The sequence below is a fragment of the Thalia democratica genome, chromosome 3, assembly GCF_965202585.1.
Source record: "Thalia democratica chromosome 3, ktThaDemo2.hap1.1, whole genome shotgun sequence".
NCBI lineage: Eukaryota > Metazoa > Chordata > Thaliacea > Salpida > Salpidae > Thalia > Thalia democratica.
In genome coordinates, this window is record NC_139167.1 from 45,681,016 (window position 1) to 45,741,963 (window position 60,948).

General features: G+C 26.7%; 2 protein-coding genes across 3 annotated transcripts; both read right to left on the minus strand.

Annotated features, from left to right (window-relative positions):
- Window positions 1-6,500: 6,500 nt before the first annotated feature.
- On the minus strand, window positions 6,501-8,692 carry LOC145831297 (TRAF3-interacting protein 1-like). Its single transcript, XM_082938496.1, has one exon. It carries the CDS (start codon window positions 8,662-8,664, stop codon window positions 6,772-6,774), a length of 1,893 nt encoding a protein of 630 aa, XP_082794622.1. The 5' UTR covers window positions 8,665-8,692; the 3' UTR covers window positions 6,501-6,771.
- Window positions 8,693-28,076: 19,384 nt separating this feature from the next.
- Window positions 28,077-60,695, minus strand: LOC145831724 (cap-specific mRNA (nucleoside-2'-O-)-methyltransferase 2-like). 2 transcript variants are annotated; one of them, XM_082939035.1, is made up of 11 exons: window positions 60,399-60,695; window positions 58,544-58,727; window positions 52,582-52,729; window positions 49,082-49,197; window positions 46,254-46,542; window positions 45,761-45,909; window positions 33,859-34,011; window positions 33,076-33,632; window positions 31,250-31,387; window positions 29,510-29,612; window positions 28,077-28,205 (listed from the first exon to the last, which is right to left on the minus strand). In XM_082939035.1, the coding sequence occupies exons 1-11, from the start codon at window positions 60,668-60,670 to the stop codon at window positions 28,116-28,118; spliced, it is 2,199 nt and encodes a 732-aa protein (XP_082795161.1). In that variant the 5' UTR covers window positions 60,671-60,695; the 3' UTR covers window positions 28,077-28,115. The 2 variants fall into 2 exon arrangements, with proteins under 2 accessions (XP_082795161.1, XP_082795162.1); XM_082939036.1 differs by lacking the exon at window positions 28,077-28,205 and having other exon boundaries at window positions 29,511-29,586.
- Window positions 60,696-60,948: the final 253 nt, after the last annotated feature.

The window sequence follows — 60,948 nt, forward strand, 5'->3', positions numbered from 1 at the left end:
CCGCTTATTTACATCATCTAGTTTTGCGAGAGGAGAACAAAGTGTTATCCAACCGTGAAAGCTGGTTGGTTTTTAATTCTGGTCCAGGTAGTGACAGACTTCTAATTTTTGCGACTCAAGCGAATCTAAGGCTCTTGAGACAGGCTAAATCGTGTTCAGTGACGGAACATTTAAGTGTGCTCAAAGTCGCCTTTTCCCCAGCTACATACCATACATGGTAAATGCTACGGGTCAGTTGTTCCCTTAGTATACTGTTTGTTGCCTAATAAAAGGGAAGCAACATAAAGACTTTTAATTAATGCATTATTTGATAATGTAAGTCTAGCTCCTGTTGAGTGGCACAGAGATTTTAAAAGGGCTGCCATTAATGTAAATAATAAAAATTCAATAATATTGCTAAAGGCTGTTTCTTCCACTTCACTCAATGCATTTATTGTACAGTAACAGAACTCGGCTTAAAGCAACCATATGAAGAAGAGGATGGAGATTTTGTCCACTCAATTAGGCAATTTAATGCATTGGCGTTTGTCCCAGAAATTTATCTAGCTGGGGCATACCTCTTATTGAGGCAATCTATTCAATTCGATCAAAGAACTGTGCCTCTTTTTGAATAATTTGAAGATGCCTAGGTGGGAGTTCCCGGAAGCAACCGTCAACCCTTGTTCCTTATTTCATTATGGAGTGTATACCTTCAAACACTGTCAGGAGACCATCGAACTAACAATCCTCTAGAAGGCTGACACAGAAGTCTTCAGAGTAAGTTCAACTGCGCAAATCCCAGTGTTTTAAGTACATTAAGTCATTGAAGAGAGAACAAGGACTGATCTCTGCGAGAGTGGCTCGTTACGAAAGCGGTGAGAGTCCTCCTCTTCCTCGAATGGACATTCGGAAACGAAATAAAAGAATAAAAACAATTGTAGAAAGATATCCATTGATGGAAAAACTTGACTACCTGAGTGCAAAAGCCAGGAATTATAAATTTTAATGTTATAATAAATTATGCACTTATAAATCTTAATTATCTTATTTTTTTAAATTGAGGAGCTTTGAAATGCATATATATTTATCAAAAAAATTTTTTAAATATAAACTAAATAGGTTTTTTATCTTTATAAGACCTGAATTGATTAATGTAATATTATTAAAAAATATTTCATAAAAAAAAAGCACCTATAAAAACTGGTAATGTAATATTAACATGTGAACAAACTTTAGAATTATCCCAATTTAATTTGATCAATAAAAGTTTGCCATTGACTAAGAAAACAATTCAATTATTTATTAAAACTATTAGGAACGAAACAAAAGGGTTGATCATGCCAATTCGATCATCAGACCACAAGTTTCGGTAGACTGAGACCGGTTTCGTCCTTATTAGGACTCATCAGTCAGTCACAACCGAAAAACTTTAAAAGTTTTTCGGTTGTGACTGACTGATGAGTCCTAATAAGGACGAAACCGGTCTCAGTCTACCGAAACTTGTGGTCTGATGATCGAATTGGCATGATCAACCCTTTTGTTAAATTTGAGCTTGTCTCACGGCAAACGAAAGTCCGGACTTGTTCTGCAGACTTTCGCCGATTTTGTTGATTAGGAACGAAAGTGTTACATTAAATAAAGTAACATACCTAGAAAATCATGCCATAGATATACATTTATAAATTTAATTTAGCGTTATGATACACTTATTCAATCAAAAAAAATTGGCTTAAAACACTTGATAAGTTGGATAAAGAAAAATTGGCAACTCAAAATAAAAAGCAGCACAGTTTTGAAATTAAAACTAGAGTTAAATTACACAAGAATGGTTAATTAAGTGTTTTTATTGCATCAAAAAATAATAAATTTTTTTAATATTAGGCAATGATTTTTTTTATTAAGATAATAGCATAGAATGAAAGTTTACTGTATGTATAGAGATACAATTTATTTTACATAAAACGTTACGATATTGAAATTTACATTAAAAAAAAAAAAAAAAATCTTATAGAGAACAACTATTATAACGACATTAAATTTATTAAACATACATGCAAACGTATTTTACCTTAAAAAATAAAAATTTTGATTTGAAAGACAAAAACTTAAAAGAAATCGAATTAAAAAAAACCGCAAACATTACCCCTTATAACTGCTGCTCTTAGATTCTATGTCTGTTGGATAATAAATATTTCACCCTTGACCGAATTAATACTAATTTTATGAATACAAAAACTCGATTACTAAAAATTACTCAAAAGTAACATTTTAAGTTAAAGCATACAACTTTTTATAAATTTTTGGAATCATATACTTGTGGCATCCTTGTGCTGAACTATTATACTAAAAACATTTCATTTCATATAGTAACCGCTTTGTGGCGGTAGAGAGTCGTCTCATTTCTTTCTCTTCTCCTAAATTTCCTTTAAAAGTAACGAATTCGTTTTAGTTTGGCCTTTTTAGTCGGCTTACTGCTTGTTAGTTTTTGTTTTACTATTGGTTTTTTGGGTTTGTTTTCGTAGCTTCGGTTGTTAAGCCGAAGTGTTTCATGTCAAACTATTTTGTTAGTACAGTTTGTTTTAGTTTATCGCACATTTATTCATTGTAATTACAGTCTAAACTTATTGACTCGATTTCATTTTACAAGTAGTTTAAGCTTTCTAACAATATTATAAACCTAATTCAATAAATAGTATTTTAAGTAATCTAACTGCATTGTAAACCTATTTCAATAAACAGCAGTTTAGGTTCAATTAACACTTGTAATCTTTTAGAATAGTAGTATAAGTCCAATTCATTTGTTATATACCTATTTTATTAATTAGCGAGATTAGTCTAAAAAGTAGCGTAAAACTACCTAAGGATATCATTTTATATAGTGCGTCTATTTTAAAATCAATGTTGTTATTTTTAAGTTTCCAAATGTATTTCGATATTTCTGTGCCGTTTTCTTTATAGTTTACGAAATTGTAAAAAAAAATTGAAAATTGAAAAGAATAAACTCCCTTTTTCTCCTCTAGTAGTAAAGATCTCTTTATTTGTTTACTAAAAATCAAAACAAATTTAAGAAAATTTTTATGTCATTAAAAGAATACAAACATTTTCAGTTTAAAATGTTGATAAAAATACTTATTTAAGTTTTATTTTCTAATTATCTTAGCCTAAAAAGAAATAATAATAACTATATGGTAAAAAAATCATATCAATTTCAGCTGTAAGAAATCAAAATAATGTATTGTAATACTCGTTTTAATTTTTGCAATCAGAACTCGGGTCTTGGTCTTGTCACTGTGACTCGGTCCTCAACTTCTTGTTAGTGACTACATTGCATAAGTCTAGTTAGACTATCGAATTATTATTTGTAATCATTTTATCTATTGTTTTTTTATACATGTAATTTAAAAGAGGTTTGTTAAGCAGTTTCTTGTTAAGTAATGCTTTAATTATGTTCAATATAGTTTAAAAAATTAGTATAATATAAAACAGTGTTAACTAACTTTTGTTTTAATGGTATTTAATCTAAATAAACTTGTTTATAAAACTACGTTTTACATAAAGTAAATTAGTTTATATCATAAAAACTTGTACATAAGCTACTAAAAGTACATAAAAACTTGATATTATTTTTAAATTGGTTTATGCTAATGATAATTTGTATACTTACTAAAAAAAATTATACATATTTTTTAAGATTACTTAATTTTTATGTCTAAAATTATTAATAGTATTTTATTTATTTTCGTAATAGTCGTTTATTTCTATAAAAAATTTTTAATCTAATAGTTTATTTATTCATTTCATAGCAAAACTTATATTTTTTAGGATAACTGAAAAAACAATTCTAAAAAAACTTTAACATCTCAAATCTAAAAAACAACATTTGATAAAAATTATAATTCTTATTATAACTGTTCAAAATATAGACTTAATCGTTTGCTAACAAAAGATCCTAGTGGAACAAGTTCACTGGAATTTAAATAAAAACAAATTATACAGTAATCTTCCTTTATTGTACCAATATATGTTTCTGTGTGTTAACGAATCAACACACTTCAACTGGGTTCTGTAAAAAGTAATTACTGTAATGAAAGAATAGAATAAATTAGGTGTATACATGATTTTATTAAAATTAAAATAGTTTCTACAGATTTTTACAGGTTATTAGCTAATAATAAGTAAAACACTTAATATTAAATCCGACTTTATAAAACTATATAATGTTTGTAATTATTAAGTCTAAATTAAGTAAAGTAAACTAACATACACAAAAAATCATAAAAAAACCACTTAATATAATGGAAAATTCAAAATTGTTTTACCGTTGCCAATGATTAAACAATATATATCCAATAATTACGTCACAAGATATATGAACATTAACACAGCTATTTAATTTGTATTGTAAAGCTAGTATTTTTTCGTTGGTTTCTCAGAAATATGACCGTTCTGAGAAACCAACGAAAAAATACTTCTCGGTGATTAGGCAACATTTGTTGGACAATCCTGAGTGTGTTAAAAATTATAAAAAGGACAATTTTTCAGTCTTAGTGAGAGCGGAGAACTCTTTTCAATTGCATATTCTGGAAGCCTTATGTATTCAATCTTTAAGGCCCAGTTTATGTAAGCAGAAAAAGTTCGTTTACCAAACTAGACTTTTTAAATCCCTATATTAGTAATTTTAAAGTAATTAGTTTCTTGTTAAATTTTATTTTTAAGTATAGTTTTTTTTATAGATTTTTATCGCTTATTTATTTAGATTGTTTTAATTCTAACGAGTTTTATTAGTATACCAAAATTGTTTAGCATGAGCACTTATTTATTTTTTAATATTTGATTATTAAGTCATTTTATACCTTAAAACTTTAAACTTCAGTATGATTTTATTTCAATTTGTATTCATTCCAGTTCAGTAAGAAACTATTTCTGATGAGCCTTACTACATAAGTACTAAAATAAATTTAAAGCAAATGAAATGTATTCTGTTATATGTTTTTAATAAGTTATGCACCGGAAAAAAGCTGTTCAAATGTTCATAATCTGTAAGAAAGTACAAGCAAATGTTTGTGATTTTAAAAATCGTTATATTTTAAGTTTCTTCTTACTTTACTCGTTTAGGGTATGCACAGGCTCCTGAAAATCAGCCTAAACATGCCCAGGTTTATTAACAACAGTTGTATGTGACACTGAATTTTGTTTTAAAACTTCAGCTTGTCGCTTATAGGCATGAAACAAGTACTATTTTTAAAAGTACCCTGCTGTAAACTTATCTTAACAATAAACCAAGTGGAAATTTTTTACAATAAATGTCGATTTCTAGCTTTTTATTGGAAAAAAAATTTTAACAACTCAACTTCTCTATGGAACGAATGATTAAAGCACAAAAAAATAGTATTCTACTCGAAAAACTAGGTTATTTCTCTTATTTTAAATCATACTTTAAATTAAAGTCTGTTTTAGCACTTAAATTAGGGCCGGACAACTTATTTTAGTTGACGGGATAGATAAATTAAAAAACTCTCTTGAGAGCCGCTTATTTTAAAAAAAATTGTTAAGTTGGCAAAGGTTTTCTGACATCAAGTTAAAATTATTACTTAACATGCAAAAATTCAAAGTACTTTGGTTAAATCTGAAACACTCTTTAGAAGTAAACTTTCAATAAAATATTTATTAAATAAGCACTATTGTATAGTAGTAATCAAGTTAAGAGCATATATCAAAACATTTGTCATGAAAAATCTCAGTGTTATTTGCTTTCCACAAAAAACTCTTAAGCTAAATAATACGAAGCGGGCAAAGATTTCGGTTGGTCTGTACGTTGCCTTAAACTGTTTTAATTATTAAAAAAAATTTGTTTTTATAACTTTTTTATCTAAAACTACAAAATTAAAAACAAAAACTGTATATTAACGTTATCTTTTCAATTTTAAAGCTGTGATACAGTTCTTGTTTTCTAGAAAGTGTAATTTCTTAACTTCATATAGACTTCTAGTCCGAAACGCAACTTTCTAGATGCCTTTGTAATTTTGGTTTATATGGCTGCTTACTTAACAATGTTTATTAAAGTTTGATTGGTATAAGCTATATAAGTAAAGATAAATAAAAAACATGTAAATTGTAAAGGTTTTTGCTAACTTATAACACTATATTTAAAACAAATTAAATTTTACCTTGTACATTTTTTATGTTTACAAGAAAACATTGGCGAAAATCTAACAGAGCTTAAGCCTGGATTTTTTCTTGTTGGCTGATCTAACTTGATGTTAACTTTTTTATGTTTAAAATTAAATGTAAAAACAGATGTTATCAAACTTTAGTTTTCTACAAAAATAGTCAAAAAGTTTATTGATAATGAGGTTAGTTATACTTCAACACAAATTTTATTGTACCAGAATGATTAAAAGTTGGATCTGACTGTACTCTAATACAGTCTTTTTTAAATTTAAATGTGTATAAATATTTAAATATAATTAGTTGAAAAAATTATATAAAAAATATACTTATTAACATATAAAATATCAACTATAACTATTTATATATATATTTAAATTTATTTCATTTATAATTTCATAGAAATTTTAGAAATATATATTTTAACAAAAAAATCACAGCAATTACCTTTGAACAATAAATATAAACAAAAGCTCTTTGATGTAGTACACAAAATCGCTTAAACTAAAAACATGTTAGACTAATGTCTTAAAATTACAATGTATATTATTAAACTTAATTTTTTTTTGATAACTACAGAATATTTTTTTTAGTTTTTGTTTAAATATTTTAATCAGCTGTTAATCATGATCTTGTTGCAACAGCAATAGCCATTTTTTGTATCTTTTCATCATTCTTAAGAATGTTTACTTTTGTTGTTGACATTTTGAGTCTATAATCCGCAATAGCTTGGTCTAATTCTTCTAGTTTAGCCTTCAAAGGTTCAATACTAGCTTTAGTAACTGAGTTGTCTTCTTTAATTTGTACGTTGTGCTGTAAATTTTCGGTTTTCCAAGTATTTAACTCATTAGCCATTGAATCCGTATCTTCTTGAGAATAATCAATCAGTTTTGCTAAAGGTGCTGATGTTTGACATAATTTTTGAACCATATCTTTTAGAATATCGATTTCTTTAACCACTAACTCTTGTTCTTTTTCCTTTTGAGCGTTTAACAAACTATTTTGATGAATATGAGTGTGAGACTGTTTTACTATTTCTTTACCTTCTAACTCATTTTTAGTTTCAAGAATTTTGCGAACAAGTCCACCATGCTCTTCACTATTTAGGTCACCCTTATCTCTAGCAATAAAAGAAGGTTGTAAAAAATCATTTTCAATAGCTGCCATTTCATCTTCTTGAACTACAAACTCTGCATCTTCATTGTCAGACAATGTCATGCTGTGATCTCTGTCTACAATAATGGTTGCTTCCTTATCTTTAAAACTTTCAATATTTTTTTCATCAGCAACTTGCTGTTTATTTCTAACTCTAGGAGCAGAAGGGCGAGCGCTTGGAGGACGAACTATTTTTCTAGAATTTACAATTACTTGCTTTGATTCCAACTCAGTAGAAGCTTCAGGTTGAAAATTGTCACTTCCGTTTCTAGTATGTGGTCTTCTACGCTGTCCTTTAGCTGATGAAGGTCGTAGATAACGTGTAGGAACCGAACTTTCTTCCGTTTTTTTCTGGACGTTTTCATCTGTTTTTTCAACTTCTAAATTTTCTACTCTTTTTTCAGTTTCTAGTTGTTTTCGTTTTTTTCTCTCTTGTCTTCTTTTTTCTCTAACTTTTTCCTTTTCATCTGATGTTTTGATTTTTTCTCTATCTTCGCTATGTTTAGATCGTTCTCTTTCATTGTCTTTATACTTTTCTTCTTTATGTTTTTTAATATCATTAATTTCTTCCGTTTTGAAACTTTTGTTTTCGATCTCCCTGTATTGTGAGTTTTCTTTATTGTCTGGTAATTTACTTTTTTCATCTTTGTGGCGAATTTTATCTTTATTTTCTTTCCTGTTTTTATGATCTTTCTTCTTTTTTCTCTCAGTATTTTGTCCTTCAGTTTTGATGGTATTTTCAGACCTTTCACGTCTTCTTTTTTCCTTTTCAATTTTTCGTCTTTGATCTTTGTCTTCTACTGATCTGTCCTGTCCTTTTTCTTTTTTTTCCTCCTGTACTTTTTGATCTTTTATTTTGCTTGTTTCATCATCTTTGATTTTAGCTTTTTTAAGTTCCAAAATCTTTTTCTCACTTTTGATTTTATCACTTGAACTTTTTGATTTTAGGTTATCCTTTTGAATTTTTTTACCTGATAAGACTTGAAGAACTGCATCTTCAGAAGATTTGTTTTTACGAATGCACCTGGCTAATAGTTGAAGGAACTCATTAGTTTTTTCTGGCTCTGCACCAGCTACAATTTTGCTAGTTTTTATAAAAATATTTGTACCACTAACAATAGAAACAACATCTATTGCTTTTTGGAGGTATGACATCTTGTCCTCTCGGTTAACTAGCTTTTTTGAATCGTTTTCAGCTTGTCCGTAAAGGCCTTTGAAAAAAGATGTTGTTTTTATAACTTCTGTTACAATATCATGTAAAAATCTAAAAGGAGGTTTACTCAAAAGTTTAGGTGTAAGGGGAGGTTTAGTTATAATTTTACCAAGAGAATCTTGTGTTTTTTTCACCACTTTTTCATCCATCACAAAGTATTTATATTTTTCTACAGATTTATCTGTATAAATGAAGCAGAATTATTGCTACTTGTGATGACTTAATAACTATAATTAAATATCATAAACTATTAAAATAGTATTTTATATTAAGGCTACTAGGTATTGTTTTCATAAAACTAACAGACTTTTAAAATATAAAAGCTTTAAACATGAACAATGTATGCCAGTTTATACATAAAATAAAAATTAAATTATGAAATGTAGTCATTTTTGTAAAAAATTCTAATACAAAAGAATAAGCCTGAACTTTTGCATCTATAACTTAAAAATTTATGTTTAAAAGAAAGATCTAATGAAAATCTATGTTTTGTTTAGTATTGTTTTTATTTTCAACTTTAAAAATTTGTTTCAGTTATAGGAAGATTTATTTATCTATACAAGGTTTTTGTTTATACCAACTTAAAGTTAAAAAAAAAGGGCTAATTGTAAAAATACATTTTACTTGCTAGATGGCCTGACTTTTTTGAACATATTTTTGACTTATTAGATGATTAATGACTATCATTAATTTTATAGATGGTTTACAATATTTTTAACCCATAGAAAGGTAAGGGACTTTATTTACATGTTGATCTAATTCCAAAGACCTTCAACTTTGATTTTTAAGTTTTTACCATTTTGTGAAACAAATTTTTGATATAAGAATGTACAAAGTTGCAGAATTCAATAAATTCCTTATGAAAGAAAAAAATTAAAACACATAAAAATATAATTGTATCTATCTTCTTAAACAGATTTTAAAATCAACCGTTCTGAAATATTTTCAGCTTAATCTCAACATAATGATAAACAATCTTTTTGTAGGAGTTTTGCTGTTACAATAAGATTTTTTTTCTAAGATTTTAAGCATAATTTACTAAAAATTTGAGGTTTATTTGTTTAAAAATAAAGAAGGAGATACATTTTAAGTTAATTTTTAAAAAATTAGAGAACATCAGAAATTAAAAAAAAATTATCTATAAGTTTTTTTGCAATTGACTATAGCTAAAAAGTTAATAATTTTTTCTTATCATGTGAAAAGTATCTTATAGTATATAATTTTAGCTTTCAAATAAGGGCAACTTTGAATTAAAAAAAAAAAAATTCTCAAGTTCTAGTTTTTTCTAGCCTTTTTAGTGTAAACTATCAAATTCTAGGTTTTCTCAGGATTCCAGGTTTTTTGGAAACCCTATTTAGGTTCCTAATAGAAGGCACAAACAAAAATCACAATTAAAGACTATTTTACTAAAAATCTATCTTTTCCATCATTATTTAAGCAATCTTCTTCAAATTTTTACAGTAAGTTCATTAATAATACTTAAATCTTTTAAATGCAAGAACTTTTAATTTTAAAAAATATGAAATTAAAAAAAAACAACACTTTTTGTTTTTTGAATCTAAAGTTTTCAGATTCCAACTTTCAAAGTTTTTTAAACTATACAATAACGTTTCCTAAAAATTTGAGGCCTCTGACACAAAAAATAAAGAAGAATTTTTTTAGTGAATTCTTGAATTTCCAAAAAATTAACTTTCAAAAACTTGCTGTCCATATCATTATATCAGAAACCTTTAACAAAAGTTACAGTACCTCAAAAGTTAAATAATATTTTAAAACACTATAAAGACTGGCTTGTATTTTATACTTTAATCTTTCATATACAAGCAAAAATTAAATTGTGTAAAAAAAAAATTGACACTACCTATCAGTTTCATTGAAATTATTGTACTTTCTTTGTCATATATTTTATAGTATCTATAAAAACTCAGTAAGAAGCAATAGCTAAAAATAAAGTGTAAAAACAAATGCATTAGCAGCATTTAAGTAGATTGGTATAATATGATCTAATATATGGGTGGGCAATGATTTTAATCGGCAGGCCGAATCAGGAAAAATTTAGTCCATTGCGGGCACGAGCATTTTGAATTAGTAATCTACCCGACTAAATAATTATTTTATAGATCCGGATTAGGCCAGATTCTAATTAGAAACTATTATCTGGATCCAGCCGGATACTAATTTTATTGATCAGGTTGACCATTATTTCCTATACATTTAATTTACAAAAATTTCTCAATTATTTTATTGATGAGGTATCTAGATTTCTATTTTTATTATAACCCTGAACAGAATTAACAATAATTTTATAAATTCAATAATTTTATTACTAAAAATTACTTGAGACAAACTTTAACTTGTTAAAAGTATCATAATTTTTTATAAATTTTTTCAGTTTTGAATTTTTCTATGATGGCATTGTCTTACTGAACTTCATCATTACACCAAACTCATTGTCAGCTGAAACTATGATACTAATGTATATTATGAATAAATCTTATATTATGAGTAACTAAACCACCCTGAGTTTAAAATAAAAAAACTAAAATACTCTGAGTTATTTTAAGTGTGTGGCAACCCTGAGTTAAAAAGGGATTCTAGAATTAGACAAAATAAAAATCTATTTTTAAGAAAACTATTAAGAGATACCAAGGGAAGTGGGTACTTAGCTTATAATTTATACAAATAGATTAAAAAACGTAAAAGAAGATAAATTTTAAGAAGATTTTTTATTATAAGAAAATTGATCAAAGCTAAAACTTTTTACAAAACTGGCTACATCCAGGGTTGCCACACACTCAGGTTAGTTTGAAATTTTTAAAATCTAAGGATGACACAGAACATTTTGAACTTTTGTTTTAAAACTCAGGATGACTCAGAATAGTTTTGGTTTTTTATGAATAACTCAGGAATTTTTAAAGATAATTAAAATATATCACGACAGATATTTTTTATATTTTGAAGGAGTAGGGATTAAGGCCATAGGGGGGGGTAGGCCATGTTTTTTACAAGTTGATCTTATTTTATAGAGTTTTTACTAAGCTTCAAGTTGCTTTTTACCGTTTTTAAAAATTCGAATTAGTTTTTGAGATATGACCGGCCAAAGTCGGGCCGCATAACAGGTTCCTTATGGGGAAGGAAAAACTAAAACGGCAAAAAAAGACTAATGCATTCAAAATCTATCTCCTCCTTCATTTTTTAAGCAATCTTCTTCAAACTTTTACAGTCTATTCTTTATACAATAACAAAAAAACGTTATTTGTAACTTTAAAAAATTTCAAGTAAAAATACCTTTTTTTTGAAAAAAAAAAATTTTTTTTGATAAAAAATCACTTTTTTTTTTTTAATTTTTGTCATAAAATTTTTATTTTTTTAAATTATTAAAATTCACAAATAACGTTTTTTTCTCATAATGTAAGAAACATTTCCTGAAAATTTGAAGAAGATTGCTTGAAAAATGAAGGAGAAGATAGATTTTAAAGCCCGTTTTTAAAAACTCGAGAAAAACGGCTTTAAAGTTACCCTTTATATACCCTTTATTAAGACAACCCTTTATATAACCGGTCATAAAAAAAAAGTTACTTAATATTTTTAAAATCTAAAAAAAGCATCTGAAAGATTATGAAATTTACTATAATATAAGTCTATATGTTATTTTTGGTCAAAAAATGGCTTCTACCCCCCCTATGGCCTTAATTTGGCGATGTTTGCTGTACACACCTATATGATTTGGATGATTTGAATAACAGTTTTTTTTTGTTTTCTTGTTATAAAATTTTTATATTCTAATTTTTTTTTAATTCTTTCCGACAGAATTTTTGAAATATATCAAGGAACATTTCCTGAAAGTTTGAGGTAGTTATCTAAAAAAACGTAGGAGATAGATTTTTAGTGATTTCTAGTTATTTGCTGTTTTAGTTTGCGCCTCCCATAAGGATCCTATTGCAACCTCCTACTTTGTTCGGCTATATCTCAAAAATTATTTTGAATTTTTTAAATCTGTAAAAAGCATCTCGTAGCTTAGTAAAAATTATTTAAATAAGATCAAATTTCAAAAAAAAAGGTGTTTACTCCCCCCTATGCCCTTAATGTTTGTACTTTTTTTGGGCTATTTCCTATTGGTCTCATAAACTGGGTGTAAGTAGAGCTGGATTGGTATAAGTTAGTTTTATTATTATTATTATTTTTTGTTTCTTGTATCTAAAATTTGATAGTGCTGTTTCGTCTGATGGTGTGATTAAACAAGTAGGTGTATTTTATTATTATTATTTGTATTACTAGATCTTAAGTGTTTATCTGTTTCAGAAGATAAAGATTCTAAATTTAGGTGTATAAACTTCATATTTATTAGTTATTCTGGTTATTTAACTTAATTTGTTAAAATATAGTTTTATGTTTACAAACAGTTTATTATTTTTAATATTTTTTCAGAGTATTAGTTAAGTTGTATAATTTTTTATTCTAAGTTTAGCTCTTCAGTATAATAAGAAGTAATTTTATTTTATGTAGTTTAAACAAATTCAATCAATTACTAGTGCTAGATTTTATTGATTAAAATTGAATTTTATGCAAATCTATAAAACAGTTAAACAAATTTTTAATAGCTTTAAATTTTTACCTACCTACAACCACATATACTGGAAATTTATGGACACTACTTAAAAATAAATGGTGCTCTTACAGTATTATGATTATACAAATATTTTATGTATACTTACATTACCAATTCTCCCCTCTTATTGAATTTTGAGATATTTGTTGCATTTTTTGTGGTTGCTCTCAGAGAGAGGGAAACAAGAAAGATGTGAATGTAAAAAATCATAAAAATCAAAATCTAGGGGAGGAGACGGTGTGGAGCCCATGGTAGACTATGGTTTCCATGGTCAATATAGGCAGTAATGGGTTAAAAAGGGTGCTTACCATTAAAAAAAAAATATATATATAATCAATTTATATATATAAGTATATTTTCAAGTTTTTCAGTTAAATTTTTTCATTATTATTTTAAAGTTAGCTCAAAGTATTAATTACAAGCAAATGGTAGGCAGCTTGATGACCAAAAGTTCTTTTTCCACACCAATCCATTGACCTTAGTTGTGAGCGTTCACATTTTTCTTTCTTTCAAATAAGGGACAACATTTGAATAAATAAAATGTCTGACCCCCATTATAGAAATGTAAGGGTAAGTAGCTTTTCTAGTAGGGGAGCCAGATAAAAGTTATATGCAGGTTGGACTTACTACAAAAATTATTTGTGGGCCAGATAACTTTTATAAATAATACAATAAAAAAAATCTTCAAAGGCACAATTGTTATGTAAAGATAATAAGGACATAAGGGGGTAAAACCCTTTATTTCAAATTTAGTCTTATTTTTTACATAAATAAGTAAGCTACTTGTTACTGCTTTTAAAATTCAAAGTAACTTTTAAGCAATCAAAGTTAGAGCCTTCAATAGGTTCTTTATGGGAGATACAAATAAAAAGGGCAAAAATTGACTATTTCACTAAAAATCTATCTCCTCCTTCATTTTTTGAGCAAATGTTTTAAAAAAGTTTCAGAGTAATCTTTAATATATCTTTAAAAAAAAAGAAAAATCTATAATTTTTTTTAATATAAATATATTATAAAATAATTATAATATTTTTTTTGCTCTTCATCATCAACTCCAGAAAAACTAGTGTTTCAAAGCAGTTTCAAATTATGACCTCATGGCCCCTTTACTGCTCATGGCAAACTTTGGAAAACCTTGCTCTAGAGTCTAGGGCAGGGGTCGGCAAACTGCGGCCTGCGGGCCAAATGCGGCCTTTTAAGTCAAAATCTGTAGCCCGCAAGCTCCTTTTCTGCTAAAAATATACATTTTAAAAACAATAAAAATTATATTTTTTGTAAAAAAACTTACATTTAGGTTCTTAATTCAATAAGTACTCTTTATTAATGGTGTAATATTACTCAAATTGTTATATTTCTGTTCTTAAATTATATTTTTCTACTGATTACTAGATTTTTTTTTAGATAAATGCCGTCCTCAAAGGTTTTTTTTCTAAGGAGTGCGGCCCGCAAGCAAGTTTTTCGAAGATAATTGGCCTGCGAGTCACATAAGGCTGCCAACCCCTGGTCTAGGGCATAGCCTAATTTTTATAATAGTTCTAATTAGCCTGAATGTGTTGCAACAAAGTAGTATATATCTTTTTTACTTTATCTGAAACCAAATAGTTTTTGTTAGCTTTAGCTTTAAAAAGTCAGTTAATATGATTGTGTTTATATTTCATAACAAATCTATAAACACCATTATTCTTTCTAAAATTTCAATGAAGAAAGACTTATATTTTGTTTAGTTTGTTTTGATTCAACCGAGAAATCGTTTATTTTTGCAAGGGGTAGAGTTTGAAACTGATAAACAAAGCAGATTAAATTTGATTATAAATAAAGCCCAAAGTTATGGTTTTAAATACATTAAATATATAATAAATACATTAAACATATATAACTTAACCTTGATATTGGTGCAACATCATCCTAGGTAACTACCAAAAAAATACACATATAAATACTTAACTAAGTTTGTGGATAGTTTTTGTAGAACTCAAACTAACTAAAGTCAATAAGTGGTGTGTAGCTTGATGACAGTAAGGTCTTTTTACACACAATGTCAATTGACTATCTTAATTTGTATTTATAACTTTGTTTTTTTGTTACATTGATTTTTGTTTCAAGTAATCTGTTTGTTGGTACCTATCATGAATCAAATACTATACAGCTGTTTTTGTTTAAAAACTTAAGTTTAAACTAAAATATTGAATAATGATGTATGAAAACTTATTGTAAATATAAGTTGTCCATTCAGTTTTACCACATTCAGGGTTGCCATAGATCAAGCTGAAAAAAATGTCCTGACTTTTTATTAAAATTTTCCTGACTTTTCTAAATCAAATTATTAATTTATTTTAAAATACATTATCAAACACTTAAAACTATATAAAGCTGTCAATCTTATATTTTTCTTATCATTTAGTACAAAATTTGTAACAAATAAATCTACTCTTATTTATTCTAAAAAAATCAGTTATTCTACAAAAAAGTACAAATAAGTAAACTTAACTATAGCATATACCTCTCTTATAACTTACTTTTCAAATTTAAACAACTTTGAAAAAATTATAAAGAGGTCAAGTATACACATAAACTTATTACATAAAATACTAAACTTAGTGCTGGACAAGACTTTAAAAGGTATCTGTGGTTTGCAACAAACAACCAAAAGGTTTTTTGTGCACCAGGTCCTAGGACCAAATAATTTGTGTAGATGTTTTTTATCATTCAATTAAGTATACTAGTGCTAACTATAAAGAACTTGGTATTTACTTAAACATAAAAAAAAAGCAATTTTATTCTATAATTCTGTTAGATAAACTTTTGTGGATATATCGCAACTTCACCATAAAAGTGTCCTTGATACAGATGACCAATACTAAAAAGCAAACAAAAACTGCTTGTAAAATTAAGGTATCTGTTCTAACATTAATAGAAAAACTTTGCAGTTTTATATGAGATATTTACTAATTTTTACCAGGTGAAGACATTGAAAAATAAGTAATTTTGTAAATATCTAAGAAAACTTTCAATTTAGTCTGACTTTAGAGGATTTTTAATTAATTTTTACCATACTAAGGCATTGGAAATTAAGGAATTTGGTAATCTTAAACAGAAAAAATCTGACCTTTTTTCAAAGACTTCCTTTTTTCCTGACTTTCCTAAGCTTTCCTGACCTAGTGGCAACCCTGCACATTTTATAAGTTTATACATAAGCAAAGTTACTTGCTTTGGTTGCTATATTGTTTTTTCTTTCAAATTCTACATAAAAATTTTAATGCTTCATTGATTATCTCTTATGTAAGTAAGCTGTAAACTTTTTAGATAGACGAATATCCGGAAAGCTGTAGTAGTACTGTTTTGGTTGTTGTTTATTTTATTCTTAAATTTTAAACTTTAAAAGGTGTTTAAAAGGCAATAATACGGCTTTCTTCAGCAAGCTAGATTTTCAGTAATAATAAATCAAGAACTAGACTGCACCGTACGAACAGCGATGAAAAAACAAGGCTGGTACAGCTGAGAGTCTGAGACTCATCATTGTTGCTGAAGCTGACGGATTAACATTAAAAACAGTGTCAGACCGCCTATGCGGTTTCAACTACGGTTTTTTGAATAAAATTTTGTGTCTCCTACAAAATTCAATGTAAGGGTCTAAGGAGTTCCATCTATTGCAATTGTTAAAACAAATTGATTTAATTACTCGAGCGTAAAACTTTGATTTAAAACACACAAATATTTGTTAAACTTTAGTGCTCAACTAACATAACAGCTCTCACGGCATACGAGAGTCCAGGCTTCTGCTCTGCAGACTTTTTCAGATGTTTTTGTTGATTAACCATACAACAGTAGCATTTTTATAACTCTGTCTTTTTCGACAGTTCTTAACCTATGTTTTTTTTCTGAGGATTTAGTTGAAAAGTCTTAAACGAATTTGGTTTAAATACTAATACTTGTCAGCCAATTGAGAATTAAAGCGTATAAACTTTAAAAAAAATCACAAAAGGTAACTTTTGTACGAAGGGTTATTTTTGCACGAGAGTAAAAAATATTTAAAAAAGAAAGATCAATTAATAAAATAACGAGTTAAAGAAAACAAGTTAACTACCGGTGGTAAGGGTTGAAGGTAACAGTGAAAGTTTTAAAAAAATTAAAATTAAATAATAAAAAGAAAAAAAATCTACCGAGTGCATGAGTTAAGGGTAACAGTGATTGTAAAAATTAAAACGAATAAAAATGTATAAAAACTATTTGAAAATAGATTAATAATAAACTAATAAAAAATCCAAAAAAAAAAAGTTACAGTTAAAAATTAGAAAAAAATTATACTAAAAAAAATTGATCTGTACAAAAGTGTTCCTTCGTGCATATTTGACACCTACACGCCAAACCAGCTGTAACCCATAAAAAATTCTTGTTATATTAAGGTGTGTTCAAAACCCTTTTATTAAATTTGAACATTTATTTTGTTTATTTTTATTTAAGGTTTTATTATAATGTCGTTCAATAATTTTATGATATATTTCAAATAAATCCAACTCTATTCTTGCAATAAAAATTTATAATAAACTATGTAGTTCTTATTTATTGTTTTTGCTAACAAAAAAAAACTTTAGTGGCTGATTTAAGTTAAAAAAAGTTAATAAAATTTATTACCGCAGAAACTTTTTAGTGGTTTATCTGCACCCTTAAATTGTTTATTGTATTTTAATAAAGATATGTTTTAAAATTGATCACTAAAAAAAATTATGTTAAACACTAAAAACTCACACTTTTTATTTAAATTTTTATTCTATATAACAGACTTCTTACTTTATTTAAAATGTCTAACATGATATTTGTAAACAAATTGACAATTTAATTATGTTAAACCTACAGATATGCTTATAAAGTTTATAATATTAATCAGTTGTACTAAAAAAAGGTTAATTTTTTCTCATAGCATCTAACACTAATTTAGTCTACATATTACCTTAAAAGCCTCTAGATAAATTTGATCCAAATTAAACTACTTTGTTTATTATTACTGTTTTTTATTATTGCTAGCTTGTTGTTCTACGCTGGAGAAGAATGTTTTCTAAACATCTTGCCAAACTTGTCTTTCCTTCTCCTATAAGCAACCTCAACAACCGATTGAGTGATATGTGACTCTCAATAACAGCTAACACAGTAGAACCATCTTCCATTTTATTATCAACTTTCAGCTTCTCAACAACAAAAAAAAACTTATTTCCGAAATTCAGCAAAACATTATGGGAACGCTCAAGTAAATCATTTCAGTGAGTTTAATGCATAAATCAGCAACATAGTCTAAATCACGCATTTCTACGTCAAAATATGGTTTTGAGTCATCTAAGTTATCTAAGTCGCTTGGAACATACCAGAATGCCAAAATTCAAACTAACAATAAAAATTGAAAACTGAATTTTCTTTTTGAACCTATATTAACCCGATATACACATTTGGGTCTGCACATTTGTACAACCATTTGATACTTTATATAGTATATACTTTCCTTATAGTTATAAGGAAAGGCGCTGCTAACAAATTTAACAAAACTAAAATTAAATCAAACCCAGCAATTCAAACCAATGGTTGATAAAGAAAAAAAATAACAAATTATTTAAAATTTTACTGATAAATATTTTATTAAATTCAAATTTTATTTATTTCAATCGGAACTATTCAACTTTTTGCAGAATACTAATTCCTTTTGAAGCTTGCTTCACATTTCAATTGAACGATAAGAAAAGAATTATGCCGAACATCATTATTAAATTAAAATCTGCAAATAAAATTTTGTAATTATTTTTCCGTAATAAGTTGTTTTTATAACCTTCAAAATGGTTTGTTAACTAATTTTAGTTTTAAAATTAACATTAGCTAGTTTAAGTAAAGTTCAAGTCAACTTTTGTTCTTCTGTATTCGAAAGACTACATATTATGTTTTGTAAGTCTATCAAGGTAAGACGTATTAGAAAGATTGCAGCGGTTAAAGATATATATTGTTTGAACATACTCAAGATGTTTTATGTCTTTTGTAAGTATGAATACCAGATTAGTGTTTTGTATTCAAACTTAGGACAATTGTTTACGATATACAACTTTTTAAGAATATTTATAACTGGAGATTTAAAATTCTTTGAAACTTGAAAAGATTTATTTGATGCAGTTTGGTTAATGTAATAATATGTTGGTTATGTTTTAAATTTTCAACAATAAAAACTTTAAAATCTCTAAACACTTTAGTTTAAGATAAGTTTATATTGTTTATTTTTGAATATTTAAAACATTTAATTTACTAGGATTTAAATTTAATTTATATTGCCAATGCTATACTTTATGTAAATATTATTGTAAAGTTGTGTTAGAACGGTCAAGTGTTTTATTTCGTCTGCGAAGTAGTTAATGTTAAATTGTAGCTGCTAACATCAACTTGTGACGCTGTACCACTTTTGAAGCTAAAAATAAGAGTGGGAGAACACCCCCTCCTTGATGTATTCCAATAAAGTTTGTTAAAAAATTTGATAATGTGTTACCAGCTACAACTTTTTGGGTTTTATTATTAAGATATTTTATATAAAAAGAAAGTCTAGTATTTTTAAAGATGTAAGATGATATTAAACTGCTTTTGATAAATGTTTAATTTTAATGGAAAGTTTTGAGTTAAAGATTATGTTCATCAAGCGTTTAAGAGAAAGCTCGCAAGGTCATGTGTTTTACTGATGCAAGTTTGCATTTGCATGCTACAGCCATATATAAACAGAAGATCAATTTAGCCATAGCTTGCTGCTGCTAACATGTAGACATTTGTATTATTTGTTGTTTACTGTAAAGTTCACATTTAAACAATGTTATTTATTACAAGTAGTTTTTTGATTTAAATTCTGAGTAGTTAAATGTGATACTATTTTATACATTCTTAAATATTTTTTTCTGAGAATTAAAAATGTTTTAAGGTTTTTAGAAACATAAAAGGTATTTATATTTTTTAATATATTTTCATGTTGTACATGATTCTTTATATTTGTTAGAGTTTTCAACTGTTTTTTAATAGAATATATTCATTCAATGTTATGCCTAGTTTTATATAGAGTAGCACTAAGTATTATTTGAACCAGCATTTACTATTATCATTACTTAAATAAACACTATAATTTTTTGATTATGGTTAATAAAGTTGGTGTAAAACAAACAATGACCATATAAGTTTATTAAGGTAAATAACATACATCCATGGGTTACAAAGAAATTACTTGTTCAAAAATTCTGCAAAAGTTTTTTGTCAAAAATGTTAATCTTGATTTTGAAGGGTTGTATTTGCTTCTTTATTTTACTTGCAAAAAATATGAGACTTTCCATTGATTCGGTGTAAAAGATATAAGTAGAGAACAATTAAAAATTAGTAAATTTTGAAAAATTAGAGAACAAATACCACGTTTAGTAAAATATGAAAAAATATTTTCTGGTGTTCTTGTTGTTTGATCTTATAAGCTTGATAAATCTGGGTAGAGTGTTACAGAAGCTAGTTTATCAACATTTATGCCTTACGAAATAAGGTTATGGTCATTAGTATCGAACAAAGGTGAACTACTAAATGAAACTTACCTCTGTCTAAACCCGTATAATTACTAAGCGGTAAATCAAAATTTTTACCATTTTTCTGTTTAGGTGATTCATTAAGTTGTGTTAAAAGATAAGCTGAACAAAATTCAATAAAACCTTTGTGACAGTCATTGTAGGTTTGTAGGTTGTACTTAAGATGTTCCAATCTATAATTGGCAAGTTAAGGTCAACAAGAATGTTAAAAGAAAACTTTTTAAAATCAGTGTCTGATTATGTTTATCATGTTTAAACTACTTATTAAAAATTTAGAAAAAACTATAGGGATGTAGATACCTTACTCTTTTTAGTTTGTAATCTCTTTTTAAGTCCATTAAGAATAAAATTACAGCAAATAAGTTTAAAACCATCAACGAAAACAAAATTATTAAACTTCAAGTAAGTAAAAAAGGTGTTTTTAAACAACAGCAACGCCTTCCTCTGCCTAGTCTATCATTAAGAATAATATTATACCCTAAAGGCCAAAAAATTGGATTAATATTATTGGGACCAGTATTATTAACATTCAACAAATCTTATCTTAATTAAAATAGATCTTATTCTTTATACTTGTGTATGAAGCTTTTTACAAAACACTTTACTAGAAATCAAATTATAACAATAAACTGTGATTGAGGTTTTAGTAACGCAACCACAAAAAAAAACTAGATATTTTACTGCAATAAGTGTTTGTTTTTTTTTAAATCAAAAAGTCTTTAGTAGTGTTTAAAAAGGTACTAGACCAAGAGATTTTGGGTGTTGCATCGAAGAAGCTGTCTAGATTTTTAACTATTTTGTTTTTTTCAATCATGTACCTAATGTTCAATTTTTTACTTTCTGCTAGTTTTTGTTTCAATTCAGCTTTTCGTTTTCTAAAAATTTCATATCTGACTTAGTTCAATCAACATTATTGTAAATATTATTATTTCTTTACCTTGGTGCTTTTTTAAGATAATTTAGACATATCGATATTGTTATAGCTTTTGTACTTAAACTTATTTATCTGTTGTCCGCAATGAATTGATACATTTAATCTCATGGACTTGCCGAAAACTTTTGGTTTGCGCTTTGTTATGTGCGACCTCGTATATTACTTTCTTAACAGGTCAGTTACTAGTTAAGTTAGATTTTTGGACTGGGTAACTCCTGATTCTAGTTCTGATATTATTTAGCGGTCGCTACTTAAGCCTATCAGGGTCAGTAACTGGAAATAAATATTAGATCTGGATTGCTACATGAGACTAGGTTTGTCTAAAGACCATTTAGTGAACGATTCTACTATTGGTAATTTATTTAAATTATTGGTAAAATTTAACGATTACTGAAATCAGCAGAAGAAATTTAAAATTGTAAAGCTGTTTTATCTAATCAATATTAATATTTTAGACAAAATTTTAATCAATTAGTAATTATACCTTTTTGTTTTTAAGTTAATTAGCATTTTAATGTTCAAGTTATGCTTCAAAAGTTGCATTGATTATTGGGTGTGCGTTCAGTTGATTAATTTTGTTTGTCATGTGGACTGCTTAGTGAAAAGATTAATAGTTCCCTGATTCAAAATATATTAATTGTTAATGTATAAATCTCTAATTTACGGAAATGTAATTTTATCATTATTTGTGTAAATATTCAAAGCTTAAAGTTAATCGCTTGTTTAGAGAGATCCTAGTGAAGCAAGTTCACTGAAATATGTATTAACAAATTTTCAAGTTCTCTTTATTTATTAAACTAACATATGATTGTGTGTGCTATAACACTTCAACGGAGCTCTGTAAAAAAATGGTATACTAACATTTCCAACCCACGTTCAATTCCCACCCACACGATTCCCACCCGGATCAAATCCCACCCGAATCAGTTCCAACCCGATCAAATCCCTTCCGAATCAATTCCAACCCGAATCAATTCCAACCCGATCAATTCCCACCCAAATCAATTCCCACTCAAATCAAATCCCACCCGATCATTTCCAACCCGAATCAATTCCAACCGGATCAATTCCAACCCGATCAATTCCCACCCAAATCAATTCCCACTCAAATCAAATCCCACCCGATCAATTTCCACCCGATCAATTCCCACACGAATCAATTCCCACCCGACCAAATCCAACCCGAATCAATTCCCACCCGAATCAATTCCCACCCGATCGATTCCCACCCGATCAATTCCAACCCGAATCAATTCCCACCCGATCAAATCCAACCCAAATCAATTCTAACCCGATTAAATCCCATCCGAAACAAATCCCACACGATCAAATCCCATCCGATCAAATCCAACCCAAATCAAATCCAACCTGCACAATTCCAACACGAATTAAATACCGGCCAAATCAAATCCCACCCGATCAATTCCCTCACGTTCAATTCCCATCCAGGTAAATTCTCATTTGACTCAATCAAGTTCATAAATATTTCAAATAAAATGATCATCAACCATTATATATGTTATACGGTTAGTTCAGATCAATAGTTTTATGCATAAATTCTAATCCGTTTAATTTTTGTACATGTAAAGTTTAGATGAAAGATTAAATATAAGTTTCAGTCAAGTTCCATTCTTTTTAAGTTTAAAATTTCATATTACCTCATATATTTCGACCAAAAAAGTTTTCTTTAATAACGTTTAACAATTAAAATTTTTATAATAACTTTTAATGAGAGAAATTATTAATTTAACAAATTTAACAAATTTTTTTACTGTTTTCATTTTCAATAAGCTGTACCTAACTGCAGGGGCGTGTTTAGACTGGTTACCTGGAGCCTGTGCGACTATGAAAAAAGACGAAATAGAGAAAAAGAAAGTTTTATTTATTAACCAAAAAAGCTGTTTATTTCTAAACTTTTACTTGTTTCGCTTGTGCTTTCTTTCTAAAATTGTAAATCTTTAAACAACGAACATTTAAAATGCTTTTACAACCAAATGCAATAACAAAATGCATACATTTTATTTCATCGTAAAAAAGGTTTGTTTTTGTGATATGCGCTAATAAGAAAAAGCTTTGTTTTCTTTTCATTGTGTCATAAACGGCTTATAACTTTTGAAACTTTTTTTGTAAAGAAGACTTTTCATTATCTTATGCGTTATTTACAACTATATATTGCTACTTTACTTCTAACTTCAAATATATTAAAGTTATACATGCTAATTCAAGCACATCTTTTAGCATGTTGTATTTAAAACGTGTGTTTTTTATTATTATTCCAGTTTTGATTCTTATACTTTAAAAAATACCTTTACAAAACTATTCAAACACGACCTCTATATAGTGACATTAATACATGTTCTGTAATTTGCTATTTAACTTCAATTATCTCTCGTTCTTTTATATTTTAAATCAATTTTGTCTAATGTTGACATTTTAGTTATTTTAAAAATGTAGAACACAACGTTAAAATAAATTCTAAGTTCTTTAGTGGGATTGATTCAGTTGAATGAATTTTTATATAAGGCATTTAAGCCAATAGCTTAAAAATTGTAGTATCTGTGTCAGTTTTCGTTTTTGTTCTTTATTAAATTCTTTTATTTATGAAATTGGTAATAATATTTATAATTAAAAAACTTTGATTAATTCTCATACTACATTCATAATGATGATAAATTTATTCAAAGTGCTTTTAACACACATATTTAAAAATCAATTTTTAAAAGTCCTATAGCGGTAGATATTAAGTTATAATATTTTTTAGGAGGTGTTTAAAAACAGCATAAAAGACAATTGATAAATATGCATTTAAACATATTTTAGATTTTATTGATTTTAAATTATACAGTAAGACAAATGTATTATTTTAAACATTTACATCAGTCTTTGTGTAACAGTAAGTTTTTATTAGTTGTTTAATTTCTTTTTAACTTACCTACTTTCACATATATAATAAAACATATGTTTTGGAAAAATAACTTCATAGTTACAATAAAAATAAGCTCATTTTTAGGTAGATATAGTACACAGTTAATTTAGTTGGTTTAAAAGCTAAGACTTAAAGAAAAAATTGAATACCAACTGAATAAGAAATTTTTTGAATAACATATATTTTTTAAAAAAGACAAATTTTTCTATAATAAGCTATTCGCGCCGCAGGCATCAAATACTTAAAATTATTGTTAAATTAAACTTAGGAAGTATTGTTTTAAACAAGAAATATGAAACATTAAGCTTAATAAAACAAAATATTTTTTAAAATTTCACTTAAAAAAATTATACCGAGCAATATTAATTTCTATAGTCGTTCAAAGTAAATTTAATTGGACATAAATCAGTTACCGTAGAATACTTTGTTATAAAAAACAGTTCGGATACTAAAAAAACTTGAATTTGCTTTGAACCTGATTTGGACTAAAGTGTATTAGCCGTAAAAACATTTTGCAAAAGATAGGCCAATTTTTCTTGCCGGCCGTAATTACTTATAAAAAATCTAGTAATCAACGAACATAAAGTAATTTAGGTCTAGAGTTTAATAAAATAAGCATTAATGTAATTTTCAAATTCCAAAGTTATTATTAAAGAAAACTATGTTTTACAATACCATATTATTTTGTTATTTTAATCAATTACAAAAACTAAAATATAATTAAGTGTCAATGTCAATTGTTCCAACTCGTACAAAAAAAATTAATTAGACATAAATTAGTTACCATAATAGAAATTGGTTCGGACACTAAAAACTGGTTACTAAAGGGTACCCGCAGTCTATTTTTAGTTTTAGTCAGTAATACACTGCGCTTTTAGTTGAAAAAATGCAAGCTAGAGAAAGGTGCTAAAATTCAAATAATTAGAAATTGACAAAAAAAGAAATAAGAAAAAAAAGCCACACACAAAGAGTTTTAGTTTACTAATATTACTAATATACTATAATTATAATAGTATACTATAAGTAGTATATACTATTAGTAATTAGTAGTACTATTAGTATTACTAATTAGTAATACTATTAGTTATTAGTAATATTACTATAAGTCATATGTAAGTGTTATACACTATTACTTACATACACAAAATTATTTCAAATTCTAATTATATATGACTATTATATATGACTTAATTATTATTTAAACCTGATCTGGATTAAACTTTAGTAACAATGATAGCATTTTACAAGTAACAGACCAACTTTCTGTTGCTCGCAAGTCGTAATTATTTAATTATCGTAGTTATCAACAAACTAAACTGACATTAAACTAAAAATATGATAAAATAAGCAACAAAAAGAATTTTAGCTTAAATAAAAAAAATCATTTTTACCGTACTAATTTCATATTTTAAACGATGTTAAAAAATACAAATACTAAAATTTTAATGTGAGTTCCAAACGTATTAAAATTTTTAACTCGTACAAGAATAAATATAATCGGGTTTGATCATATATGGGAATTGACCAGGTAGGAATTGATTCGGGTAGGAATAGATCGGGTCGGAATTGATCCGAATGGGATTTGATCGGGTTAGGATTGATCGGGTCGGAATTGATTCGGGTGGGATTTGATCGGGTTGGAATTGATTCGGGTGGGAAATGATCGGGTGGGATTTGATTCGGGTTGGATTTGACCGGGTGGGATTTAATTCAGGTGGGAATTGTGCGCGGGTTGGAACTGAACGGTTCCCAAAAAAATACTTTAAGGAAAGAAGGTATAGGTAACTGTAAAAATACTGTAAAGTAGGTGTATATGTGTTATCAAAAAATAAGCATAATAATTATTGATCAATGGTTTGATGTCACAATATATGATGTCAATTTTCACTGTTATTAAACTATATGTTTGTAATGATAAATAAAAATAAAGAAACCAAAATATAATCTACCTACTGAAAGTCAAGAGATACTACTGCATAAAACTAAGTGGTTGTTAAGTATACAAAAATTTAACATTGTTCTAAAACACAAGCAATTTAAAATGCCTTTATAATGCATTTCAATGAAGATAATTTAGTTTTTATGTCCAAAAAAAAACAGCCGGGCAATTTAATTAAAGAGAGCTTTTTCAATAGATTTTAAATAAACTATAATACTCTATAAAAGTAATACAGTATTGGTTTGTGTATTAAGAAAAAAAAAGTTTATCCTTAATATTGAAGATAGTTCTTCTGCTATTAAGTTTGGGTCGCCTGATAACAAATTGTGTTTATCAGATGATTTAGTTAGCTCAGAATCATTTGCTCGAGTATGTTTACTGTCGTCTGAAGCCTTATCAGCTGTTTGTGCATACATTGCATGTTTACAATAATAAGCTTGTGTTTCTTGCTATTAGAGCTCATACTTGGCGTTAATGATTAGCGCTACCAAAAAAGGCAAACTCAGTATTATTTACTTTAATCTACAATACTCTTTATATAGTCTACTAAAAGAGTATTAAATTTTATATATATAAATTTTTAATTCTTAAATTAATTTGTATTTTTTAAACAATTAACGGCAACAAGTACTCAACGTTTATTTTAAAACGTAAAAAAGAACATCAAACTTGGTACAGATCAGAGCTTGTAATTCGCTTAAAAGAACGTGTATTGAAGTAGATTTACTTTAACTACATTCGTTTTTTGATAACTCGATTTTAAATACATGTTTAGATTCGAGGAAAGAATCACTTTTAAGATTGCTTGGGTTGAAAAATAGAAGCTGTTTAACAACTGAGATTAGGTTGTTTTGCATATCAAACAGACAGAAAGTAAATGTTTCCAAATTTGTTATTACACTTTAACCTACGGTACAAAATGCCATACACAATCTAGTGACTTAAGCAAAGGGAACATAATATAACGTACTTAAAAAATGTTTTTACTTCAGATTTGGCGTCGCTCGGTTATAAATACTGCTTCAACAAAGTAATGCTCTTTTATTAAATGTCTCTCTTACGGAAAAAAACAGTACCTTAAACTGTGATATCATTATGTATTTACAGACTAAAATTTATCAAGAAAATTTTCATTTATGATAATAGCATTTGTTAAAAATTATTTATATTTACTGTCAAAACTAGAAAGTATTTTGGTTACTGTACGTACACAGAACGGAACCGTTTAAGTAAAACGGGTGATTTTTTTTTAATATCATTTAAACTTTTCGACACTTTTGAAGTTACTAATGCTAAAAAAAATACTGTGATTATTAAACTTGAATGAAATAGTTCAAAAGTAACTTTTTTTTATTGCTTTTTATTTTTAGACCACTTATAGAATTCATAAAATTTAATAAGTTAGTTCTATAAAGTTCTTGTGTAACTAATTAGGATCGTAGTTATTAATCAAGTACAAGACATTAATCATATTTGAAAATTTTTATTTACTATAACAGTTTTATTGCTAATATTTTAATAAAACAGTTTTAAACATTTCTTATATTATTCAATAAATTATCATGTTTTTAAAAGATATGATCAAAATAAGATAAAATTTTGGGCTGAACTTTTTTTCTTAATCTTTTTTGTTTTTCTTTAGAATCAAGTCAATTCTTTGCTGAATACATTTCTCGTTAATCATCTTGATACTCTTGGCAAATTCACACTGAAATATTTCAAAACTGTATAAATATTTAAAACTTACAATCTAATAGTTTGTTAATAAAAATTCCAACGAAGCAAGTTTGCTGGAATATTTATTAAAATAAATTTTCGCAGTACCTTTCTTCAGTTTTCGAAAAATCAAAACATATAATAGTACTTTTCTTTATTCAACTAAAATATGTTTCTCTGAGTTAAAAAAAGTTAACATAGTTCCACGGAGTTCCATAAAAAATAAGTAGAGCAAGTAAAGAATAAAGACAGAGCAGATGAATAAGTGTATTTACTAAAATATAAGCCATAGCTATTTAAGATTTATAACTACTTATAGATAACAATATATGTCATACAATCCGACTGGTATACATTGTGAAAATGGAGTAAATCAACAAGCATGAATTAATAAATTTAAACTAATATACTATAAAAAGTCATATATAATAGCTTTAAACATAATAGGTTAACATATTAAATTGCATTAAATAATAAATGTATGATTTTTCATTGTATTTTATAAAGTACGATAGTGGAATTATACAACATATATTGTACCTATAACTAGTTATTGATCTTTATAATTATGGCCTATATTTCATGGTGTCTTTTGGTTTTTTAGAAATTTATTCCATATTTTTTGAATTTCTTCCAGGTTTTTGAAAGTACACGTTTTCGGATGTATTTTTAGTTTAAAAGTTTGAAGTAAAAAACTATGTTAAATAGCATAACAACATTAAAAAGATACTGTAAAGCTACATTAAATGTGATTTTTAACTAAAAACGTTTTAATAATGAAAGAATATTTTTATCTATGTTATAGATTTTTATGTCTAATCGAAATTTCACTATTAAACACGATACAATTGTCTAAAAATCCAGGTTTTTCCAGGATTACAACTTTTGTGGCTACCCTGTAATTTAGTAAATACACATATTCATCTACTTTGTCTAATACTCTTTTCTTGCAGTACTTATTTTTTACGGAACTCCGTGGAACTGTGTTATCTTTTTTAACCCAGAGAGACATATGTTAGTTGAATAAAGAAAAATACCGTAAAAATTTGTCGTAATTAAATTTTTTATATCAACTTTATTGAAGTGTATATTATACAAAATACATTTAAAGAAGTTAATACAAAAAGATTAATTGTAAAAGCTTTTAGTTAATGCAAGTTTAAAAAAATCTCAGACATGGATCTTATTTTATAGTTTAAAAAATTCAAGTATACTGGAAAGTCTACCGACAGTGAAAACTATAAGTAAATCTAAAATAAACATACATTAAGACTTTTAATAAACTTGTTAACCAACCCTTAAAGGTAACAATTGTGTAACAGGAAACAATTGTAAAAGTGTAAAATCTTCATTTAATTGGTTGTTTTTTGAAACTAAATCGAATAAAACTTGTGTTAATCTAAACAAGTTTATTAATTATTATCATTTTTTTACAATTAAATATATTTTGAAATGTTTTTATTGTAATAAAAATACTCAAGTACCAACAAAATGTTGTACTTTAAAGAATTAATTTACAAAACAATCTAATAACGAGTGACTTTTTTTGAAAAATAAAATAGCCCGTATTCATAAGAAATGTTAACAAAATTGACTAAATCAGACAAAGAAAATTTTTAATCAAATAATGTCAAATTTTTTTTTTCTTAATTATGAATTTTAGACTTTATTTTTGAAAATTAAACAAAAACATACAATACGCAAAATTACACATTTCAAAAATACTTTTTCTTTTAGCATAAGGAGCTACAGAGTTTGTAGGAACGTTTAGTAGTTATCATCTAAATAAAAGAATCACTATTTAGTAAAAGAAAAGACTTTTAGACCTGGTTTTGATGCACTCTTAAAAATAAGTCTTAAAGTTTTACAAAAGTAAACATTGGTTCTAATATGAAGGTTGAATTATAAACCATATGTTAGTTTTGATAGAACAAAAATAGTAATTAACTTTTAAAATAAAATCATTTTCATGAAAAATTTTCCAATACAAACGTAGGGACAAAAATATTTTCATCGTTATCTTTCTCGGATACTTAAAAATTCATTAAAATCCTTAAAATTTCAGGAAACACTCTTTTAACACTTAAAAAAAACACATTGGAATTTAAAAAAATAATTAGCATAAACAAAAATTTTAGATTAAAAAAAAACAGTATTACTTAAATAAAAAACAAACCATTTATCGAAATAGAAAATTTTTTCAGGTTAATCATTTAAATACTAGTAATAGGTTTAATGTAAAAATTTTAAGATTGGTTACAAAATTAAGAAGAAGATATAATTTTAGTAAACTGCTTTTATTTACGTTTTTGGTTTGCGCCATCCTTTAGGAACATATTGAATTCACTTACTTTGATTGCTTGATAAGGCTTGCCAAAAATTTTATGAAAATTTCTTCTAGGTTTTAAAAGACTTAGTTTTTTTTATTTCAGTTTTGTTTTAAAATCTAATTTAAGGTAAAAAACTGAGTTTAATAGAATAACAACATTGAAAAGAAACTGTATAACTACTTTAAATTTATTTTTAAGAACAAAAAAAATTAATGAAGCAAAAAATTTTCATCTATACAACAAACTTTTGTACCTAATTGAAAATTTATTACTTTGCATGTAAAAATAGTTTAAAATTCCAGAACTTTCCGCTTTCTTTTTTTTAATTTCTCAAACTATAAGTTTTACAGGATTCCAGGTTTTTTGGCAACCCTGTTATATCTCAATAGTTACTTTGAATATTGATAAGCAGTAAAAAATATCTGATAATTAATATAAAACTCTACAAAAAAAAAAAACTCTTAAAAACAAGGTGAACCTTTTATAACTTGTTTTTTAAAATGAAGAACTTGATATGTTTATAAATCAAAAGTCTTTATCAAATTAAACACTAGTAATTAAAAACTTACAATCAGTATCTTTTGTAATAATTAAAACAAAAGATCTTTAAAGTTACAAAAATAACACTAAGATAAACTAAAATATATTTTAAACAGCCAACTTAATTTTAGATGTATGGTTAATAACTATTAAATACTAAACAAACTTTTGTTTAAAGATCAGTTTACTGCCAATAAATAAGGAGCACGAAGGATTATTATGATTTTGGACATTTAGTAGTCTTGAAAAACTAAATATCTTTGTAAACACTGCTAAATACTGACTTGTTAAACGTGTTAAAGACCTGTAAAACACATCAAAAGAATAAAAATATTCAGAAATTTATTATGTTATGAATTAGTAATAATTTTAATTAAAACAAGAAAAGGTAAATTTGATTAACTTCAAATTAGGAGCATAAAGTTTAAAAAAAAGATTCTTGGATACTTTTTAGTTATTTGGTATGTATAGTAATTACATTGGTTACAGGTCTATTAAATAAAAGAACATTTAAATTCTGACACATTAGAAAAATTAATAACAAAAAATGTTCATGTACGTCTAACTGATAAGATTGTAATAGTAAAACCAAAATTTAAAAAAAAATATATAAAAAGCAAAATTTCATAACTACTAAAAAGAGCTACATTTTTAGTTTTTTAAACCTTATTTAATCATGTCTAAGAAAAAAACTCAAAAAAGTTAATGTAGGTCTAACTAATTTTTGTCAGTTTTTCCATTATTATAAGTTACTTCAAAATAGAAATTCTCACTTAAAGAGCAAGTTGAGACCCAGAAAACTTTTTTTGGCAACTTTATAGATCTCAATTAAGTAAGAGACTAGTAGACAACAATTATTAAAAGAGCTTATTTAGCAACAATGTTAAATACTCAAAGGTATAATCAAGTCGTAAACCCTGAAATAGAGAGTTAATATGGACAAGTATACAATAAAACTATTTATAAACTAAAATTTAATTGTTTTCTAATAATAAAGACATAAAGCCTATTGTACTTTTATTGATATACAAAAAGACTTCAACATTTTTTACATTAACGTTTTAGTATATTTTCACTGCTTTTCATCAGAAACGTACTGCAGACTAATAAAACCTAATTAGATTAGAAGCTATTTCAAATTTTTAAATAAATTTCAAGTATGTAAATAAAAAACATTAATTATAAAGTGTCCTATTTATTTAATTGACGATTTTGTTTCATTTGTATTATACTTAGTTTAACAATTATTTTTGTTTTGATTACTTATTTTACACTCATTTGTCATTTATTAGTTTTAAAAACTTTTGTTATTTTCAGTTGAAAACTGAATTTGTTTTTATTAGTCTAAAGAACGTTTCTGATGAAAAACAGTAAAAATATATTAAAACGTTTATAAAAAACACTGGAGTATATTATTCATTTATTGATGAAACTAAACTTCATTTTTTATATCAAATTTAATTAATTAATAAAATAGGTGCATTTAAGTGTAAATATATTTTTTTTAAAGTTTTAAATTAAATAAGTCAATTTAAAACTTTAAAATTAAAAAAGAACTGTGTACTTATATACCAAAAAAAAAGATAATGCTGTTGTTGCTGCCTAATGAGAAAATAGCCTTATTCTATAATGCACATTTATAAAGCATACAATAAATTTTTCAAAAAGGATTAACATAAAAATAAATTAACGTAAAAAATAAATTACAAATTGTTACAAAGTGAGTTAGAAAACAGTTTTGATAAATAGTCAAAAAATAATTACCCTAGGTCTTAAATTAAAAATGCCAAAAATATGGACGTGAGAAAATCTTGTTCTTTAGGTCTAATTAATAAGATTACATCAAAAAAAAGTAAAACATGTATATTATATATATTGAAAGAGATATCACACAATAACTGAGAATTATTACTTAAATTGTCGGAATTTGTATTGTCGTGCACCCATGGTATATACATATTAATCTAAGTAATATGTTATCAAAAAACTAACGTTGAAAACAACATTATAAATTTTCCATCACCTTTTAGGAACTTGGTAATATCAATAAGAATATCAATCATATTTTTAGTAGAAAAAATTTCATCACTGTGTAGACTGTCTGGATTTTCTTTTAATAAATTACACACAAGAATATCAAACTTTTTGTTATCATCTGCTTTAGTTTGAGGTTTAAAAAAACTATCTAAAATTTTTTGATAACAGTTGGCAAATTTTTTCCGTTTCATTGTTGGCAGAAGTTCCTTGTAAAATAAATCACTTTCTGAAGTAAAAATATCATTTAAAATTTCAAGACCTGAAATATAAGTACTACTTGGGTCATCGTAAACTTCTGTAAAAATATCTTTTGAACTTGCTAAAATTTCATTATACTTGTTTAATAAGATAGTGTTACAATAAATCGATGAGTGTATTGAACGTAATGGCTTGCCGTAAACAAGCTGAAACCTAAAATTTAATTTTAACTCAACATTTTTGAACTCCAAGTTACAATCACTGGCTTCATTTTCGTAACTAGAACCATAGTCTTTAAACCCAAACACTTCACTCTAAAAACAAATACACGTTTAAGTAACAATGTACTGCTATTATTTAAAAAAGCACATATATTAAACTATTATACAGTTTATTTGACATGATAACTAATATCTAGTTGCTACTAATAATTTAAGATATTAAACAACACAAAATATCACAGCTTAAATAGTTTAAATGCACAAAGAAAGCCAACTATTTTATTATTAAGCCAGTTTAATAAATATTTAATTAAGAAACCTTTTTTCTATTTTTAAAAGATCCAACCAACTGAGGACGCTGCTGTATGTTAGAAAATGGTTTATTTTGCAAGAAGCCACCTTTAGCTAATAACTCTTTATTCACTTTCATTTCACACAAATCAACAAAAGTTTGTACTGTTTGCTTTCTTTGCTGTTAAATTAGTTTTTTAAATATTCTATAATCATTTCTAAATGTTTTAGAATTTGAATAGGATAGGCTATGTTAATTCTTAGTTATTAAGACTGAACTTCAAAAGCTGTTAACTAGTTTGTAATGAAATCAGTATTTTATTTTAATTTTAAAGCGTGTGAATAAATATGGAATTTTTTGTAACAATAAAAACAACGATAAGCTTTCTCAAAACAATTTTCCCAATTCACAAAACAACATTTTTCATTTAAAAGAGTTTATTTCATTCCGATGCGTATATATCGGCGTTTGTCTTTCAAATACGCGTTAGTTAAATTGTGCTGCGTGCCGTATGCCGTCATAAGTTACGATGAATTTTGCAGGATCAACGAATCATCAAGTTAAACTCAACATCTAGTTAAGAGCTACGAGTTTAAGAACAACGAGCATCTAGTTTCAAGATCAAGAATATCTAATTAGTTCGTCTAAACTGTTAGTATTTATAATTTTTACGATTGTTATTACTTTTGATAGTTTTTACTTGTGTAGTGATTTAAACAGTAAACAGTTTCTTTCAGACTTGTTGTAATTAATATATTGATAATAAAGCACATCGACTCTAAGTGTGTTTTATTTCATATCTTAAGAATAAGTTATCTTATATAAAATCAATATTTGTAAGTTTAGTACTGTAAGCTACTATTAAGTAAGACACGTAGTTTAGCTAAATACTTGGAGACCAAATATTTAAATAAGACCATATTAAAACGAGTATCACAAATATATCTTCGTGGTTATAAGTTTAAGTTGTAGAGAGTAAGTTTATAAGCAACTTCTTTATAAAAAACTTTAATATGATTTAAATCATTAGTAGTTAAGATGAAACATTAGTTCTCTTGAGTAAAGACAAAAACTAGAATTACAATTTATCTTATTATCTGTATTACAACATATAAATTAGAAAATGCTAAATAAAAAATTCAAATAACCAAGAATAAGGTCCATTTTCGTGTAAGCTAAAACAAAGATGCTCTGGTGAATTTTTTTTTGTAAATGCAGGGTTGCCAAAAGTTTTTGTAATTTTTCTCCGGGTTTTTATTAGATCATATTTTTTAGTATATTTCTAATTTAAAATAAAATTTAAAGTAGAAAACTGTCTTAATAGTATAATAACATTGAAAAGATACTGTAAAGCTACTCAAGATGTGTTGAAAAAAAGTAATATGTACTAAAACATCTTTATATATATTATATAGTTTTCGTATTGAATCAAATTTTATTACATTACATGTAAAAATAGCTTAAAATTCCAATGTTTTCAGGAATTTTAGTTATTATTGTTCGAACTTCCAGGTTTTTTCAAAATTTTCTCTAGTTTCAAATAGTATTTGTAATTCCTGAGAATGATAGTTATTTTAATAAAAAATGCGGCAGAAAATAAATTTGTTGGTTTATGGTGACTCCGGTATTGATGATATTAGACATTAGTTTCTAATTTTCCTTTGTTTAAACGCCCCAAACCAGTAGCCTACAAATATCTTAATTGTAAGTAAAACCAGATTAGCTTCTTAGAAAGAAGCTCATTAAATTAGTTTAGTCAAGTATAGATAACGACCTCTACCAAATTATATTATGGGAAGAGCGTATAGCTTGCTCAATAAATAAGACTCTAAGGGGACGCGACACGGTCTACTTAGCAGATTGTATAAATCATCAATGGGGTGGAAGGAATATAGGCGCATAGAGGTAATCGAGTCAGACAGCAAAAACCTTAAAAATATTATAACAGCCTGTAACGAAGTTACAGATTTTAATCTTAAAACTGATTTGTTAAGAGCTGGGATTAGCAAAAGACAAAGTAGGCGCGATGTACTCGAAAAATAAGTATGGTTTGAGTATTGAGGGTTTAGCCATACACAGTACCAAGTCGTATTAAGGCCATAGGGGGGTAAGCCATGTTTTTTACAAGTTGATCTTATTTTATAGAGTTTTTTCTAAGCTTAAAGATGCTTTTTATCGTTTTTAAAAATTCAAAGTATTTTTTGAGATATGACTAGTCAAAGTCGGGCCGCATAATAGAATCTCTATGGAAAGGGAAAACTAAAACAGCGAAAAAAGACTATTTTATTAAATCTATCTCCTCCTGCATTTTTCAAGCAATCTTCTTCAAACTTTCACAGTCTAATCTTTATACAATAACATAAAAACGTTACTTTGAAATTAAAAAAAAATTGTAAATTTTTAATGAAAAAAAACACTTTTTTTTTAATTTTGAGATAAAATGTTTATTTTTTTACATTATTAAAATTCTAAAGTAACGTTTTTTTCCTTTTAATATAAGAAACATTTCTTGAAAATTTGAAGAAGATTGCTTGAAAAATAAAGGAGGAGTAAGTTTTTTAGTGAATTTTAAAATTTCCGAGAAAATTGACTTGAAAAATATGCGGTCCATACGTTTGTATCAGAAACCTTTTAAAAAAGATAAAATATCTCAAAAGTTAAATGATATTTTTAAATTCTTTTTAAATTCTAAAAAAGAGGCTTGTAGTTTGTATTTAAAGCTTTCATATAAAAGCCAAAATTAATTTTTGTAAAAAAAAAATTTCGGACCCCCCCCCCCTCCCTATGGCCTTAAGGGAAACCTTTAGAGAGCTAGAAATTATACAAAGATTCTTGAAGTTTCTTTCTTCATTAGACCTTGTCCAAAAAATATCGAGCATTAAAGCCGTAAGTAACATATTCGAAAACTTTAGTAGGTACAACAATATCGACGAGCTTAACCATAGAGAAATAATTAAACTCGTCTTATTTTTCAATGTATTACCTTCTAAAGATATGTGTAGTTTTTTTTTAGTTAAACTAGAATTGAACACAGAAATCTCATTAACTTAAAATTATTTTTAGGTAATTCACATACGAGAATTTTTGAGAAACTTACGCGGTCAGTCCCGCAACCCGAAACAGAAAACCTCTCAACAGAGGAGTTTGAATTAACACAAGATAATTTAGTTAAGGAAATTCGCAAAGTAGGGCAAAACATGAGCGAAATTGAAACCAAAATGGACTCTATAAAAGCAAAACGCAAGCACGCTGAGGCCATACCTAGTTATGACGTCACAAGTATTGCGCATACAAATCAAAGTCGATCTGCTTCGTTCGTAAACGAAGTAGCGAGCGAGATACCGCTACCGCATAACAAATGTCTTTTAGTCGAGCCAAAAACATCTACTTGCACTGATGTTTATGAAATTGAAAACAGTTCTTATTCCAACCCTTCTTCTACCGTCAATTCGAAAAATTCACGGAAATTCTCCTCGTCAACGAACGGAAACACAGAAGTTAAATCAGACACTGACAGCAGCCCTTTTTTAACCATCAACTTGACAATTTCAAGGGTTATCCCCTCGTATACGAACGGATGCACCGAAGCAAGATTAGACACTAACAACAGCCCTTCTTTAATTGTCAACCCTTAAAAATCTACGGAAATCCCCTCGTCTATGAACGGAAGCACAGAAGAAGCAGTACCGAATATAGACGAAACTAAAATAGTTGTTAAGCCCAATTGCGAAATTTCAGCAGAAAAACCGAATTCTTACTTCAAACGGTTGCGAAAAAACAAAAACTTTACTTTAAACACTTTTTTTTCTAAATTATCTAGACTAAAAAGTATTACTTTTGTGAAAAAATGTATAAGTTAGTTTATCTTTCATAGGTCGCCTTACAAAACCAAAAAACCTTTGAAAATTAGCGTAGAGCATATTTTTAAAACGAACCACGAATTAGTTCGGTACTTATTTCACAGGTGGCCGTACAAAATCAAAAAAAACTTTAAAAAGTATAGAGCACAGTGTTAAAACTGGCCACAATTTAGTTTGGTAAATGTTTTGATAAATCGCCATTTAGAATTGGAAAGTTTGTTGAAAGTATCATATGCATAATATCATGTATAATATTACTTGTACTAGCTTATGCTTATAAAAGTTTTCCAAGTTTTTCTTAAATATACCAGACTTTAAAGTAAATATAAATAATTTAACTAAAAAAGATAAAATGCTGTTGCTTACTAATATTTAGTGATCTACCGAATCCAAGATTCGGATTTGGACGAATCCGGCCTTTTTGGACTCAGATTTGACCAAATCCAAACTTCAAAATAAGATTCGGATTCGGATCCGGCCGAATCCTAAAGTTCAAAATAAGACTCGGACTCGGCCGAATCCTAATTTCAAAAAAGATTCGGATTTGGTAGACCACTCAAACTCTTTGAATTTTACTTAATTGTTTGTCAAAAGTTAATGAAATGTAAAACTAGTTAATGATTTCATGCTTGAGCAAAAAAAAAGGAACTTAATAATATAACATTAAAGCAGATGCTTGCATACTTTAGCTATATACTTTTTGTTAATATTTTATCATTTATTTATTTGATACTTTTTATTTATGACATATATGTTATAACTTCAAACATTTTAATACTTCATATTAAAAACAAGGTTCTAAAAAAAAAATTGTTAAGAAAATTTTTTTAATTAATTTGTTATAAACTGCTGTGACTACTTGCATTATTCATTGTTGATCTCTGGATATTAAGAGATAAATTAGAGCTTTTTGCAGTTATGAGAAATAAAGCTTAAAATTAAATGCATCAAAAAACTTTTGCCTAGTGATTTATAAGTAATAAAAGCAGCTTATAATTTTTGATTAAGAAATTTTGTAATATATTTTTTTGGTTATTTTGTATAATCATAACCCAAACTATGTTGCCTATTTTAAATTAAGTAGTCTAGAATAGGCTTTAGTATTGATAGATAAAGTTCAATGATACATTATGATAAGTTAGTATAAAAGCTTAAAAAATTATATTCAATTTAAATTATACAAAAACGAAGCTGCCAGCAGAGGGTCCTAAGCACAAACGTGCTAGAAAATCACCCCGTCTGCAGGAAAAGTATGGGCAAAAAGGTCAGGTTGACAATATACCCACAGACAATCAACCAGACCAAACTGAGACTTTGGATGTTGGCCCACCAAATTTTTAATAATTTTTTTTTGATCCTTTATTTTTTGGAGTGAAAGATTGTTATGAAAAAAAAAACCTTAAAATAATTGAAGTTATATTATTTTCCTTACAGGGTTTCCAAAAAACCTGGAACCATGGAACTTGAGAAATTTTGACAAAACCTGGATTTTTGAACAAAATCACCAAAAAAGCTGGAATTTCAAACAATTTTTACATGTTAGGTAATAAAACTTTGATTTGACACATTGAAATTTATCATATAGATAAAAAATTTTTGTCATCATCACAATTTTTTTTTAACAAAAACACTTTGAAAGTAGCTTAACAGTATTTTTTCAATGTTTTTATACTTTTTTTATAGCTAATTTTGTTAAGAACTTAATTTTTATTAATGTCGAGAAGATGTTAATTTTTTTTAAAGATTTAAAAATCTTGTGGTGACTCATGACAGTTTAATTCAAATTGACTCAACTTTTCGACTTAAAGAGTAGAATAGAAACCTGAATAATGTAAATATTGTTGGTAATCTTTTATGATCCAGGTAGTGTTTGACCACGCACAAACAAAAAGCTTTGCTTCTTGTTAAAAACTTGGATACATGGTGGAACTCAACATATCTTATGCTAGAGAGACCGAAAAAGCTAAAATCAAGTGTCCGGTACTATGTGGCTAACTATAAAAACGATCAAGATTCGAGTATTACACCTGAAGAATGGCAGCTGGTTAATGACATTATTCTACTGCTTGAACCTATTTATTTTGTAACAAAGGAATGTAGTAAAACAATGCATTGCTGTCAAGGATGATCCCGCATGCAAAATCATTGACAAAGTTTGTTAACTTTTATGAAAAACTTTAGCCAAAAACATAGGAGAGGCTTGCGAAAGAAGGTTCTATACCAATAACAACAGCTTAAACCTGAATGACAACAAATTACTGTTAGTCACAACAGCTGTTGATCCACGATATCAACTTTTCGCTTTCCCTTCCTAACTCAAAAATAATGTTAAAGAGCAGCTAAAATTAAATTTTAAAAAGCATATCTGTTTTGAGGCTGACCAAAAAGGTGATTATACTATAATGCCACCAGAGAAACCATAACCCTCTCAGGGTTGCCACTTTTTTTTTCAAATTTTTTTCCAGGTTTTCCAAATTTCTTCCAGGTTTTCAAAAGTACACATTTTAGTGTCTATTTTTAGTCTATTTAATGTAAGAAACTGTGTTAAATAGTATAAAAACATTGAAAATATACTGTAAAGTTTAAATGTGTTTTTTAATAAAAAAAATTTTTGATGATGACAATTTTTTTTATTTATATGATAGATTTTTGGTGTCAAATCGAAATTTTACTACTGAAAATGTTCAAATTGTTAAAAATTCAAGGTTTTTCCTGTTTTTTTTTTAATTCTCAAATTCCAGGTTTGTCCAGGTTGTTTTTACCTAAATAGTCAAATTCAAGGTTTTTCTAGGTTTCAAGGTAAAGTGGCAACCCTGCCCTCTGTAAATTTTGATCTGAAAAAGTTTTCAACTTACCATTCTTTGTTTATAATAGAATCAAACACAGCTACACAGAAGAACGAGCAACAGGATTCTATTGATGAAGAAATTGAAGCAGAAATAAAGGGATTTTTTGCTACAGAAAACTTGAATGCAGAAACTGAAGAGGATGAAGCCTTAAACTGGTAGAACTTGAACAAGACGAAATACCCACATCTTGCCAGTTTTGCAAGGAAATATCTTGCTGCACCATCATCTTCTGTGTAATATGAAAGACTATTTTCTGAAGCTGGAAATTTGTACAAGCAAAAGCGCAATCGATTGCTTCCAAAGACCGGCGAAAAACTTTTATTTCTCAACCACAACTTGAAAATACAAGAATAGTTTTTTGTAGTATAACAGAGACATCTTTTCGATTGTAGTTCGTTTTATGTGTTTAAACAGTTGCTAAAGTTAATCTATATTTATTTTTTGTAATGGTAAAAGTAAAACCTTAAGTGGAATCTAAAAACTTTTTATTACAATTGTAATTCATATTATTCTTTAGGCCTTTACTATAGTTTATATTATATTTCAATTTATTACGGTTCCATGTTTTTTCAATTGCACTTTGTTTTATAAATATGAGCACTTTCAAAAATTTATGTTCTAACTCGTTTATGGTCAGAATAAGAACTAACTCTTAAGTTAAACGTAAAATGTTTTAACGTTTTTTGTGATTTGTTTTCTGCTTTAAGCATTTATTAAGGTATAACAATTATTTTGCATAACAAAAGCACAACTTAATTGTTAATGTTGCTTGCATGGCCATCAAAATATTGAAACTAAGTGTTGTGTATGTAGTTAAAGTTTTTTTCCAGCAAGACATTTGTTTTTTGTTCGCTTATAAAATAAATTATTCCAAAACAAAAATGTATTTATTTATTAACACGTTAAAAACATTGTTAAAACTTTTTTTATGAAATAAGTAATGCTGTAACAAGTAAGTATTATTTATAAACTTATATTGCATTTACATAACAAGCAGATTAAGTCTTTCGGATTCCAATTATTAAAATACTCGGATTCGTACTCGGAGATTTGGATTTGGCCGAATCCAAAGTTGAAATTATACTCGGATTCGGCCGAATCAAAAATTTTTGGACTCGGTAGATCACTATAAATAGTACATAATTGTATAGATAAAAGCTTCCTCATTATATTTTTGTTTTTGACTTAAGCCAAGTAATATTACTTTGCTCTCTAAATGTACTTTCGCACGAGAAACGGCTTGAGAGATAAAGAGTGTGACCAAGACGGTGGTGGAGAGGAAAGGAAGACAGATCGTTACCTATCAACGAGAACGAGCGCGTACAGGACTTCTATGAAGACCACAGCTACTCATTATTTCTGTACTTCTTTTATATTATCGTAATTTTTAAACTGTACCATACTTTTAATTGATTTCGTATGTTGATGTTGTCAACTGTATTTCGAAAAAGTAAAACTTTCAAATTTCAACTAACACAAAATTTTTAAAATAAGAACTCAACAGTGATTCCAAAACGGGATCTGTTGGGAGAAAATGTAATAACAGACGACAGTCGGCGGTTGTTTTTCATTCATTCTTTTACTATATTGAAAAAGTTTAAAGTATTTTTTACAAGTATTAACAAATTAAAATTTTGTTTTTTTTCCAAAACCCAAGCTAAAAATGTTAAAATAGGAGAAGTAATGTAACATTCGGCTGCGGTTAGCGGTAGAGAGTCGTTTACATTCATGCTCTCCTCTCAAATCATTTCATGTTTATAAGCACTTGGTTCGTTTAAGCGAGGGTTTTTGACTTTTTGGTTTGTTTGGCTTTTCGTTCTTTCGTTGCTTTGTTATTCACAAGCACATTTAGCAGTTTGTTGAAGAATTAATTATCGTTACTAGAGTAACGATGTCGACTGTTTCTCTTAGACTATTAAGCCGAAGTATTTTATTTCGTAACGTTTTGCTAGAAGTATTTTTTCGCACTTTTAATCATTATTAATACACTCCTAACTTACAGACTCGATTTCAGTTATATAAGTAGTACAATTTATTTACAACCTTATAAACCTACTTTCACAAAACAGTAGTATAATGTATCTACAGCAGTGGTATTCAACGTTTTCAAAATCTGTGTACACCAAACTACTAAAATCTAAATTCTGTGGACACTAGACTACAAAAAGTATAAATTATTAATAAAAAATTATATTATATTCATGTTTTGAGTGTCTTAATTACAAAAAAATGTGTTAAGAACTAGCTAACTTAAATTATAAATTGCTTTTTTTAATAGATAAAGAAAAAATAAACGTCATTTTAAAAATATTTTTCATTTTTCAAAATTTTCTGTGCACAGTAGAATAATTTATATGTACACTAGTGTGTACAGGTGCACAGTGAAGATCACTAAACTACAGCTTTATAAACCTATTTCAGTTAAACAGTAGTATAAGTTCAATTAACACTTAAAAACCTACTATATTTATTAGCTAAGTCAGTCTAAACACTAGTTTAAAAAACTATCTTAGGATTCCTTCATATTAGCGCATTATAGTCAGTAACCGCCAGGCCCGCATTACATACATAACCAAACACACATCTTAAGACGTTTTACGTTAAAAGAAATTTTGATACTGCATTCGAATATTAATAAATTATAAAAATTTATGCAGAATTTGAAAATAACTAGTTACAGATCATCTTTATCTGAGAAACATTTTTTTTAGTTTAGGACTAACGAGCTTTTTCAGCCTAACTTAAACTCTTTTTTTTAAAGTCACATAGAAGTATTTATACTTTTTTTAAATATTAATTTATTGACAAAAGAAAACATATCAGCGTAAAACAAAAACTCTTACTAGATTCCAAAAAATAGGGGCTTTTTTTCTGAAGTATATTTACTTTGAATTAATTTTCACTGATAATACAAATAATCGAATTGATTACAAACTTGAACAACAAAAATTAAATATACATGTTAAAAAAAAAAATAAAGATTAAATTTGTTTATTAGCAGTAGTTGATGCAATATAGACACTTTTTATAACTAGCTGATTTTCTTTTGTTAATAATTCATTTTGCCATACACAACAGGCAAAATTGTTTTCCCCGTAATTATTTTTATAAAAAATTGAGTAAAATATCTCTAATTGAGACCACAAGTTTTAAGAGTTTGAGGTGCAATAAAACTGAGGGGATCTTATTGTAATACTTAATAAAAAGTTTGAAACTTTCTGTTTCATCCACTTTAATGTATTTTTTGTTCTTTTCAACTCGATTTAATAAAGTCGTCCATTAAGAAAAACTAGTAATTTAACTTGGTTAACTTATAAATAATTAACGATTTGCAAAGATTAAAAATGAAATACAATAATATGAGCTAAATAACTTCATAATAAGAAAGCAGCTACTAATAAAAAATATAAAAGTAATGTGCTTCTTTAATAAAACTCCTAGAATCATAACAACAACAAACTTTCGTCTTCAAAAGCTTACAATGCTGATGTCACAAATAAATTAAATTTGAATTTTGTGCTTACCATAAAAAAGGACGGATCCTCACTTGATAAGTACAATTTTTAAATTTAGATTAATTATTTTCTATACAAGTAAGAAATTAAATAATATACAGGATTGCCACAGATCAAGCTGAGAAAATTTCCTGACTTTTTCCTGATTTTTTACTAAAACTTTCTTGACTTTTATAATTCAAACTCTTAACTTTAACTTATTCTAAAATACATAGTCAAACACTTGAAACCATTTAAAGCTTTTGATCTTATTTTTATATAGCTTAAAACAACAGTTGTTTACATATAATAATAGAAAAGTTTTGCAGTTTTATAAAGGATATTTTATTAATTTTCACCAGATGAAGGCATTGGAAATAAAGTAATTTTGTAAATTTCTAAGAAAATTTTGGAATTTTAGTCTTACTTTAAAGAATTTTTAGTTATTTTTTAGCATTTGAAAGTCTTTGGAAAATAAGGAATTTCATATATTTCAACAATGACGTTTTTTTTAATTTTGTAAAATTTCCGGATTTTTCCTGACTTTTTTTTTCAAAACCTCCATTTTTCCTGAATTTTCTTGACTTTTGTCACTTTAGTTTTCCTGACTTTATGGCAGCCCTGTATATAGCTTTAAATAAATTAAATGAGTTCGATATCTAATTGTTTATCTATTATTGTCATACAAAGTTTAAACAAAACATATTTGATTTTGTTATTACAAATATATGTTTTTATAATTTTTTTATTTGTACAAAATAAGCTGATAGTGAGAAATCTGTTTACAGTATTGAAATATAAATAATTTTGTGGTTTTGTTTGAAGCTTTGCAAACAAGTTAACAAACAAAAGATACATGTCCTGTTTTATTCAGGAACGGGTCAAACATGCACAAAGGTACTCTTTGAACGAAAGGTCATTTTTGCACGAGAGTAAGAAAATGGAAAAAAAAATTACCGACCGAGGGTAGGGGTAACAGTGAGGGTATAAAAAAAATTAAAAAAAAAAAAAACTTAATTAAAAATAAAGTTACCGACCGAGGGTAAGGAGTAGTATTGATTGTAAAAATAAAAAACAAATAATAACTGAAAAAATGATTAATTGAAAAACAATAAATTTAAATATAAAACAATAAATAGAAGAAAAAAAGTTACCAATCGAGGCTGAGGGGTAACAGTGATAGTAAAAATAAAAATATAATAAAATATTTTTTTTTTTAATCCGTGCAAAAAAGTCTTCATGCAAAATTGACACCGTGCAAAAATGTCCCTTCCTGCATAAATGTACCTTCGTACAAAAGCGTCTTCGTTCAAAAGTGACCTTTGGTTCAAAATTGTCCCTAGTGAATATTTGACACCTACCCGTTTTATTCATAAATTTATGTAGATTAAATTTTTGTTTTTACAAAAAGTTATGACTATAAAACTGAAAATCCTACAGAGGTTTATAATGCGGAATCGCAGGAAAAAGTCTCATCTTTTAATTTGTCTCAAACCAGGGATTTCCAAACTCATTTCCAGAATCTACCCCCTCTATAAGATATCGCCCCTTTGCAAGTTTACCTATCTACATTTTTCATCAACTTTCTAACTATTGCCCTATGATAACAGAAAATACCATAAGGGGGTGATATTACCCTCTTTGGTAAAACCTTTTTTAAATTCATTAATTTCATACCACAATAATTGGCATACTTAACATTTAATTAATATACATAAAATATCACCTGATAAATTTTGTTTTCAATTCTTTTAGTTTTGTTGTAAAAATTAATGTTTTTATGGATAACACTAATTTGCCAATCCTTAAATTTCTTTGTACACATCACATGAGCCTTAAGAAAGTCAAAACTAATTCTATTATCCAATGTAAGATCTGAAATATTAACTTAGTATAAAACACTAAGTTATTTATTTCAAACATATATACGCAAAATTCTACTTACATCAAGAAGACAGAAAAATAATTTATATAACTACATAATTTTTAATGCAAAATAAGTGTTGAGTACTGTAACAACTTAAGTATAAAAAACCCTTGACAATTTTTTTTACAATGAAAAAACTTTTATTTAATTATTTACTTTATTTGAAGTAGCTTTACTGGGTAGAAAAAAATATAATTGTAATTGTTAAACAAATCTTTATAAAAACTATTGAACGAAATAATCAAAATATGTGGTTTTAAAAATTAAAACAAAGTTTTACTATAGGACCTACTCTTAAGGTTATCAAAGGGGAAATGCGATTCAAGTTCTTCAATAACGAAGCTTGCGTGTTCCTGGCCTCGGTATCCTTTAGCAACAATGTAAACTTCAGAGTTTCCACCTTTGCTACTGGCTGGTTTCGCTACAATAACAGACTGAAAAACCTTATTTAGAAGTTGCATCAAATAAACCGATTCTTTTTCAAACATTGTAAACACTTTTAATACAAATGTACCGTTTTTGCCTAAAAGGAGCATTGTGGTATAAAGTTCTCCATACAAAAGCTGAGTGACATCTCTTTCCTATAATTTTATTATATTTTAGAACAAAACTTATAAACTAAATGAAAAAGAAAACTCTACTATTCTTTTATTTTAATTGACAAATTGAAAAAAAAAATTGTTTGGTATATATACTAAAACATTAAATCTTTATATAAAGATTTGTTTAAACTCTTTAATTAAATTAATGTGTTCCAAAATTCAGTATTTTTCTCTCATTAAGACATAAATAGAAGATAAAGATAAAATTAAGAAAAAAATTGAAATTTAAGTTATTTTAAGATGAAATTAAAACTTGTTAAACTATATATTGGCAATAGTCCAATATGTAGGCTGTGTCTCAAAGAAGCAACAGCCGTTGTATATGCACTGAAAGACAAGAGATGCCTAAATAAAAGAAGCGCGTTTGTATCGTCTTGTAGACATATAAAAAAATCGCTTTTAAAGTTTAACAAGTTTTAATTTCATCTTAAAATAACTTAAATTTCAATTTTTTTCTTAATTTTATCTTTATCTCTTTCAATTATCTGTCCTAATATATAGTTACTCACTGAAGTTTTATGAATTTTTGCCAGTTTTTTGTCGATTGGTAAATTAATTTTTGCACAAGCCGTTTTGCATGATTTTTGATAGTTTCAAAATTACGTCATAATCTATTTATGCCAAACTTTTTAACTTTCATTTGTGTCTTTTGTTTTGTGCTTTATTTTAAACTTGTTTTGAAGCTGATGAGTGCATAGGCACGAAACTCGAGTCCTTTGAGATTTACATCTTGAAATAAACCTTTTTATTAATAAAGCCCTTAAGGTGGGCTCAGTGTGAAAGATTTGATTAATCAAGTTAAATAACTTAACTATATATATATATATATATATATATAATTTATTCAAATGGCGATTTTAAAATTTTTTCATATTAAGCTTTATGAAAAATTGAAGCTTTGTGAAACATATGTTCCAGAATTTTTAAAATCGCCATTTGAATAAATTATTTAAAAGCCCTTCAAGTGGGCTCAGTTGAAAGTGTTTACGTTTAAACATTAACCTTATTTTATATATATATATATATATATATATATATAGGCTTATACAAACTTTATTTAAAACTCGACCCTTTATTAAAACCGATGGACTTTTATTTACTCAACCGATTAATATTCATCCTATTCAATATCTATCAGAACTACTTTATTAAATATTTTATATTAACATCCATTTTTATTTGACTAGTTTAATCTAATTAATTGCCATAAAAATTATTTCCGGTTGTACGGTACATTTTAAAAATTCATGTGGTATAGAATCTAATTCAAAATCATTTCCAGCGTAACTTCGAGTGTTAAACTTAGGTCAAAGGTATTAATATATAAGGCAAAAAATTGACCCAGATCGCTTAAACTAGAAATAGTGGGTGCACGAATTTATTGCTTTAACTTGTTGCTTTATTAATTGTTTTTACTTTATTCTTTGTTTAATTTTAAAAATATATTATTTCAAATTGAAAAAATGAAGCAATTAAAATCATATTTTAACTATTTTGTTTTGTAACAGCTTTCAGTAGTCTAATAGAATTTTAAAGTTTTGATAATGAATAAGAGTATATTGTACTAAATTCATTCAGTTAAATTTTAAAGATGATTTACGTATAGATTTTTATTTGTTGAAGAACACGTCGGCTAAAACTGTATAAATATTTTTTGTTAATAAAAAATTATTTCAATTGTTTAAATTTCATTATGTTATAAAACAAACATCTTTACCACGATAAAAAAGCAAAGTCTTAAATGATTTTATACTGTTTTTAGTAGGAAACACGAATTTTATTCGAAGCTTATCTCTAACTAAAAATCTAGCAGAAAAATAAAATAAAAAACATTAGCGATTGAGGCTGCCAGGGTTGCCACATTTTTTTAGAAATTTACTCCAGGTTTTCTGAATTTCTTCCAGGTTTTTGAAAGTACACGTTTTTGGGTCTATTTTTAGTTTAAAAATATGTTTAAAGTAAAAAACTGTGCAAATTAGTATAACAACAATGAAAAGATACTGTAAACCTACTTAAAATTTGATTTTGAGTTTTGTTTATAATTTTTACGACAGATTTTTTTGTTTCAAGTTGAATCTTTACTACTTAATGTGTAATAATTGTTTAAAATTCCAGGTTTTTCCAGTTTTTTTGCCGAAGTTATTAAGTTCCAGGTTTTTTCAGTTTTTTTTGCAACCGTTGACTGCAAAAAAAATAATATAAGTGTATATAAGGGTGCAAAACCTTTATAAGATATACATTATTTTAAATTTTTATTATTTGGTAACCATTGTTTTCAAATATTATTGCATTAGAAAATTTTTTTAAATTTTGTTTAGTTAGGAAACGTAATATCAATGTAAAATTTATTTATTTAATTCTATCTCTTTGTCCACTTTAAAGTTTCAATTTTAGTTAAAGCTTAAGGAAATGTTTAAATATAATATCAAACTCTCAACCTAATTATTAACAATGAACCACAGATGTAGAAAACAGAGTTTAACGAATTTATAAAAAATACTTATGAACTTTAACTTACCTGGTTAGCAGGATCTCTTACACAATTAAACCCGCCATCAGCTGTAATTAACATTATATGTTTGTTCCTTATTGGGTATAACTCACTAAACCTTTTTTTCAATGACTTGATGAGACCTAAAAATAGTATATAATAATATCTGAAGATAAAAATTAGTTTGCCAAAATAAACATAATTAAAAATTCAATTCAATGTATTTATATAGGAGAAGGTTAAAAAACGTATCAACATACGTGTGATCGGAACTAATATAAAATTATTACAAATGCTTTTATTTACAGAAATAAATTTTATTATGGATTTAAAGATCAAGTCTGTTTAGTTTAAACTTGATAATAATAAAGACACTTCATAAGTAAGAGATTAAATATATTTCTTCACACTTCACGGAAAAATTTAGTTAAAATAAAAATTTTAACTAAGGGTTGATCATGCCAATCTGATCATTGCTAGCAAATGATTGCTTCATGTAAAAGCATAATAAACCGTTTGTAGATTGACGACTGCAAGATTTTCGATTGTGACTGACTGATGAGTCCTAATAAGGACAAAACCGGTCTCAGTCTACTGAAGGCTTGTGGTCTGATGATCGAATTGGCATGATCAACCCTTTTGTTAAACTTGAGCTTGTCTCACGGCAAACGAAAGTCCAGGCTTCTGCTCTGCAGACTTTTACCGATGTTTTTGCTAAGATAAAAACTAAGTATTTTAAAGTATGTTATATAAAAAAAATCTTCTTACCGTTTTTACATTATAAAGAAATTGTAAAAAGCAAATAAAATTGGTCTTTTTATAACAAATGTTTTTAAATTTGCACAAAGTTTAATTTTCAGTACATAATAGTGCATTATGATTAATTCTATTTCAGTAAAATTTTTATTTTCTAATACTTTACTTAACTTGCAACTTACTATAATAAACTTAATCAATTTCCATTAATAAAGAACTAGACAAAAAAAGAACAATTTATTTTTTTCTTTATGACAAGTCTTTTAATAGACTTAATTTCAGTCTTTCTAAGACAAATAAAACTAACTGTTCAATACAATACTTTTAATTTTTATGAGCTTTGTTTAAAATGGTAAAGAACCATTTAAAAAGTACTCGACAATAAAACACCATTTTGAGATGATTTTATCAAACCTTTTGTTTGTACTTTTTTTTATATAACTTTAAATTGTACACAAAAATGTAAAACAGAAGTAAAGTTTGTCAAAAATTGTTTTTTTTATAGTAAAACTTTGTTTACTATGGCTTATTTATTTAAAATATTTCTTAGAAAACGTATGAATTCGTATGAAATATACACGATAAAAGTTTAGAAAGTAAAAATCATTAATGACATAAAAACACAATTTAAACAGCGTAATTTTATGACATAAACAACAAATAATGATAGTAACAGGTTTGTCAAAGGTTTTTTGATATTTTTTCTAGGTTTTTTGAACTTCTTCTATATTCGATAAAAAAAAAATTTGGTCAATTTTAAGTTTAAAATTAAATTTAAGTTCAAAAGCTGTCTTAAGTAGTAAAATAATATTGATAATATATTTAAAGTTACTTAAAATGTGATTTTTAATAAATAAAAATTAATTTATTAAACTAATTAATTAATTATCAATTTGATTTTTCCTTTGTATCTAAGCAAAATTTAATTACTTAACATGTATAGGCCATTTTAAATTTCAGGTTTTCCCTATTTTTTAGTAATTTTTGTTCGAAATTCTAGTTTTTTTTTTCTAAAATTGCAGGTTTTAAGGATTCCAGAACTTTTGGCAACCCTGCTTATATCATGTGTAATTTTACTTGCCCAATTAATATATAACTTTTAATAAACTAAAAAAATAAGATGAACAAAAAAAAATTTTTAACAAATAAAAAAACCTTTTGTAGCACGCCATTTAGAGAACACTCAAATAGCTAAAATATACAGTAAAAACTATTGTGTAAAAAAAGTGTGGGAGAATCATGATGCTCAAATACCCAAGCGAGTGTTCATCAGCACTATAACAAAAATCACAACAGCAACTTAACCATGTGATCACTGACACCAAAGTGAATCCAATAATCAGATATTGACAATCACATTAAAATATTACTTTAAAAATTGGTAAGTGTCAAAAATGCCTGAAGGGATACTTTCGCCCTAATTTGCAAAGGTCGAAACTTTCTTTTTTATTTTTATTAACAATTTTTTTTTCTTTATTTTACTATCACTTTTACCCTAACCCTTACCATTGGTCGGTAATTTTTTTTTATTAAATTTTTTTCTTAATTTTTTGCTATCACTGTTACCCTAAGCTTAACCATTGGTCGATATTTTTTTTATTAATCTTTATTCTTTTCTTTTTTTGTTTTCCGTGCAAAATAGTCACTTGTGCAAAATTTATCCTTCGTGAAAAAGTGTCTTTGTCAAAAAGTGACCCCTAGTGCAAAAGTGTCTTCGTGCGAAAATTACCCTTCGTGCAAAATTGTCTTCCTGCAAAATTTTATTCGTGCATATTTGACCTGTCCCTAAAATAAATACATTAACCTTTAAAAATTCTTGCAAAAAGGTTAGTATATTTGTCAGAAAAGTACATTTCTGATAAAGAAGTTATAACATCTACTCAACAAAATAAAAACATATTCAGAAATTCTGAAACATTTAAGCATTTGTACTTACAAATACTGACATTTTACCAATATTGCATTAATATTATATGTTTTGGTTATATTGCATTAATTTTTAGAAAAATAAAGGGTACAGTACCAAATGTTTATTTAAAAAGAATTCACAACTTATAAGTTTTTCAACAAAAAAAATTCTTATATTTTTAAGCATTTGAACTAACAAATACTAGCATTTAGATAATTTTAAAGTTTTGAACTGACAAAAACTAACATTTTGACAACTTTTATAAAAAATTGGTTTAGCCTGACGCATATTAGTCCTGAATCTACTTTAAGTAGTGGTAAAGCAAAAAATAAGTATGTATGCCTAACAAAAGCATAATTTTGTAACAATAAATTTCTCTAGGCTTTCTAAGTTTCTTCCAAGATTTTTAAAGAAGAAGTTTTTCGATCCATTTCTAATATAATTAAATTTAAGGAAAAAACTGTCTTAATTAGTATTACAAAGTTAAAAAGACACTGTAAAGCTTAAACAGTGTTTCCAAAAGTTTTTTTTATAAATTTCTTTGAGGTTTTCCGAGTTTCTTTCAGGTTTTTAAAAAACTAATTTTTTCGTCCATTTTAGTATAAAGTTAAAGTTGAATTAAAAAATTGTAACAAATAGCATAAAAACATCGAAAAGATACTGTAAAGCTAATTTAAATGTGTTTTTTAGTAAATATTTTAATTGTTACATAATTTTTTTCATTTTTATTATACATTTTTTATATCAAAATGAGATTTTCTTATTTAACTTGTAAAAATAGCTTAAAATTCTAGGTTGTTCCAGGTTTTTTGCAACTTGTTATATACAAGAAAACTTAATAATTTTAAATTTATTAACATACCTTCATGAAAGATACTACCAGTATTATCATCACCAAAACACCATTTGTCTAATGTATGAGAAACTAATCTATCATCAGAAACACAAAAGTCAAGGGGATTCCCCTCATAATATGGGTTTAAGGTTGTTGCTACCCAATTATACTTCACCTGTTAAGCATAGTCCTTAGTTTAAAAACGGTGCAAACTAGTATTAACTATGTTTAAATCAAGTAATTTCTATATTTATTGATAGACACTGGTTATCTACTTTACAACATTTCACTTTCAACTTGACTTTAAAAAACTTAATTTCTGTAAAATTAATACATATATAGACCACAGTAACACTTAGAAGTATCAATAATTAAACACTACCAGAAGAAGTAAAGAATTTACGTTCTAATAAATCTTTAAAAAATTACTTTCACATTGAAAAAAATATATATTTAAGTAATCCATATGTAAAAAAATAGGAAACATAATATTATATATATAGTAGTTATAGCATATACATAAACTGCTTTATGTAAACAATTTAACAAAATTTGTTTAGCGCGGTTAATTCTTTTTAAATATAAGGTTAACATCTAATCAGTTTCATGAAAACATAATTGTTTTAACACTTTAAAAAAAAAAATTTTTGAATCTTTAAAACAGAGGTTTCAGGATAAAATGAGAAACAGGCTAGATTTACTGAAAAATTGTCTGCCTGCCTAATTAAAAGGAAAAAGTCAGAAGACTTGTGCAAGTACAGAAAACTATAACATATTCTTTAATAAATAAAATTATTTATAGTTGTTTAAAAAATGCTAAATTGTGAAATAAATAAGTAATTTTTCTAGCAGTAACTTAAGACTATTTTATATACAGTAAACTATAATCAAATTTAAATTAACAAACTATTTATAGTTTTTTTTTTTAACGCACAGAAACATGTGTTAGTGTGATAGAGTAAGAATACTATTTAACTTGGTACTTAATATATATATATATAAAATAAAAAGGCTTATTTCAAGATGTAAAACTCAAAGGACTCGAGTTTCGTGTCTATGCACTCATCAGCTTCAAAACAAGTTTAAAATAAAGCACAAAACAAAACACACAAATGAAAGTTAAAAAACTTAGCATAAATAACTTAAAATAATTTAGCAATAATTTTTTTTTTCATTTGTGTGTTTTTTTTGTGCTTTATTTTAAACTTGTTTTGAATCTGATGAGTGCATAGGCACGAAACTCGAGTCCTTTGATTTTTACCTCTTGAAATAAACCTTTTTATTAATAAAGCCCTTAAGGTGGGCTCAGTGTGAAAAATTTAATTTATCAAGTTAAATAACTTAATTCTAATTATATATATATATATATTAAAGGTTTTATAAAAAGTTCTGGTCGATAGTGCTCGACAAATTAAATTAGAGCTAAATATTTATCTAATTATATAAAAACTATAACTTATACAGCTGTTACACACACTTATACAGCTGTTTTCATGTAATCCTCAGTAAGTTACAGTTTATTATAAAGGTAAACAGAAATTTAGATTTAATTTTTTTTTAATAATTGTGACGTAGTAATGGTACAGTTTATTGTACGATTAGCTGAATTTGAAATAATACGCTGTTTTTGTTAATTTATGCTTTTTAGGAAAGTTGCACAAATAATTTCAGAAGTAAAATAATAGCTCACAACAATAAAATATTAAACAAAAGCAATATAAACGATAAAAGCACTATAAAAGATAAACTTTGTAATTGCCGTAAAGAACCATGCCCTTTAAATAACGAATGCCTAGAGTCAAATATAATATATAAAACAATAGTAACATCAAATAAAACAACAAAGAAGTATAAAGGATTCACAGGAAATACCTTTAAACAAAGATACAGAAACCACAAATCATCATTCAACAAAATTAACAAAAGACACACAACAGAACTAGCGAAATACATATGTAACTTAAAAGATAACAATACAGACTACAAAATTAAATGGGAAATATTAAACAGTACAAAATCAAAATTTAATACTAAATTCGGCTGCAAACTTTGTAACTTAGAAAAAATAGAAATCGAAAAATCAGATAAGAACTAGTGATGTACCGGACCCACAATTTCGGGTCCGGCCGGACCCGGATCCGGACTTTTTTTTCAAATTAGAATCCGGCCGGAACCGGATCCGGACTTTTTTTTCAAATTAGAATCCGGCCGGAACCGGATCCGGACTTTTTTTTCAAATTAGAGTCCGGCCGGAACCGGATCCGGACTTTTTTTTCAAATTAGAATCCGGCCGGATCCGGATATCAGACAGAAATGGCAATATCCGGCCGGACCCGGATAGTGAGTCCGGTACATCACTAAAATAAACTAGCCTGAGTCAGAATGAGGTTTTTAAAAACTGAAAAAAAAGAACTTTAATCTAATAATAAGTAGAACAGCTAGCCAGAAGGTTTACAAATTTAGGTGTTAATTACAATTAAAAATCTGAAATCAAGTTCTTGAACAAAATACACTAGAAAATAACAAAATATTGAAAACTGGATCACCTTGTGCCACTCTAGTGGCAATTGTCTCTTTTTTACTTTCTTCTTTTCTCTCAAGCGAGTATAAATTCAACAATCTCGCGTAATTTTGACTTTTTTTAGTTTCTACTGCATTGCAGCAGACTGAAGTCAGTGCAGCTTTTCGCTGCACTTAAGTTTTAATGGTTTCAATCTTGTTGTCGAGTTGATTTCGATTTTAGAACACTTTTTGAGTTTGGTTTAAACATTTAGTCTTTAGTTTCTTTTATTCGAGTATTGTCGTCTTTTAAACGAATTGATAATTTGGTTTATTAGTGTAATGTTGTGCAGTATTTTATCATCTTTTTGTTTAGCAAATTCATTGTAAATATAATCATTATTACAGATTCGAACTAAGTTTAAATTAGTATAAGTAACTGATTTATTAAACCTTTAGTAAATAGTAAGTAATTCATATTAGTTTATTTAAGTCGACTATAATTTAAGCGTTATCTTGGGGCATCTACTATACAAGTTAGAGCGCACGTTGCGTTATATAAATCAGGCCGATAAAATTGTATAAGTAGAAACCCGGGTTAGCGACAAGCTCAAACTCAGGCTAGTTTTCTTTTAGATTTTTAGGCAGTCGAGGTTTTTAAAAAATGAAAAAATTACTTTAATCTAATAATCAGTAGAACAGCTAGCAAAGGTTGACAATTTGGTAGTAAAGTTGTGGACTGATTGTGGTATACTTAACTTATTAGTACTACCCATCATGATTAAATCCTACCTTATTTAATTAATATCTAACAAATACTAAATTCTAACTGAGACTACTTTCTTTAATCAGACACGATAGTTTTGAGTGATGAATCTTTTATATAAAACACAACAAGAAATACTAGCATACACAAAATTATTAATTACTTTGGAAACACTTTAAAAACCGGAAGCTATTTAAATCTATATCAAAAGACTTAAAACAAAAAACTAAAAATTAAATAAAACTTTTAGTAAACAAGAAATGGTAAAATTTTTAATAAACTATTAAACTATAAACCTGGCTTAAATGTTTAAACAATTAAACACCTGTTGAAATATTCACTTTTAAAACAAAACACTACTTACAATAAGCATTCACAAAAACGTTCAAGATATTTTGTTGCTTTAAGCTACACACCAAACTAACTAACTGCTTACATATAAACTGCCTGTCATGTTCTGATGTTTTGTTGCATCAGTACTTAGTTTGAAACATTTGGTCATATGGTTCTCATTGGCTCGTACATTCAACCGTATTAAATCTAAATATTCTCTGAGCTCAACTTTAAACAATAAATAATGCAAGTATTCATTCCAAAGTTTTCAATTTTACAACATATGTAAAGAGTTGCATTTCATGAAATGTTTATCTCTTGATTTAAATGTAAACAAATGTAAATTAGTCAAGTGTACAAAATGAGCCAATCACGGTAGGTGTTTAATTTTAATTGACGAAAATGACTCTTATTAATTTACACAGGGTTTGTTTTTGAAAAAATACTTTTCAGTATGCTCTTTTTTTACTAACTAGATCCGGGTCCGGACTTTTTTTTTCAAATTAGAATCCGGCCGGAACCGGACCCGGACTTTTTTTTTAAATTAGAATCCGGCCGGAACCGGATCCGGACTTTTTTTTCAAATTAGAATCCGGCCGGATCCGGATATCAGACAAAAATGGCAATATCCGGCCGGACCCGGACCCGGATAGTGAGTCCGGTACATCACTAATAAAAACGTAACACTAAACAAGAAAAGCGAAAGGCAAAACATTTGCATCCATTATCAAAAGTATTTTTTTAACAAAACTAAAACCAACTAAATATTAAAACAAAATAAAATTGAAGCGGCAAACACGAGTACTTTATAACATTTTTCCAACAGTCTAAAAAAAAATTTCTAATAGCTTAAAACTTTTTTCCAAAATAGCCTTTCTAAACTTTCCTAAAAAGCATAAATTAACAAAAACAGCGTACTATTTCAAATTTAGCTAATCGTACAATAAACTGTACCATTACTACTTCACAATTATTATATAAAAATTTAAATCTAAATTTGTTTACCTTTATAATAAACTGTAACTTACTGAGGATCACATGAAATTTTACATTTTATATATATATATATAATAACTTACAATTTTACTACTACAACTTTGAGCCAGTGAAAACTTATTTTCTAGCATACCTGTCCACAAAAGCTATTTTAAAAATCCCAAGTACATTGACTAAAAAATTTCTTATCCTACTATAAGTGGCTAACATACAAATTAAATAACTAATCTTAAAGTGTAATTTAACATTATCTATTACTTTAAAATAAGGTTTAAACTCAGAAAGATCCTAACTTGGAAATCGGTCGGACCACATTTTAAAGCAGGAGTTGACAGTCTTTTGGTAGTCGCAAGCTAAATTTAAAAAATAAAAACATTTGAGGATGAAGTTGTAGTTTTAGTCGCAATTTAACACTTTTAGAAAATACCTGTAAACTATAAGGCTGATTTTTTAAACATCGTATAAAACCCCAAACACATATAACCGTATAATAAAAGAATATCTAGTGCAAAAGCCAAACATTTAAGACCCAAAATATCTAGAGTAAATTGGAAACCTTCAAAAATTTTACTTGTGACCTTTTTTTTTGTTCATCATTTCAAATCCAAGATTATCTAGTATAAGTTTCAAATTATTTACATGCTTGCGGGCTGTATTTTATCTTTTGATGGACGCAGTTTTAACTGCCTTTTATAATATATGCCGTATACTATTTATAATAAAATTATGCTTTCTGGCCGCACTTATGCTTGTCATGTGGCCCGCGGGCTGCAGTTTACTTTTCCCTGATTTGTAGCATTATTGCCATATTTAAGTTAAAACAAACAGATGTCTACTTGTTATAATTGTTATACAACTGATAAATTTCAAATTTTGGCACCCTTGCTTTAAATTTAGTATTAGTTAGGCTTATATTATTTAAAAAAGATTTATCAACCTGAGTAACCAAAACTAACGTGAGTTATATGGCTTAAATTAACCAAGAACATTTTTAAATTGAAAAAATTATTTTTAAGTGAAATTTAAACTAGCCTCAGTTTTGTATAAAAATATCAAACTAGCATTAGTCAGTCTGAATAAGTTAAAACTAAGTAGAAAGTATACAATTATTTTTTGCTTATTTTTTTTCAGTATATAACTATTCTATTTCTATTTAATAGTACTGAAACATAAAAATTTGTTGAAAGTGAAAGATCAAATACTTATTTGTTTGAACTTTGCACTATAAAACTTTTTGAATAATAAAAACTTGAATACCTCCAAGTTTTAAAATTTATTTCTACAAAATTAACAATGAAAAAAGTATATATAAATGTATTTTTGCTGAATTAATCAATTCTGGGCATACAAAAAGTATATATAACTAATTCAGGTATAAATACTAAAATTAAATACCTGCTTGTATTGCAGTCTTGTTTTTAAATAATGATTTAAACTACTGATAAATCCTCCAGGAGCTTCGCATAAATGTATACAATTTAGTGAGTTTTCATCTATTGTGTTTGCTAAAACATTATAGCAACATAAAAGTTCATGGAATTTGCACCATGCTTTAGTAGTGAGCTCAGGCTTGAAGTTTCTAAACAAAACGATTTAATTAAAAAAATATAATTATGAAATATAAATAATGCTTTTTTAAGATTTATGTTTCTTACAAGTACTCACTGTAAGGTACTACATAAACATAAACTTGTTCATTTTTTTAATTACTCTTACTTTCAAAAGTAATGATTATACATTTTAAGGATATTATTAATTGTCTATGATAGTACAAAAATAAATTTTATAGGGAGCCTAGATTACTTTTCAAACGTAAATCGCATAAGGGAGCTTAAAATACTTTTTTTGAAAACCAGTCTTATCTGCAAGATAATTTATAAAGATATTACTTAATGTTTACTGGTTGTTGAAATTTGATATAAAGTTTAAGATATAAGCAATCTAAGTTAGAAAGTTTAATAGGTTGTTAATAAGAGGCGCCAACTAAAAAGGCAAAAAAGACTAATTAACTAAAAATTAATCTCCTTGAGTTTTTGAACAACATTTTTAAAACTTCCCCAGAGTATTTTTTAATAGACTTCAAACAAGTTGTAGGAAATATAATTTTTAATTGAAAACATAAAAATAAATAAAAAATTGTTGTTTTATTTTAGTCATAAAATTTAAAATGTATATATCTGCTTTAATACATTTCCTAGAAACTTTAAGTAAATACTTTAAAAATCAAAGATGATATAGATTTTAGTGAGCATTCGATAGTTTCAAAAAACATACTATACAAATACATCAATTTTTTTTATTCCATACAGTTGCATCAGAGTTTTTTTTTACAAAACTGATCATATCTAAAAAAATTACTGAATTTTTTTTGTTCTACATAAAGCATTGTATAGTATTTACGGTAAATATTTAAATATTAACAATGTAAACTTTTTAAAAAATAATATTTATGTATGTTTGACCTCTCTATGCCCTTAACTTTACATAAGTTTCTTTGCTTTGAAATCTCAAGTGATCAATTTAAATACTACATACGGTTTTGTTTAATAAATATCAAAACTTGTTCAAAAAGAGCTGTTATTGTTAGGTAATTAGATAACTTAAGGGCATAGGGGTGTTTATAACTTTTTTCACTATTTGATCTTATTTATAGAGTTTTAACTAAGCTACAAGATGCTTTTTACAGATTTCAAAAATTCAAAAAATAATTTGAGATATAGGAGGCCTAAGTCTGAGGCAACAAAAGGTTTCATATGGGAGGCGCACATTGTAGTTTCTGACTTTGAGGGACTATTTCTCAAAAAAAAACATTTTGAGTTTTAAAAATCTGTAAAAAGCAACTTGTAGCTTAATTATAACTGAGTTAAATAAGACTAAATTGTAAAAAATGTGATTACACAACCCCCTTCCTTATGCCCTAATAGTGTAGTGGATAAAAAATTAATCCTTTGGTATAAGCTTATTCAAACATTTTTATACTTAATCTACACCCAGGGTCATTTTATGAACCAATTAAATTAGTTAATTTTTGAGCTTTTTAGGTTTTTATAAATTAAAAACATAATTAAAAAAGCATTAACTTTGTCAATATTCTGTAACCAACATGCTTAAAAAATATCATTATAAAAGTTTAAAAATAATTTGGTTAATAGTTCAGTTTCTGCTTTAAAAAATCTTGAATAATTCAAATGTTTAAATGTTTTTCTGAATAAAGTTAAATTAATTATTACATAACTATTTAAAAAATAACCTTTTTAAGTAGGGAATAATTCCATTTGAAGGATTCATAAAATTGGTATGTTGACGCCATGAAGTTATTTCTTTATCATTTAATAAAGATTTGGTATTATTTAATTCGTTCTTATGATCATCTAACTGCTTAAAAAGACTCTGGTATTTAGATACTTCAAATTGTTCTTCTTTTTTACTTGTTTCTTTTATTTTATCACAATTAAAACAAGTTTTGTAATGAAAAAATTTTTTGAACAAGCTTTCACCTTCTTGACAAAAATAGTTATCCATTAGTTATCTTTATACTTAAATTTTTTGAAAGCTGCAATTTTTTATTAATTTAAATTTATTGTAGTGTTTTATTATAATAGTCTAACATATATTTAAGGATATATGTAAAGTTATTTAAAAGTAAATGTTTTTAAGTCTAATAATTTTGACCACAGTAATTATACACTGCATTTTGAAAATTAATTAAGCTAAATTACCTGATGTATGTAACATAGACAGAAGATACCATGTAAATAAGAGTTTGATAAACAACTTTTTAATTTCAAATTACAAAATTT

Coding starts and splice junctions, on each gene's coding strand:
- LOC145831297 (XM_082938496.1), bottom strand. CDS start 8,664: ATGGATGAAAAAGTGGTGAAAAAAACACAAGATTCTCTTGGTAAAATT.
- LOC145831724 (XM_082939035.1), bottom strand. CDS start 60,670: ATGGATAACTATTTTTGTCAAGAAGGTGAAAGCTTGTTCAAAAAATTT. Junction 58,728..60,398: donor ATTATTCCCTACTTAAAAAG/GTTATTTTTTAA, acceptor CGTTTTGTTTAG/AAACTTCAAGCCTGAGCTCA. Junction 46,543..49,081: donor TAAGAGATCCTGCTAACCAG/GTAAGTTAAAGT, acceptor ATAAAATTATAG/GAAAGAGATGTCACTCAGCT.